Here is a 72,089-nt window from a genome sequence, read left to right on the forward strand (position 1 = left end):
ATTCATTGTCATGCCTCTATTTTTTATTCTTTTTGTTTATGATTTCTTCACTAATTCTAAATTACGAGTTTTTGTTCATAAATTTGACGATTAATATGAAACTTTTCAAAGGTTTGGGATATAGATAAAAATAACTCTATAGATCAATGGTTTTTTTTTTATATATAAAATTTACCTTTTTTTAAAATGCAAAAAACATATTTGTTATTTCCGACTTTTAGGGTTTGAGTGTGATTTTTATTGGTCTCTAAGTCCAAAATGTTACACTTTTACTTATGAGTTTTGAGTTTAATTTTCATTTGGTCTAATATTTCAAAATTATATATTTTTACCCTTGAGTTGTGAGTTTAGGTTTCATTTAGTCCTAAATTTTAAGATTTTTAAACCTTTACTGTTTTGTTTTCACTAATGCTTAGTTGTAGCCATGTTAAAATTTTCGACTAACCAATTTAAAATAATCATACTTAAATTAATTTTCATTATATTAACTTACTTCACTATAATTTAACATAAAAGACCAAAAACAAGTATTAATAAAAGTTCAAAGTTAAAACAGTAAAATCTAAAAATTTAAGGATTAAATAGAAGCTAGTAACAAAATAGAGAAAAATATCTTTTTGGTCCATTTAATTTCTATTTAGTCTATAAATTTTAAAATGTTGTACTTTTAATTCTTAAATTTTGAATATAGTTTCAATTTAGTCTCTAGATTTTAAAATATTATAATTTCATTATTGTTTTATTTCTTTTTCATTTTATTGTATATAATACATATTAATTAAAAATATCTCTTTATTAAAAAAAGATATACAAAATACACATACTAAATATAACTATTGGTTGAATTAGGATGAAATGACCATGTATATCAAATCTTCCTTCTATCACATGTCTTAACATTTCATGGGACTTTATTATTATTATTATTATTATTATTATTATTATTATTATGCGGCGTCCGAGAATAACATTAATTTGAATTGATTGTTTATATTTTTAGGAAGGATAAAGTCTCAAGTGACTCCTTAATTTATAAAATTATGTTTCTTTTTCTATCTAAAATAAATTCAATAAAATAAAAGGTTAAAAGTATCCAAAGAAATGAGTTTGAAATTACACTCTCAACGTTTTAAAATTTTCATTTTAATTCTTAAAATTTGAAGTTCGTTTCAAAATAACTCTGATAGTTTTTGTTGTTAAATTTATAGACAAAAAGTTATATTTATTTACGTGAACCAATCTAAATACATCATTAACAAAACAAAGATATTATGACAGATCTATCAATTAGAAATGTTCACAGGGTGGGACGGGGGTCCCCTCCTGTAAGAAATTTGCGGGATTGGATTCTCTATGGGTTAAATTTCTCAGTTGGCTTTTTTCTTAATTTATTTATTGCTTAACAAAAATTTAAATTTATTCTCAACATATAAAATTTTTACAATCTTTTATATCAAATATGTCATTTCCAAAACATTTTTTTGAAGTTTAAAATTTAAATATTTCAATATAGTTGTCTAGCCTTCAATATAAATATTATAATATAAGAAAGTTCTAGATATTAAAATATATCCATCTTAAAAATACATTAAAGCATATTAAAATATATTCATCTTAAAAATACATTAAAGCATAAAAAGTATGACGAAAATTAAGAGATGACCCATTTGTAAAGAACTATAAATTTTTAAAAGTACATATATATATATAACTCACCGTCACAGTACATATATAAAATGACGGAGTCCCACAACAAATATATATGTATATATATCGTCTCCATCTTCTTTTAACCAACAGAGAGGAAATTCTCCCCACTTCCTCCCTTATTTCCTATCTAATCGGAGAATTCTCCGTCCCTGTCTCCATTTAACCAATAGAGGAAAAATTCTCCCTGGTCTCTCTCTCATTCTCCATCTAATCGAGGAATTCCCGCCTCAATGGGACAGGTTCCCATAGGGTAAATGAATATCTCTGGCAACCACCTTTTTTATTTTATGGCTTGTTTGGTTAATCATAACTCATAAATTTATTTTCTATAATTTTTTAGTTGTGTACACTTACACAACACATAAGCAAATACAAACTTTTTTCGTCTATTAATTTTATATAAAAAATTTTCAAGGATTATTTTGAGAAAGAATTTCAAATTCAAACTCATCATAAAATCAAACTTTCAAAAGTCGGAAGGTAGAATTTAAATTAATATTATAATATAGAGATATTTTTAATAATTTAACCTAAAATAAAATCAATAAACATGGTTAATTGACAACCAAAAAAAATTGTTATAGGAAATATTCTCTTTCATCCATTTTTTCCCCTTTTCCTTAAAAAAAAAGTGGGGCCAAATCAACCATGTCGATGGGGGAGAATCAGGGTTGCACGTCTTAATTGGAAGGATGGGACCAAGATTTTAAATAAAATAATAAAGTGAAAGCTATATGATATGATATAATGAATGATTCAAAATATTGCTTTTACCAAGGCAAGGAAAAAGTGTGTTGGTTTGAGTTTTATTTTTGTATTATTATAATACCACCAAAAAGGGGGAAAAGGAAAAAAAAAGAAAAGAAAAAACATCAATTTCTTAGAGTACAAGGTGGTCATGTTCACCTCATGCATCTACTTTTGCTTGTTTGAAAGCCTCATTCCATGTTTGGTTGATTTCATCATCATTCTCACCATTCAAACCTCTCAATATTATCATATGTCCTTTTCCACACATTTAAGGTAGTTTAAACCCAATAAAGTTTTGACCTTCAATAAATTTGACAATGTAGGTTATGCACTACATCGGCCCAAAGGGTAGAAGCATAAAAAGACGAGAGAAGCAACAACGTTCTAGGCTAAAAAGTTCCAAGGTAAAATAAGTTTTGAAGATAAGAAGTGACATGGATCGAAGCACATGCCATGAGGCCGACCCACGAAGCATGTCTGCAAATGGGGTAAATAACGTAGATGGTCAAACCCAAGGAAGTAAGATCAGATGAAGAGATGACCCGAAAATCTTAAAGAAATAAGGTTAAGTCAAAAAACACTATAAATACATGGCAGACATTCAAAGTGAAGTAAGTTTAATTGACTCATATACTAAAATTTTTCTACTTCGACGTCTATGTGACAAGCATTATACTAGTGTACATATCTTTTCTATCTTACAGGTTGTGTTCTTCCCTAACTACAAATTCATATAGTTGTTGCCACAGGAAGATTGAGTTTATATTTGCCTCGTCCATTAACCATACACACATATATAGTTAATTAAAATATAATTTTGGTTCCTATAATCTCGAGAAAGTGATAAGTTAGTCCTATAACATTTTTTTTTTGTTATTAGTAATTCCACCGATTAAAACCACATTGTAAAATTTGAATAATAAAAATGGCTTTGAGAAATCTTAAAAATTGATTTAAAAAAGCATGTGAATTGTTTTTAGAATAAGTATTTTAAATATATTTTTTGTATTTTTAAAAAGTATGGTTATATAGTATTTGCCTTATTTTAAATATGCATTTGATAATGCATATCAAACATATATGTGTCGTGTTTTTATCTAAGTTTTTTAGACTAAAATAGAATTAAAAATCTATATCAGTAAACTTTTTAACTTTATAGTTTTATTTTTCAGTCATGATCTAAATACAAAATTTTAAATACATTATTTTCAAATCTTTTTCACAAAGTTAAAAACTTAAAATTATTTGATGGAACTTAGAAATTAGAATTAATGATATAAAACATCAAAAAGTGTACTAAAAAATCAAAAGATAATCAAATTGTATTATTGGGAAACCTGCATTTCTAATTCCCTGTTTAAACTAACAACTAGGAGAATTTGACTAGGTATGAAACCCTACGTTGAAAAGGAATTCAAAAAGTGTGGAATTTAACTAATGAAAATTTAACTAAGTGCGAGGTTAACATAGAGCCGAATGTTAGGTGTTAAACGCTAAAATAAAACTAAGTCAGGGACAATCATGTACACATTTGTGAAGTTAAACGCATTACATGAAATTTGCCCATGCGTTGAGAACGTATGAGCAAGAGCAGAGAAACGAGAGGTTAAACGCAAGGCGTTAGGTAGACGATTGTGTAGCAAATAAGCAGTGCTACACGATGAGGTATACAATCGTATGGTAAGTGAGCTGATGAAGTAAGCTATCGAGTAGACGGACGCTGGATGATCGTGTAGCAATGCGGGGAGTTACACAATGAGGTAGGCGATTGTATAGTAAATGCATGGAGCCAAGCGATGCGATCGTGTAGAGTTATGCGACGTTAAACGATGAGAAATGATGCGCTAGACGATTGGGCTATACGATAGGCAAAGTACTACATGATCATTGTAAGCACTAGACGATAAGCATAGAAGCTGGACAATAGTGCTAGGCGATAGCACTAAACGATAACATTAAGCGTTAAATGATGGGCGATGACGCTAAGCGACGAGCGGATGCATTAGACGATAGGCGTCAATGCTAAACGATGGGCTCGGTAGCTAAATGATAGGCTATGCGTGAGATCGTTGAGAGTGAGATCAACGAGATTGTTGAGAGTGAGATCGTTAAGAGCGAGATCGTTGAGAGCGAGATCAGCGAGATCGTTTGCTAAACGATTGAGCTACAAGATGGGTTGTTGGAGCTAGACGATAGAAGCAAGAACTAAACGATGGGGCGGTGCTGAGGACTGCGTTATGCAAGATTGATGATCTCATGGAGACAAATGGCTTTACCAACGGAAGTCTATAACAGAGATAATAGAAGCTGGACGAATAAATATTCATGCAAGGTGAGTTTGATGTATGAAGAAGACACATCAAATGGGAGGTGGAAGAAGTTAGGCGTTGGCAGAAGGTGAGGAATACACTTGGATGTGATCAATGGAGAAGGTGTCGGGTAAAGGAGAAGGGTGAAATGCCTATAAAAGGGGCAAAATGCTTCACTTTAACCCACAAACTATTTAAGTCCATAAAAACCACAAAGAAAGGAGAAAATAAGAGATATTCGTACATTGAATGAAGGAAGAGAGGCATTGATCGGGCGGAAGTATGAACAGAGGCGCTGAAGGAAGCTGGGTGTACGAACAGACGCCTAGGTTAAATTCGAACGAGAAGTTATTTCGGACTACTCGTGCAAATCAGGTGATTTTTGGACCAAAAGTTTTTAAATTAAATGTAGATTCGATATGAGGGTTTCCTTAATGAAATTTTAATTATAAGGCTGTCAAATTCAAGGAAAGCCGAGAGGTGCTCACCAGTGGAGAAACAGTCGGGCCAGGGGGAGTAAACTCGAGACTCTGAACTTTTTCCAAGGAGTTTCAAGGCAAAACTTTAAGGTAATCTGGTTAAGGCATTTTTACACATTTTTTAAGAAGGAAATGTATTGAGATAAGGCTCGAAAGAGTGAGTAATCTAAGCTTAAAGTTAAATCTAAAATAGAGTCCAGCAAAAGAATAAAGGAAACCGGGTGAACTGGGAGGAAAGATCTCAGCGGGTCACTGTGAGTGGTTTCTTCTTTTACTTTTTTAAGCATATTTAGAATTAATATGTTGTAGTTTATATTATGAGGTGAATATGATGTTGGGATGGTCAGGGGGTCTATGAACCTAGAACCTGAGCTTAAAATAAATCCTTACAAGATGGTCAGGGGGATTAAAGAGTCTAGTTTCTGAGCTTGTGGGAAGGAAAAACCCTGAATGGGATAGTTAGAGGGCCGACAGGCCTAGCTTCTGAGCCCATGAAAGGGAGAATTATGTGCACATAGGTTGATATTTTTAGATGTGGAATGTTAACTATCTACCGTGTGTGTAGGTAGGATTGTGAAAAGCTTCATGGTAGGATGGAGGTTTGCACTGGAACCTCGTGATATAATGCTTATGATCTATAAAAGACTTGTATTTATGATACCACTCAATGAGCTTTGTAAAGCTCGTGGTTTGTTTTATGTGTTTCTCTCGCAAGTAACAGAAGAGTCCAGGTTGCGAAGTGGGTCAAGGTCTGCCACAAGTTTAGAAATAGTACTAAAAGAGTATTTGTAGTCGGGTAGTGCCACACATGTAAATGTAACTTGAATTTAGTTTCCTAAATAAAGTATGTAAGATTTTTTTTTCCGCTGCTGTAGTAAATAAGGTTCTAATAGGAAACTAGTAAGATAATGTCAATAGTTGTCATGAAAGAGTAGCATTAGTTAACATCACGCCTCTCTTCGGGCTCGGGGCGGAGTGTGACAATTATCCATTAATCTCTTAAAAAAATGAATTATTTTCAAATATTGGAAAATGAATCAATTTATTTATTAATATAACAATATGTTATTGTCTATCAATGATAGACAATTATAGACATTGATAACATTTTGCTATATTTGAAAATATTTTCAACAGTTTTATCATTTAAAATAATTATATTTAAAAAATTGTATTATTCTTTTTTTTTTTTTTTAGAAAATCATAATTTTTTAACTGACATAAAAGTATATCATATTATTTTATTTAAATATTTTACAAATTATTTGTAGTACAATTTATTTTTTAGAACTATTTATAAGGTTATGTTTTTTGTAAGAGATATAACTGGGTTAATTAAATTTGTAAATATGAGTTGCCCTTAAAAGTCGTATGGTAGTTGTGTTTAAAAGTATTCATGCTTAAGCTTTATGTATTGAGTTGTTGTTATTGCTTACATAATAGTTGACAGAAGTTAGTATGCGTTGGATATTAAGTTATGACACTATGGGGAAAAAAATTTGAAGCCAATTGGTACTAGTTTATCTCATGGTATGATTGTTAGAGTGGAACGGGGATGGAAGTTCAAAGACCTTTAAGTATAATAAAGCTATGTAGCATGATGCAATAAAGAATATATAAAATGATGTGCATGTCAAGGCATCAAATAAGTTGACTAGGTGAGAAATCACTATGGAACAATTACATGATGCTTTGTGATGGGCAATAAGATTAATGGTATTATTTGAAGTTCTATCACAATAAGTTACATACTTAGGTACGAGACTAAGATTGCTTGTAGATAAGCAAGGAAAGGGAATATATATATATACACACATGTAATGAAAGACTAGAGTATTTCTATCAATTTCTAGTTACTGAAAGTTGATGATTTGTTTATAAGAAATCTTTAAAGGGCTTAATACGACAAAATTACTATGGTGGGATTTAAGGATGGTGGACCCAATAATACTTTGGTTATTCTTGTGTGATGCTTGAGAATGGAAAAGTTTAAGTTGGAGAGAAGGTAAATTTAATATTTTGGGAAGCTCTTCTAAAAAGTACCTAGTCTAGTTGGTGTGGTGATGAAGAAAGGCTAAACAATTGGAAAAGGACTTAAAATTTGGAGTGGGAAAAGCAAGTTGTGGGAGTGAATTATTGTTCTCAATGTACTTGGATTTTATTTATGTTCCTGTCATGGTGAAAATACTCAAGTTTAATTAATTATGCCAAGAGGAAGGATATGCGTTTGAAGTCTAAAAGCAATATTACATTGTAGAGAGTACCCTACTAAAGTTTCAAGTTTAGAATTAAACTATAGATTTTGAAAGGGTTGTTAAATAGTCACATGTTTTGGTATAGAGATTTTGTTTCACTTGGAAGTGAAAAAGAACATCTTGATTTTGTTGGTCTTAACAAAGATGAGCGTGAGAAATCAAAGTATTTAGAAAGTACTTACTATTTTAAGAAGATAAAAGGAAGTTGTCGTTTTGAGACTACAAGTACATAGATTTGGTTTGAATTGCTAAGAAAAGATTTGGGTGGTTACTAGCCTTGGCATTGGTTTTAAGCATACTAAAGTTACATGCAATTATAAACCTTAGTTTGCTTTGGTTGAAATGATAGTTTGTTTAGGTTGTTAATTGTGAAGCTCATCTTTAGCATGAAAATATTTTTCCAACCTAAGGAGTTGGACAAGGACAACTAGGATATTGGATGGGTGTTTGGACAAGTTTCTTCCGTAGTTTAGTAGAGTGTTGGAGGAAATAATCTTTTAAGGAGAGTTGAAGTGACATTAGTTTTTGGGAACTATTGATATGGAACAGTGTGGCTTTATCAATGAGAAGGTACTTAGTTGAACTTATTAGAGAAGTTTGGAAGATGTTGACTTTGGGCATAAATTAGAAACTAGTGAAACAATTAAGATTGTGATTGCACTGAAAGTATGATTCTGTTTTGATAGGTTGAATTGCTATGACTTACTATGGTTGGACTAATGAGAGTGTTCTAGAAACCCGTGTGTATGTGACAGAAAATATGATACTATGTGAATGTTTGCTACATTTGATTGATGGATGAATTTTTGAGACTGTTTTGGAAGCTCATGAGCATGTGATTATGATTTCATGTATATGCCTATATTAGATCGATAGTGATTGTTAGTATTCTTATTGGGTTGCATATATCGCAGGTTGTGGACCTTCGAGTTCACATCTTATGTTTATGTTTCGGTGTTCCTTTGGGATCATCACTTATACTTATGAGTCATGATTGGATCACCATTTATGAAAGCATACCTTTGGGTTCGCCCCCTATGCAAGCCTATGCCTATACCTACGATGCGTAATGTACACTTGAATCTCGATAAGAATGCTAACTGTTCACCTAGTAGGCCTAGTAATGGTTATTTTTATACTCATTCTTTTCTCATGTTTTTCAGTTGAAGGTAAAGATAGACTGGCGAATAACTCGCCACAAAGAATCTGTGACAGAGTCATTAGGACTTGATATTGTAATCATAATCTTAACACTAACTTGGGTTTGAGGACGAACCAGTAGTAGATCACTTACCTCGATAGCAAGCGTGAATAAAATTTATCCAAGCAGCCAATCTTCTTTAAACCTTTAGAAACCTTGAATCAGCCCTATTACATAAATTAAAATTTAAACCTAATATTTATGGCTTAATACCAAATCCAAATTCAATCCTAATAACTCCAAACACTTACTAAAGTGTGACTCAGCTCCAATTGCACCTCAACCTCAAACAAATCTTTGAATCCTATGCCAACATCACAACCAAGGATTCTAAATTCAAATTTAGAGCATACTTGAGTGACATAAAGAGCCTTGAAACATTAAAATGCCACCCAAAAAAAAAAAAAAAAAAAAAATCCGAAAATCTCAGAAACGAACCCAAACTTGCTGAACAGTGTGCTAATTCCCCCTTCAAGAAAACAAATCCAACCTTCTAATTCTCCATAAAATAAAAACCAAGCCAAATCTTTAGCGGGTAATCAACAACTCTCAACAAAATCCATTAAAAAAAAAAGACATCAAATCTTACAAATCTAAGCTTTCGGCAAGAGACGGCTGCCGGATGATGATACACACCTGATTGGCGGCAGCTCGGCCCCGCTGGCAGTGCAAGACGGCGGTCGGCGAACTCCCAGCCACAACCGACGAGGATTCGCACGCTAACAGCAGGGATCGACGGGCCTCCAGTGGGCGTGGACGCCGGCGAACGACGATGGTTTGGGGTGGACGACCGATTGGAGGCAGCGCTTGACGACGTTGGAGGAAGCGGCAGCCGTCGGCTTCAAAATGCAGAGAATAAAGAAAGGGGGGCTGCGACTGAGAGAGAGTGGGGAAGAAGATTCAATTTTTTTCCTTTGCATGCTTTCCAAGATATTTTATAAATATCTATATATTTATTTTACTTAAACCCTAATTCCATTATATATAATGACCAATTGAATTAAATCCAAATTTTAAATATTGAACACTTAATTTAAATTGGATTAACTTAATCTCAATAATTCAATTTTAACTTCAACACTCAACATGTCACTCAAATAATTTAAGGTAAATAAATTAAAAATTACTTAAAAATTTGGATTGTCATAATTATCTTACCAATTTAAAAAGGTTCCCATTTGATATTTTTACCCTCTCACTAGAAAGTAAGTAACCACCTCCACTATCACATTATGATAAAAATATCAACAAATTTCTCAAAGTCATGGAGTCCTACCTTCTAAGGAAAGCCATACTCAAAAACTTTGAACCATATTTGGCTTTTTATTAAAATAAAAATGGTAATAATAAGTAAGGCATAGAAGAATGTAAAAGAATTTATCTTCATATTATATTAGACTTGCCAAAACTTTGTTAGTTGAGATATTATATATAATTTTTTAAGGTATTTAAACTGTCCACATATGATGAAATATGATATTTCACCATTCAAAACTTTAAGTATTATCACTATGGGAAGAAAATAAAATTAAAGTGAAATGAACTAAAGGTTAAAGGTTTTAATCTTTCTTTTTTACGAATAAAAAATTACATGATTATCAACATGAACATAACTCAATTAGTTAAGCACATGTCTTCGATTAATTAGAAGTCGGAGTTTCAAATATTTTCCAATTCTAATAGTTGCTTTAACTTAAAAAAATAAAAAGCAAATGTCTATGGAGCTTAAAAAAAATGAACCTTATAATGAAACCTCATTTTTAAACTGTGGAAGACTTTAGTTATACTTTTAATTTTGAAGTCTAGACATATATTATAGTATTTGAGAAAATTTTAATTTAGTCTAATGTGTATCTAAAAAAATTATTTAGTTAGGTATGTTTTAATTGTTTTCACTTATATCTTTATTGTGGGTGAATGTTAAAATTAGTCGATAATAAAGTTTCTTGGTAGAAATCTAAAGAATGAATAAGACGACTAATAAAATAAAAGTCGATTTTTTGTTTTCATTAAGTTTGTTTAGAAGAAATTAAAAATCTTTATACTCTTAGGTGTGACCAACGTTTAAAACGTCGATGTTGATGAAAATATCGAAATTTTAATTTTACGTAGATTAACGATGGATATATCGATAAAATTTTGATTCCAATGAATATTTTTAGAAAAATTATAAAAATAAAAAGTTAATAAATAAAGATTTTATGATTTTTAAACAAATTAACATGTCTGTTATTTATATTATATTTACATTAGGATATTTGGATATTTTGTTGTTTAATTATTATGTTTTATGAATTTTTTTTACTATATAATGGAAATATAGATTTACCTCTCATGTCGATATCAAACCTATATAAATGTATGTAAAAATATCACTGAAAATATCAACATATCGATCGAAATTTAATACTATGGGTATGACTTAGTTATTCCTCTAAATTATTGCTAACTCACATTATAGCATACATAAAATGAAGTTATCATCAAATTTGACGTTGGTATAATTAAAAGTTGTTAAAATATAAGGAATCTTGTCAAAAAAATTTATACAATAAAAGAATAAATTAAAAAAAAAAACACTATCCTCTTTTGTATGATAAATTTTAAACAAATGTTTTTTTTTTCTTGAAAAAGAAATACCAAGAGTAGAATTTACTACTTATGTTTCTCAATTATTGTTATTAAAAATATGTATTAAAGAAATAACAATAGTTCGATTATATTTAAAACGGGAAAAATGAAATTACATATTAACTAAATTAATTATCCAAATCTGATTTTCATTTAAATAATAAACATGTGATTGGAGGAAGTGGAGGGTATTTTGGTCCCCAAAAGAGCAAAATGACAGCTGGATCCACCTGAGGCCCAGATCAAAGTGACGCGTCATGTGGACCGTAGATCCAGTGCTTAAGAAGGGGATTCTGGACCAAGGATCGGTCAGAATGAGACCGAATTTGGAGTGCATTTAACTCGCAATTCATTTCGGACGAAACTTTCGGACGAAACTTTCATTTCCCAATTTTTATTTTTATTTTATTTTCTTTTATTTTATTTGACTTCGTATTTCTGCATTGTCCGTTTTCCGTTTTTTCATGTTTTGAAATAAACCCCTCGGGAGGCGGGTAGCTGCTGGCTAAGAAATCAACTTCGAGCACAAGCGCTTTCAATTTCAAGTCGAAAAACCAAAAAAGAAAAAAAGAAAAAAAGGTACTGCAATTTTTCATCTGTAATTTGTTCGATGAATGTTTGTTTTTTCTCTACATTCTCATCATAATGTACTGATTTCGATTCTTGAATTTCTTTCCAAACGATCGGCGTTTCCCATTGCTTTACAATTTCCTGGTTTCTTTGGAGTTGATTGAAACAATACATTCTGGTAGTTTTTTGGATGTTCTAGCATTCGATATGGCTGTTTGATTGATTTTCTTCGCTTCTTGTGCTTGAATCTTCTGGAATTTTACTTTTCCGTTCCTATTTCTTTGTTTATATAATTTGATTTTTGAAGAACTGACGTTGCTGCATTGAAAGATTCTTTCGAGTAATGCTTCAGTTGCTTAACGACTGGTTTCATTGTGGCATATTGTTTTCCTGGATGTTCTTAAATCAGAGTATGAATTTTTGAAAAGGCTGTGGAGTACCGATCAGGTCATGATCCGCCTTATTCTGCAACGAAGCAGAGGATGAACATTAACTATTTTACTTATGATTAAGTCGTTTTTTGAAATATCAGAAAGAGATATTATTTCCTTTTGTAATTGTAATAGTGTATGTTTATTCTAGAGACAAGATGCAGCTTTCATATGTTATACGTCAAGGATCTTAGCTGCACTGTAGAATTTCGGCGATCATAATTGATGAATTTGAAGACCGATTATTTTCCTTAAATATTAGATTCAGGAACTTAGCATTTTGCTTTCTTCTTCCTATCTCTGAAAGAACCATTCCAGATTTTCTTGCATCTTTTCTTCAGATCGCTCATTTTATTTTTCTTTTATATATGTTTGATGCAATCTAACATTCTTTTGCAGGCAATATAAAAGATGGCTGAGAACGAGGATATCCAGCCTCTTGTCTGTGATAATGGAACAGGAATGGTTAAGGTGATTGAATTCTACCTTCAGTTGAGGATTAAATTTCCTAAACTTTAATATAATGCTTATAAATCTATTGGTTAAAACTTAAAATTGTGTTATGAATAACGTTTATCTATTATGATTTTCATCCTATTCAACCGAAGAAGTGAATGTCTGTGAGTGATTTCAAAATTTTTAAAATCACTCTCAAAACACATTTTTAATCATGCAAAAGAAATTTAATGTTTGATTCTACAATTTTAAATGCAATTTTCATATCATCAAAATTGACTTTGAAGGATTAAAATCATATTCTATAGTGATTTTGGAAATGACAAAAGTGTTTTAACCATTTCAAGTCACTCCCAAACATGTCCAAAAACTTAAATTCTAATTTTCTTCTTGTTTTTCAGGCTGGGTTTGCTGGGGATGATGCTCCAAGGGCTGTCTTCCCTAGCATTGTTGGACGCCCCCGTCATACAGGTGTTATGGTTGGAATGGGACAGAAAGATGCTTATGTTGGGGATGAGGCTCAGTCCAAGCGTGGTATTTTGACTCTTAAATACCCTATTGAGCACGGCATTGTCAGCAACTGGGATGACATGGAGAAGATTTGGCATCACACCTTCTACAATGAACTTCGTGTCGCCCCAGAAGAACATCCAGTTCTTCTCACCGAGGCACCACTCAATCCCAAAGCTAACCGTGAGAAAATGACCCAGATTATGTTTGAGACCTTCAATGCACCAGCTATGTACGTAGCTATTCAAGCTGTTCTTTCCCTTTATGCCAGTGGTCGTACAACTGGTAAGCTTTCTCGTTGGTGCTTAAAATAGAACATATACCCTTTATCTTCTGAATAGTTACTTCTGTAATTTTTGCTGTTGAAAAGTTGGTGAATTGAGAGATTATGTTTATCGAGCCTGCCTTATGAAGTCATTATGCTTTGGTTTAGGTATTGTTCTTGATTCTGGAGATGGTGTCAGTCACACAGTCCCCATCTACGAGGGATATGCACTTCCACATGCTATCCTACGTCTCGATCTTGCTGGCCGTGACCTGACCGATGCCCTCATGAAGATTTTGACCGAGCGTGGTTATTCATTCACCACCACAGCCGAGCGTGAAATTGTGAGAGATATGAAGGAAAAATTGGCCTACATTGCCCTTGATTATGAGCAAGAATTAGAAACCTCTAAGACCAGCTCTTCTGTTGAGAAGAGTTATGAGTTGCCTGATGGTCAGGTGATTACCATCGGTGCTGAGCGTTTCCGATGCCCAGAAGTACTTTTCCAGCCATCCATGATCGGTATGGAAGCTGCCGGTATTCATGAGACAACATACAATTCCATCATGAAATGTGATGTTGACATCAGGAAAGATTTGTATGGAAACATTGTGCTCAGTGGTGGTTCAACCATGTTCCCTGGCATTGCCGATAGAATGAGCAAGGAGATCACGGCGTTGGCCCCGAGCAGCATGAAGATTAAGGTGGTTGCGCCGCCTGAAAGGAAATACAGCGTGTGGATTGGAGGTTCCATCTTGGCATCCTTGAGTACTTTCCAGCAGGTGAGTTTATTTTCAAAGCGTTTTTCCTTCTTATCACAATGTAGAGTCAGTCTAAACTTTAAATTTGATAAATTTGGCTTGCTTGTTTGTTGTATGCAGATGTGGATTGCCAAGGCTGAGTATGATGAGTCCGGCCCTTCAATTGTCCACAGGAAATGCTTCTAATTACAAGCGAACACGTGTCGACTTCGGTACTGTTTTACCTGAGAAAGAAATTGCTGCATTAATTTCCCTCTTCTGTTCAACTCTGTTTTTCCAATTTTTTCCCTTCTTTTTGTACCTTCTCTCTTATCATAATGTATTGTCAACCTTTTAACGGGAGTGATAGCTGGACTTTTTGTTAATCATTCAGTTATCCCTTGTGAGCCTTTTGGTGCCAAGTCAGTTATGTTTATTTTCATTCTTTATTCTTCTGAATATTGTGATCAGTGAGGAAATTTTGAATAATTGTCCTTTCCAAACTTATTGTTTTTAAGTTTTTAACTAGTTGTGTTCTCCCAGAAATATGCTGGTGAATTCATTTGGTTACACGGAATAATTTTGGTCTCAATTTTGATGTTTGTTGGGCGGAGGCTTTCTTTGAGAGAATTGGGTCAGGGATTATATCAATAAATACATATGAAAAGTAAAAATATTTTCATAAAACTCAGTGTTTTTGCCACCAATAATAGCAAATTTGGGTTTGTATTATAGCATGGTTAAAACTTGGTACTATCAATCTCATCAATTTCCACTCTACATATCCTTAGGAAAAAAAATACAAGTGTGAGTGGCCAGATCGTTAGTGTTTATAAGCCAATTTTCTATTGTGGTTAGAATTTTACCAAATTTTTTTAATTGAAAAGTAATGAATTATAAGAGAATGTTAGAGTTTTTACCATGAAAAAACACATTTTTTTTTTTAATCAAACAGAATCAGAATTAAGGGCAGAGTTCACCCATGAAAAAGCTTAATCTTCTTAACTTTATTTAGATATGGCTTAAAGAGATGAATTAGATGACAAGCTTTTAAAAACATCAGTAGAAATCAAAATCAGTTATGCACTATTATAGAATAAATGAACACTTATGCTATGCATTCGATTAAGGAAATATCCCAATGTATTCAAATGGTAGCTTATCCCATTCAAATCAATAAGAGTACTACTAAAAAAGAATAATCAACAACTAACATGTACATACTTCATCCTTCATGTACAAATTTCTAAGTTCAATGGACCAGTTTATGCGATAAATACTTAGGGTTATTTGAAGCTATGTTTACTTTATTCGTCGACCAAAATGAAAATTATAGGTCAACTAAGTTATCTTGTTTACTATAACGTATTCATGCTTCATAGTGAGTTTTAAAATAGAGATATAACTGTGGAGAAATTCTACGTTTTCTTTTAGACATGACTTACTTTCTAGTTTATTTAGATAATCTATCCATGTTATTTTTATTTTGTTCTTAATCAATTTTAAGAACTTTTACTTAGGTCTTCTTTATCTCTTTTTTCTTCTTATCTTTTTTTTATATGATTATATTTATTCTCTATTTGATTCACTTGCGTATATTTCATTATTATTATTTTCAGTACAATTGGAATGAAGTTATTGTTTTATATTTCATGATTGTTTTTTTTTAGTACAATTGGACTGAAGTTATTGTTTTAACATGGTATGCTAGTTCATTTAGATTTCATGATTATTTAGGAAATTTGTGTGTGTATATGTAGACCTTCTAAAATGATTTAATAAATAGTCTGTATATTTTCTATTTACTTTTCCCCTTTTTGTTTTGTTTTGTTTTTTTTTCCATTCGTATTTCCTTTCAAGCCTAAGGAGACGGTGGGTTGGGCAATGGTGAGATCACCCTACGGCTGCCAAATGCTTCCCGCGTAAACGCAGCGCCCATGTCGATCATCCATATTCCAATTGCGTCTTGATTCTTGGGCCGATTATGAACGGAACCCTAGCTTAGCGATGACTTAACATTTAGATTCTTAATAGTATCCATTTTGTTGCCTTGGTTCAGGAAGATATAGTTTGTTCATCTCGTCCAGAATCTGAATCCAGGACTGAGAAATAATGGGCAGAATCGCTGTAGCCGCTATCGTGAGCTTGTGGGTGGTTCCGATCTCCATCCTCGTCAACCGCATTCTTCCCGATCCTTATATGGTAAGTTTTTTCGTCAATTTCATTTCGAATTTTTTAAATTTGGAGTTTGTTCGTTCACAATTGCATTTTCTTACTAAAATTACTTGAAAAACTTACAATATTGATCCCGATTGATGTTTAAGGACGAGATATTTCATGTGCCTCAAGCTCAGAAATACTGCAGTGGGAACTTCAGAAGTTGGGACCCCATGATTACAACTCCTCCTGGACTGTAAGTTTGTAACTCTATTCTTTGATTCTTTGAATTAAAAGTTTTGGGTCCGATTCTGGATTATAGTCATGATATGTATCCTTATTCAGTTTATGAGGCTATCGGTCATTTATTTGTCAGGAAAAATGCTGTTGCTGTCCCCAGTATCCAATATGGAATAGTGAAATATTTGCTTGTTGATTTCTTAATTATAATTACTCAATTTTCCCTGCGAGAGAAAAAAAAAAAAACAACTTTCACTTGGTGGTAATGATAATATGTGTTTTCTCAAGATTGTTAATACATGGAATCTAAAATTTCTGCAGGTACTATCTTTCACTTGCCCATGTTGCTTCTTTGTTTCCAGCCATTGTCTTTACTCGAGCAGCACCATCATTTTCTGAAGCCTGTTCCGTTCAGATTCTTCGTTCTACCAATGGGATTTTGGCAGTTTTGTGCAGTGTACTTGTATATGAGATAATCTCCCATTTAAGGCCAAATCTTGATGATAAAAAAGCAACAACTTATGCAGTGATTTTGGCACTTTATCCACTCCATTGGTTCTTCACTTTTCTGTATTACACTGATGTTGCATCGCTGACAGCCGTCCTTGCTATGTACCTAGCATGCTTAAAGAAGAATTACTGGTTGAGTACATTGGTAAGGAGCTTACTAATACTTTTCCATGATAGTTTCTTAAGTTTGTTGCATTTTCATTATCCATCCTCTTGCGGTATGAAATTGTTCCAATGAGAACAAAGTCAGAGGAAAATGAAACCCCCCTTTCCTACGGAAGTTAAACATGTTTGATGATCATTCTTTTATTTTTTATTTTTTATTTTTATTTTTTAAATTCTTCCTCTAATTCCATATAGTTATATGTATGTATGTCTACCTGGCTGAAATAATTCCTCTCATTGATTTATGAGTCCTTGGGTTGTTTCTAGAATCATGGTGATGTGAGTTCCTTGGGTTGATAAGGACCTGTGTTTTGCAGTATTCAAGAGAGGACCTGTTGTTGGAGCAGACAGGAGTTTATTATTATTTGTTGTAATACATTAAATGGAATATTTGATATTTTTATGATGGAATTTCTCATTTCATTTCTGCAATCTTCTACCCTTCTGATAACTTAGTTTCATCCCTTTATACAGTTTGGTGTCTTTGCAGTTGTCATTCGACAAACAAATGTTGTATGGATGCTTTTTGTAGCATGCTCTGGGATTATTGATACTACTCTGACTTGCCATGACGATACTATACAAATGCATGAGAATAATGTAGTGGTGGAGGAAAGTAGTCCATTGAATGCTAAAGGCAATTTCATTTCTAGAGTAAACTTGCGAAAGAGAAAGTTGAATCGTACAAAGGATGAGGGTGAACAATTTACACAGAGCACAAGATTCTCATCAATAAACCAGAAACTAGGTATTATTTCACCGTTTTTGATCTGTTTCCATTAATATTTTGAATTACAAAATTGTTTTATGAATAGTTCATGCAGAAGTGGTGTTTAAGCAGTAACTCACCCTTTTTGTGTTCCTTTGCCCCTCCAAGTTTCTGTGTATTTTTATTGATCATTCCTGCACTGCTGTTGGGCATTCCGTTACAGGTTTAATGGACGAGATTAGGGCCATGTTATTGACCATGTGGCATATGAAATTTAAGCTCTTGGTTTCATTTTGCCCCTTTGTGATTATGCTTATGGCCTTTGTTGCTTTTGTTCGTTGGAATGGAAGTATAGTTCTTGGTAATTATTATCTTGACACCCTAAATTTTGCTTGAATCAAGTGGTTTTTATTATTTATTATTTATTATTTTCAATAGTTTATTTATTGATATTTTATTATAATTTCTATTCAGAAAAAAATAACTCATTGCTATTACACGTCTCAAAATGCAGGTGCAAAGGAAGCACATGCAGTCTCTCTGCATTTTGCACAGATTTTGTATTTTGGTCTTTTTTCTGCTCTTGTTATGGCTCCAAGGCACTGTAATCTAAGTCAGCTCTTAGATTTGTTTCACTCATTCTGGAAAGGCAGACCTCTTAGTTTTTTGCAAGTTTTCATTGCCCTTCTTGCTGGCTTCATCTCTGTACACTATTTCAGGTTAGTTCAGGTTCAGTGAAACATAGTATTGGAGGGAAAAGATTTCTCATATTGCATGCTACATATTGCATGCTACAACCTACGAGATCATTCAGCTAAAAAGTATCAATAATTTAATAAAAGGAGTACTGGTTTTACCCCAAGGGCGGCTTTGTTGGCTAAGCCCTGTGGTCTCCAAGTAGAATCAATTTCTTAAATGCGTTATTTTCCTTTGATGAGATCCAATACATGAATAAAGGGAACAATTTTATAAGAAACACTTCCTTTTTTCTTCGAAGAATTATTATAAGTCTCAATGATTCAACAATTAAATCATTGGAGTTATTGTATTATTAGTTTAGGGTTTATCTTTTTAAGCATAGATATTCTTTTAGGGGCAGTATGGGCTAATGAGACATGGGGATCGTATTGGAATTGGGACACAAAGGAAATTTGGGCATTTATTACTTGGACTATATTCGCAATTTATTTTCATAAGCGAACAAATAAAAATTTTGAAGGTGTAACGCAGTGGTCATGTGTTTTGATCTTTGGATAAGCTTAATAAGGAAAATCCTTTGTTTTCTTCGAAGTCCGGAGCCTTGGGGCAGGACTTTATGAAGAGAGAAGCAGTACAGCTTTTTGTTAAGGGATCAACCAATGATAAGTCATCACTTGTCAGCCATGTAATGTCTTGATTGTTCTTCAAGATCTCCATTTAAAGCTTTTTAGTGTTTATTTTTCCATTTTCTTTTCCCTAGAAAAATAAACTTTGTAAGATTTTGTGATTAGAGTTGGAGGTGAAATTCTTCTAAACAAAATGTCAATTGCATTCTTCATTTTCCATTTCATTCATCACATATTAGTTGGTCTGTTGCAGCATAGCTCACCCCTATCTTCTAGCTGACAATCGGCATTACCCCTTCTACCTTTGGCGTAAAGTTATCAATGCTCATTGGTCATCGAAGTACCTTCTCGTTCCAGCATATATTTGTTCATGGTTTTCCATCATCGACATATTAAGTGAGTGGCTTACTTTCTAGTCTCTACTAATGCGATGAAAATCAAAGTTACTTCCTCCAATGATTGATTTATGGATAGGGTCTTATCGGGTGCCTTCTCTTAGTGTAAATCTAGCATCTTTTCATTCATTATAGCCTACTTTGATTTCCAATTGGAGAGCTCTTTTGTAATGGACCAATAGACGTTGGAGCTTTATCCTCTCTATTCCATCTATCAATGAGCTTGTTTCTTATTAAAAAAAAAAAAAAAAAAAGGAAAGAAGAAAGAAAACTAACGCCATGGAAATCTGGTAAACTTCGCTCATATACAAAGAGCCGAATTACACAACCGTTGTATTCGCTCTATTGAACCAGTTTCTTTCTGCTTCATTTGTGTTGACTGAATTTTTTCCTGTGGCAGGGAAATCCCAGAGGAAAATCTGGGTCCTGGCCTATTTCTTAGCCACTGCTGCGGTTCTTGTTCCTGCTCCTTTGATCGAGTTTAGATACTTCACAACTCCATTTTACTTCTTGATGCTTCATTGTCAGATGAACGGTAGACTAAGTTGGCTCTTGGTTGCACTTCTTTACATATCTTTGAATGCCTTCACGATGTTCATGTTCTTGTTTCGTCCCTTTTACTGGGAAAATGAAACTGGAAACCAGAGGTTCATATGGTAGATTAGATCATTCAAAATGCCACAAAGTTAGTACTGACTTGTAGAGGTACCCTTTCATAAATGTTATTGATTCTTTTATTAGAAAAAACAAATCTGAGTTTAAATCAAAGACATATAACATATTCAAGGCATATGTCCCTTTCATTTGATTTTTTTTCTTTTTTAGGGTTAAAATATCATTTTGGTTCCCATAGATTTTTGTTTATTTTAGTCTTTATATTTTTAAATGTTCAAATTTAATCTATATATTTTCAATAAATTCTAAATTTAGTCTCTACTGGGAGTTTATTGTTTTTTTTCGAAAACAAAATCTATTTGAATTCCCTTCATAAATTTTGAAATATATTAATGATTTTTTTTTTAAAAAAAAAAGGAGTTATTATTATTTAACTAGTTTCTACATAAATTAATTTCGAAAAATTAAATTTTAAATTGATTGAAAATACAAGAACTAAATTACGAAGTACCAAATGGATATTTCAAATTTTTTTTATCCAATTATGGAAAATTCCATTCAACACTGCAGGGAGTATAGGGGGTTGTGCAGCTAGGCACTAAAAAGGTGCTTGTATATCGGAAAATTTGGAGGAGTATTGTAACTTTTATAAATAATTAGTGAAATATCGTTTGAAAATAATTTGAGAAATATGGTGGTTTTGGAGATTTGACTTGTCCAGTTTTTTTTTTTTTTTTTCTTATTTATTTCAAAACTTGACCAATATATGAACGCTCGACCCTTTTTTATTTTTTCTTTTTTTAATATTATTCTTTTACCTTCTCTAAAAAAGTATCCTATGCAAATTTACTGTCCTATTTATTAATAAGAAGAAAAATTTACCCTTGTACTTCTTAATTACAAGTAAAATTGATATTATTAACTCTTAAATTTAAGAGACATCATAGAAAAGAACAAATTCTCAATCTTTTTTTCTTCCATATTACAATTATTGTTTATAATGGCAATATAATAAAATGTAAATTAAAATGTTCATATCAACCCAATAGTTTAACGTTTCTCATTCATTTAAAAATAATAGTAAGAAAATCAATGTATCTCACAAGGTCGACGTCGTCGACTTTGAACTCTAGGTTGCTTTGGTTCCTCTTTAATTAAAATTAAAATTAATTAGACAATATTTGATTATGTACCAGATGAGCCACAATTGCTTCCGAACGAGTGACGTAGTGCCTTGTAATAATTGATGTAATTTTGAGTCGCATCCCAATCAAATTGCCTAATTGGAACTGTTGTTGTAATAAACCTTTGCATTCTGATGGGACATCCTAGTGGAGACCAAATTGTCTGATAATGTCATTCACCAATGTGAAAACATATGATAGGACTTATCGTCTGACATATGTCTTGATCATTGTGTAGTTGATCTAGTTACACAAAATTTGTCTCTCCACCTATATTATCAAATTAATATTTTAGATTTTAAATTAACTATACCAATCATATAAAAATATTTGTTAAATTAAATTAAATTTAAATAACATATCGAGAATCGTAGACTCGTCAACTAACTAATCATCATTGACATGTGAGAGTTGTGGAACCGTTGTTGGAAATCGTTCCCAAGCCCATAATTGAAGAAGTATTAGAGGTCCAGCGATTTCACGAACGTCGAGTTTTATTGCCTTCATCAAGTACACAAAGTGACTTGATTTGTCAGAAAACAAACGTCCACCCATAATCAACACATATCACATTATCATTTGTAAATGACATAAATCTCAAACATTTGTCCGTCATTTTCTAAGAGAAAAAAAAAAAGACAAACAATATACTACTTGTTATTTTACTAATTATCAAACTTAAATACAAACAAAAACTATTAAAAAAATATTAAAAATATTTTTTTAAAAAATCATTTAGTTTGAACATCAAACTCATTAAAAAAAAACTAATACTAAAGTTTTTTATTAAAAAAACTATAAACATAAAATGCAAAGAAAACTCAAATTACAAATATATTGTACTAAAAAACGAACTCTAATACTAACCTTTTTATAATAAAAAACTTTGAACATCAAACTGAAATAAAAAGAAATCGAATATTATAAATATATATATATAATTTACTCAAATTAATGATTTTGTATTAAATGACAAAAAAAAAATACTAAATTTTTTAAAGTATAAATATCAAAAGTTAAATGAAAAAATAAAATAGTATAAAAAAATACAACAAACTCATTCAATTAGAGATTTTTTATTAAAAACAAACAAAGACAATAAACTTTTTAATTAAAAAAAAAACTAAAAATATAATATATATATATATATATATATACATGGGTACTTCTTTTTGTATTAAAAAACTATAAACAAAAAAGGTAGAGAAAACTAAAATTAAAAATCTAATGCCTAAAACTCTAAAACTAAATTTTCTTCAAAATAACACCAAATCTTAAAAACCCTAGCACTAACAAAATAACTAATATTGTACTAAATAAAATAACATTAACACATTTTTTTTAAGAAAAGCCTAATGTTAAAAATTCTAATATTAACAAAATTTAATATTATTTAAAAAATATATAAAAAAACATTATTAACATGGTAGATCTAGCATAACATAAATAAGAATATTAAACTATAGATAAAAAAACTACTAATATTAACATATAAATATTATTAAATTCAACATCTATTAAAAAAATAATATGGTAGATCTACTAACGTCACTATATAACTAATACTAAAAAACTAATAATATCATAATATAAGGAATTAAAATGATATATCTAACGTAATATAAATATAAAAAATATTTAAAAAACAAAAAAAACTAGTAATAAATTAATATATATATATATGAATTTAGTTGAGTGAAAGTACATCTCTATTTGGTTCTTTATTTCCCAAACAACAACAAAAACTATAAAAAAAAAAAAATATAATAGTATGGGAAAAGAACAAATTTTATAATTATTTTTTAAAAAATAGAAATTTAGTAGAGTGAACATACAAACCTCACAATTTGATAAACGAATGTGGAAAATAAGTGGTTTAGTAACAATTTTGAGAAGAATAAGAGGAAAAAAAATTTATGGGAAGAGGGTATTTGTGAGAAGTAAAAATCGAAAGAGGGGAAGAGAGTAATCACACGAAAGAGAGGAAGAGCAACAAGAGAGCAATATGTGATCAGAGGAAGAGAGCAACGAGAACAATCTGTGTGATCTGAAGTAGTAATCTACGAGGGAAGTTGAGGATTAAAAAGAAATGTGTTCAAAACTCGACCCATAAGTTCAAAAACGGATGTGACCATGCATGGGTCATGACACGGCAGAGTCAAATACTGCATAATATCAGACGAGCAGGTGGCGCGACAGGTCGAGACTTCAAGTCTCGAGGTCGAATTTTCAATCCTCAACTTATTATTTTATTCTTTTCTATCCTCTCAAACTTCTAAAAAAATCAGACACATTACCACAAATATCTAGTATTTTCAAAATCACCCCATTTCACCATTTATTTTTGCAAATTACAATATTAAAGTAAGACCTTCAATTAGTCTTGATTTTTATGCACAAATGTTTGTTTTGTTTTTTGGAATGAACTATAGTGTTTTTTTAATTCTTTTACATGAAATTTATCCATGGCAATTTTTCTGGTAGTCCTATCAAGTATATCATTCCATTAAAAAATTTAACTCTTGAGGTTAGAGTTCGATACTCCTTCTCAACCATTTGTTATACTAAAAAAAAGTAATGATATTAAAGATAATATGAAATAACAAAATTACCGTCACACCCCACCCCAGATCACCCTAGAAGGGCGTGACTGCAGCAATTATCAACCCTTAGGCTGACACTTACTGCCTAACAATTCTTGCGGAATAACTCTGATACCAAATACAAATTATATGCAATGGGACGGCTGTAGGCCCACAATTTATTAACTTAGAAACTTAATATGTTTAGAGTATTTACAACATTAGATTTACAAGTCCAAAAACCCACAATCCTAGTCCCTATATGAACAATAGTAACATGTGTACAATATTAACAGTAACCACCTAGCAAACGGTTACAAGTCTTTTGGTCCTTTAGTGGCAGAGCAGATACTGAGCTGTCTTCAGAGGATTTGATTGCTACTTGTGGGGGGGAAAAACAAAAACATTTGAAAACGGGGTGAGCTTACGCACAGTGAGTGGCCGAGAAAACCTAGTAAATTCTCATGCATAATTTCAGAAAATAGTTTTATCTTAAATATAAACTTTTGCAGCATAAATATTTTCCAAGCGTAATGTATATAAAACTATTTTAAACATAAAACAGTAAAATCATTTCTCAAATCAAAGTACTGTATAGCTGGTAAAATAATCCCAACACCAACTACTAGTCCAGAGAGAACCCTTTTGCTCAATCTCTGACTTTATTCACCTGTGGGCACACTAAGTACCTTAACACATTAGGTACTACTGCTCAGATACCTTCTCCTTGTTTTTCAGTATCGAGCTACCAGGATACCTTCTCCAACGTACTTCAGTATCCCGCTGGCTTGGTACCTTCTTAAACGTACTTCAGTACCAATATATACCTTCTCCTTGTACTTCAGTATCTAGTTGGGTGGATGCCTTCTCCTTGCACTTCGGCATCGCATTTTACCAAAACTATTTGTAAACAACTTTTCTCTTTAAAGCATGTACAATATAACACATATACAACATAGCTTTAAAGATGGTAACGCATGCTGGATAAAATCAATACATATACATATGTAAATAGTTTTTCAACAATATGCATGTGTTCAAATCACAATTCAAACTTGCTTGGAAACCATTTTATAAAACTAGTAGGCATGAGAATTATTTTCGCAAACATGCTTTCTGTATAACATTTGTAATCAAAACATTTTAAAAACATTTTAGTTCGAAAACATTTTAGCCACTCACCTCGAACTCTTAGGAACTTTTCACTCTAATAGCTCCTCGGGTCCCTTTTTCACCCCTAGAATCCAGATTCAACTTACAACTTAGATTACTTATAGTTCCAAACCTTTTTTTGGAAATATTTCCTTCTACAAACTTATTATAAACTGTCTTAGGAACTTACCCTAAACTTTCAGCTCATAATTCCTCGTGGTTTGGCCGGAATCTCAAAATCTTCAAGACTGGCCCAGACTGACCCTTCTGCTTTCTTCTCAACCTCCAGCCTAGTTTCTTTGAGCCTTTTCCTCCGGAAGCCCTACTCTAAAAACTAGAATTCCAGAGCTTTCAGATGGCTTTGAAATCACTCCAAACGCACGAGTATATTGGAAGATCTCCTCGTCCAAAGTTGACACATTCCTCTGAACCCTCATTGCCCTCTACTTTCTTTATGATTTTTGTGTGATTTGAAAATGAAATCCCAACTCCCTATTTATAGGCATTCAAATTGCTCGTGGGATTGACAAAACCTACTTGGCTACATGGCCAAATGTATAATCCTCCCTTTATCAACGTAAGCTGACTTCACCCTAGTTCAATGTGTTCTTCCCAAACGCATCCAACACAATTTCTTAGGGTTTAAGAATTTCTCTTAATCGGACACCTAGATTTTAAGTGACGTTTGCCCTTACGTCTTCAAGCTTTGTTTGTATTCAAATTAGGGTTTTTCCATACATAATCCACCCTAACGCGTCCAAATACATTGCCCAGAAACTTGCTCGGTCGTTCAATGCATAGGCGAGGCGTGGACGTGACGTTCGAATCGGACAAAGCAAGGCTAACGCATAGGCGCTCTCGCTCTTTCCGCTCTCGGCAGTGTCGCTCTCTCCCACTTTCTGGCTAGTCTCGCTCTCTTCACTCTCGCTCTCTCCAGCAATCTCGCTGGTCAGCTCTCTCCAATCTTGCTCTCTCTCTCGCTCTCTCAGCTTTCTCTCCAACTTTTCTCTCCACTCTCGCTCTCTCCAGCTTTCTCGCTGGTCTCGCTCTCTCCAGCTTTCTCGCTGGTCTCGCTCTCTCCAGCTTTCTCGCTGGTCTCGCTTTCTCCCATCTTCTATCCAATCTCGCTCTCTCCAATCTCGCTGGTCTCGATCTCAATGATCTCGCTCTCTCCATCTTTCTCTCCAAATTTTCTCTCCAATCTTTAGCTGTGACAAATGTTCCTCGTATATATTTTTTTACCCGTTTACTCACCACTTAATGATATTTTTACACGGATCTTCCAGGATAATTCCAAAATAATATTTTCTATATTTTTCCTTAATTCCTTACTCCGTACTTCACTTAATTTTTCATACTTAGTCGTATTCTTCCCCGAATTTTTCAAACTCAATCTTCATATTATTCCACATTAATTCTACGTACTTAATTTCTATATTTATTCCCACTAAATAATTTTCCCAACTTTTCCAATATTATTTTCTCCTTTCAAATCTCCATTCCTTCTTTCACCAATCACACTAACTATTTTCAACAACTTATTTATTATACAAATTTCATTGCAATTTTACCAATTAAAGCTCAACTTAAATTTTTCAAGGAAAATCTACTTAACACTTAGAAATTTCCCTCCCCTTAACTTAGGATTTAACTTTCACTTAGTTAATTCCTTTTATCACTTGCTTAAGTAAGGAAAATAGAAATCCGGGTTTCACAATTACACTTAATTTTAGAATTCTCAACTTAATTACTTAAGACACTAGGCCTATTGTCATGGGTTAAAATAGACGATAGAATTTTTAGAATTTGCATTCACTTAAGAAAAAAAAACGTTTTAAAAAAATCCATTATCATTTATATATTTTTGACAAAATTTATTGAAAATACACTTCAAAAGCTATTTTGAGTGGTAGTCAAATACTCTATTTTTTTTCAAAATGACTTACTTTTTAAATTAAACACTTGGTAATGCATTCCAAACATACCTTTAATCTCACTATAGGATCTTTCAGACTTGTTATAAGAGTGTATTCAAAGCACACGAACGACCCTTGAATTTATCTCTACGAAGTATAACATTTTTTTAGTATAAATTAGAGGTGGGATAATTTAAATCATAGACCTTTTGATCCTCAATACATGTAGATACTAGTTGAGCTAAGCTCTAGTTGCCTACAAAATACTATATTAGAGTTGTGAGAATCGAAGTAAAAGGTATTATTGTAACACTATTTTGACTTCAATCATCTCTCATGTGTTTAAACTAAAACTGAAAAAAAAATGTTCATTACCATATAATTCAAAGGCATTGAGACCCATTAGTTCATTTAATATCGATTTCATTTGAGTTTCGAAAATTATACAACATTAAATTTTGAAAGAGTAATCCATAGGTGTAATCACGAGAAAAAAATTCTAAATCTATACAATATTAAATTTTGAAAGAGTAATTCGTAGGTGTAGCCACGAGAAAAAATTCTAATCTAATAGTAGGATAGAAAATTATGTGGGGTCTACAAAATAAATGAATAACAAATTGATACATCACTTGATGACGTGTTAAATTATGAAGGATAACTGGAGGTATATAATTATTACATGAGTATAATTTTTTTGTGCCCAATTACCTTGTATTATTGGCAACTTATAATTGGTGACTTTGATGGATAAGTGCAGCCCAAAATATAATACAAGTATATTGGAATATGAAAATTAGATGAACTAATGCTAATGCCGTCAACTGTGAGAGATTTGAATTTCCTATTCCACTCTGTATTTTTTGAACTAACAATAAAAAAATAAAATAAAAATAAAAATAAAAACAACCTGCGCGCGTTGCTGCTTTTTCTTCTGAAGTATCTCTCTAATGTTTAATTTAATATTCATATTATTTAGATAAATCGCTGAGATCAGCCAGCCATGCCCATACTCAACACTCCAAATGCCCGAATCTGTGTGTGTATGATCCTAAAATTCGTTGCCACTGCCTCAGTTGGTTAATTTTACACTCTAATTATATCCAAATTCTCTGTGTTCGAGCTCAATTTGCTTCTCCGATTCTGAATTATCGACCCCTTTTGACCTTCAAATGGCGATCTCTGGCTTTCGAGCTCTTCTATGGTGGAGCAAATGGTCCAAGAAAGACTGGGCGATTGCAGTTATCTGTTTCGTTTTCATTGTTTTCGTTTTTTCTTTCCTCTCCGATTCTTGGCATGCTGAAGACAGTGTCGTCAACCACAATTTCGATCTCAATCCCGCCGATGACCCCGATTTGGTTGACCTATCTTTGCTGCACAATGCCAAAGCAAAAGGCGCTCGTACGCTGTCCAATTCCTCTTCTCTTTCTTTTTGCATTCAAATTCATGCTTACTTTTAGGTTTCGATCTTTGCAGTATGTCTTGATGGGAGTTTGCCTGGATACCATTTTCAGAAAGGCTTCGGATCTGGTTCTAGCAATTGGGTTCTTCATATTGAGGTTTTTGTTCAATTACTTGATCAAGAGGCTGGCTTTCCCTTTTGTCTTTCTGGAGTTAACTTTGAGTCTAATTCCTTTTTAGGGTGGAGGTTGGTGCCATACAGTCTCGTCTTGTTCATCGCGTAAAATGACCCCGTTAGGTTCATCAGACTACATGGAGCGTCGTGTTCGTTTCTCTGGAATTTTAAGTAGTGATGCGTCCCAAAATCCGGGTAATTTTGTGTATTACTATTTCTATTGGCCACAGTACTCTCCAGTCTCCATTTATCACGGAAAAATGGCATGGATGACCCTTGGGGCACAAATGAAAATGGGTACTTTTTTTTAAAACAATGAATTTTGGACTTCCGCTGATGTCATCGTTGTGTAAAATTACCACTTTTGACCTTAAATACATTCCTCTTCTATTTTCTTTGTTTTGCGACATTTTTTTTTTCTTTTTTCATTTTTCTTAGTTTCTTCTTCTTCCTCTTTTTTTTTTTTTTTTTACTTTTGTTCTTTTTTTCTGCATTTTTTCTTCTTCTTTTTTTTTTTCCATGTTTCTTCTTTTTCTTTTTGTTTCTTTGCATCAAACATCAAACATAGAGTATAGAGCATTATAGCATCAAGTATCAAGCGAACGTACAAAATAGAGCATAGAGTATCGAGGATCGAGTAACATGTAGCTAGTATATAGCATAAAACATATAACATAGAGCATAGAGCGTAAAACATCAAGCATCGAGCATCAAGTATCAAGTACCAAGGATCGAGTAGCATATAGCTAGTATATAGCATAGAGTATAAAGCGTAGAGTATGAAGTATCGAGGATCGAGAATCGAGTATCGAATATCGTGTATCAAGAAAACTTATAAATCATAGCGTGCAGATGGTTTTCAAGGTCGAATGGGTAAATTCATAGGATACTGATGCAAGCAGAAGACCACTTTTCATTCAATTTCAAAAAGGTACCCATTTTTCATTTAACCCTGCAAAAATGGGCCATCTGTACAAAAAAAACCCATTTATCACTTCACTTGGTCTTGTTTTGATTCCATTTACACTAATGTCGCTGAACTTGATTCTAAACTTAACGTTGTTTCTGGCAGTAAGTACTTCATCGAAACCTATTGATACAAAGGTTTGTTATACGTATATAGTATTGTCGTTCTAATTGATTATGTCTAAACCTTTTTTTCTCCTTAGTTTTTTATAATAGACCATTATTGTTACTAGCTAGCAGATCTGCTCAGATATATAGTAGCGGTGGGGTCTAAGTAGTAAGTACAAGGAAGAGCTGTTTCTTTTAGCATGTCATTTCATCTTATTCCAATCTTCTTCCTTTGTTATTTGTTATTTTTGGGGGAGATTCTTAATATGGAAATCAGTTGCAAGTCCTTAATTTCTATCTCAATAGTATGAGTAGAGCTCTTGTTAATGCATTTGATGTAAATACCAGATTTCCTTTATTTGCGCTCCAGACAGAGTAACTCACATGAATTACCTCGCTCTTAAACTTGCGTTTCATTTTCAGGACAAACGTTTCAATTTGATATAGTTCCTGAAATTGGTCATTGTTTGAGATACCTGCATGGTTACTTTGTTCTTTTCTTCCTTCTCTAAGATGGACTTGAATTTTATTGAGAGCTCTTATTTTTAATTTAATTTATTTTTTTAATGAGAAACAAAGTCAGAACTTTCAACTTGCATTTGAAGAGGTGCAAACTAGACTGAAACAGCCTAAGGGACAAATGGACAAGAAGTCACTTTTCCACAAAGAGCTTGCTTTAAGCACACCAATTTGAGGTTCTAAACTGTAGACGGTCACAAAATAATCTAAAGAGTTAGACTTATCTGAAAATGTTATAGCATTTCTCTCTCCAAATAAGCCACACACACCCAAACGCACACGCACACGTACAGCTTGAAGGCTTTTTTATTCTTATTTTGAGATTATATTGCTTCTAAGATGATGAAAATGTTTAACAATCTCTGGTTAGCACTTAGTCTTTGATTACGTAATCCTAATTCTTAGGTTGGTTCATGTATTCTTCAGATTTCTATAATTGGAACAAAATCAAGATACGTTACTGTGATGGAGCATCATTAGCAGGCCATCCTGCGGGTGAAACAAATGTACAACATATTCAAGTTCGGTACCCGGTCATTTTTTTTCATAAGTCGAAGTTTCTTTGGTTCATTACAAATATGTCTAAATGGTAAAGTCAGGAACCAAAATTTGTTTATTTCGAAATACTACAACCAGTTTCATAATTCTCCTGTGCTTCTCTCAATTACATGACCTCTTATCTTTTTGAAACTTCAACCTGGTAATTTTATTGAGTGGATTCAATAACTATATTTACGTTTGTCCTTGCAATAGAATGGAAATATACTTTATTTCAGAGGCCAGCTCATCTGGGAAGCCCTTATGGATGAACTCTTATCTGTTGGCTTGTCAAAGGCAAGGCAGGTGGGCATGTGGTAATAAAATTTATAATATCTTCTTCTAAGATCTACATCCACAATCATTTAGTTAATGAGGTGTTTTCTCTGCATCTTAAATTGTGCCCTCTGTGTTCACCAACTTCTATCCACTCCAGGCTCTTCTTTCAGGGTGCTCTGCTGGGGGCTTGGCTACCCTTATTCATTGTGATGACTTCAGAGAGCTTTTACCAAAGGATGCAACAATCAAGTGTCTTGCTGATGCTGGATTTTTCCTTGACGAGTATGATTTCCATTTGCTTAATACTATTCTGCACATGAATAATCTTGTATTCTACTAACATATACATTAGCAGTCTTTCGGAACATATTTTCCAGTCTGATACAAACTATGTTTGGGATCATATGAGCATCTTCTCTTTAATGTGCTATGTTGTGAGAAACACACCTTATTAGAATGTCTGGGAGTATTTCTTGGTATTTAGTTGTTATAGGACAAATCCCGAGAGGATTCTTCTGTGATGCTTAGGGGCTAGCTCAATTTTGAAACTGCTGTTTCTTTCTACGTCATTGCTTCTACAGAAAAAGGTTGTGCCAATTGGGATCTTTTTTCTCTCTTCCATTTCAGGAAAGATGTTTCGGGAAATCATACAATGAGATCTTTCTATCATGATGTTTTCAACCTTCAGGTTGTACTCTGCTTTTCATTTGTTCTGATTTATGCATTTAGTGATTGGATGGTACAGAACCTTGGGATTTTCTTTGGAAAGAACCTTGTAAATTTATTTGGGGTATTTTCCTTTTATAGTTTATAGACAATGAGGGAGTTTTTTCCCCTCTGAATTCTCCTTTAAATCTTCAAATTAAAGGCACCCAAATGGTAAGAGGCAGAAGGTATACGAGCAGTCTGTCTAATAACAGTTGCAGCTGGCACCTAGTATCTAATACTAATTAAATCCAAGGAGAACTATCAACTAACCAACCAAGTTCAAGGAGAACTACATCAGCATATACTGGGGGCCATAACACATGACCAGTTGGATCCTTAACTTAATCCTGCCGTTTTTAGCTTATTAGGATGATATCATGCATATAACCTCTGTTAGGGTTAGCTACAAGCCTACAACCTCCAATATAAGGTTTCATTAAGGTTAAACTTGGGGTCTCCAAATTTACTGGAGTCATAGCCATATGTTCATATGCTAGGTTAATATTGCAAGGTACACAGAATTGATTCTCTTTAAAATCTATACTTGGTTGATATTTAGTTTATAGAAATAGTGTTTGTTTGAAATATATCAGTCATTATTTTAAGAATAGTAGAGTGTAATATGACCAAAAAAAAAAAAAAATCAACATACATGAGCACAACTTAGTAGTTAAGATAATCTCTACTTCTTTAAGAGGTTGTAGGTTCGAAACCTTGTACCCTATGTGATGTTATTATCAGCAAATATGACAAAGAACGTATTGAAATTTAAATACATATAATTTTTACTTGGTGAATCCTGAATTTGATCAAAGGAATTTTATTTCTTATTATTGATTAGGAAACATCCACTATATATCGTTAAGTTTTCAGTAATTCACATCTTCATCATTTATACTCATGAACTTTTGTCTAACTTGGAGCAGATGTCTTCTAGAAATTTAATTAATTTTATTTCACTGTTTGAATTCCTTGCATCTTGTTTCAAATTGATGTTTATCTGTCTTTGCTATTCCTATTATGGTAATCATATTACTCCTTGACTGATGTCGTGAAATCTATTGATCATATAACAATGTTTTGTAGATATTATCATTTGACTTCTGAAAATTAATCCATGAGTGTGATAAAACAGTATAAATCAATAATTGATGGAAGCTTATGTTTATGGCTCACTTTGCCACGCAGCCATTAATGTCCTATAACATGCACCCCAATTTTTTATAAAACTAATTTTAGCACTCTGTAAAAAACAATAATATTTCAAATGGTGGAACCAAAAAGAAATTACAGTTTTAGAAAGTCTATAGAAATCTGGAAGTACTAAGAATTATAGAATATAGAAAATGGAGAAAGGGTACTCTCTTACCATCTTCAATGATAAGATAAAAGGAAATATGGATTAAACATTGGTTGAAATCATTAGTTCAATTGTTAAACGTAAAGATTTATAATTTTTAAGCTTAGATTTGTCAAGTTAATTAGAAATTTCAATTAGGTGTGGGGTGGGTGTGTGGGGTGGGGGGATCATTGTTAATTATCCTCTCTCATAGATAAACGTAGCTAGACACATGGATCATGTAAATGCATAATACTCAAGTTAAAAAAATGTTACCTTGTATGATAATTAGGCGCTTATTTATAATATTGTTTTTATAAAGTTTTAACGATGAAATTAAATGGTTGGTTTTCATACTTGAATACACTAGCTGTATCAACTACATCAAATTAATATTATTCAGTACATAGATAGTATAGAAACTTAATCATATAGCAAAGTTCATCTCATTTACGAGCATGATATATGAACTTAATAAAAAAAATTAAATTAGGATTTACTGAATATATTCAGATTTATAATTTTAAAAATCTAGCTTGCCTATCATCTTTTATTCATCCAAAATGAAAGTTTGTTTGTCATAGAAATATATTAGAAAATATAATCTAAAATACACTTGGAAATATTGTTTCAAAATTAAGATGTTTAAAAAGAAACGAAAGACTTCTTTTCTTAATCTCCTCTGATAGATTATAGGTTATTGATCTGACATAAATATGTATTTATTCTTTTCTAAAATAAATAATAAATTTAAGGAAATTCTGCATACTTGTAATGTTTGAACTCTTTGCTGCCATTGTGACTTCAGAAAACTGGTAAAAGCTTACCCAAGGATTGTACAGCTACAGACGAGCCATCTAAGGTAGGATTTTCTTTTTCCTGTTCAGAACTCTTTTATGAGATCCTTTCACAAAATTCTCGACTAATCATGGTTCACTATTAGACCATGGGATTTGAGTTACCAGATACAAATTATTGATCCTAGTAGTAATGAATTTTAAATCTCAATCTCTTAATATGTGATTTTAGCCTCCAGCCTCAATCATTTGTTTTGATTTGGAATGACAGTGTTTCTTTCCTCAAGAAGTTATCAAACATATAAGCACCCCGTTGTTTCTTGTCAACCCAGCTTATGATTTTTGGCAGGTAATTGTTTCTTATAATGCCCAACTCAACTCCAAGATTTAATTTTGTTATATATAATTTCTGATACCGATTGCCTGGCTATTAGATACAAAATGTCTTGGTGCCAAACGCATTAGATCCTGCTGGCTCTTGGCAGAAATGCAGGCTTAATATATTTAAATGTGATCATGCTCAGCTTGAAATTCTTCAAGGTACATGTACATATTTTGCAACCCTACAAGTCTGTCACTCTATGTTTTGGTATCCACTTCAAGATATAGGTAGAATTTTAATGATCTTTGATAACAAATACTTTTTTGTGACACCATGTCCTCATATGGAATCATTGTGTAAATAAGAGTTGGTTTGAAATTAACATTTAGAAACCTCCATGGGTTGGCCAAGAGGTCAATAAAGGACATTTAAATTATAAAAGGAGAGGGAATGAGTTCAAGCCATGTAAGCACCTATCGAGGATTTAATATCCTATGATTTACTTGGCATTCAAATGTAGCAGGTCCATAAGCGCCCAGTAATAATAGTCGAGGTGCACAAATGCTGGCAAAACACACTCATGGATATTAAAAAAAAATCAGCATTTACATGATCACATAGGAACTTTCACAAGAACTACACTCTGAGTTATCTTCATGCAGCCTACAAAAAAATAAGACCTGTTAAATTTAGTTTATCTTTCATAATTCTCTCTTTAGATATGCTTTTCTTGTGATGGTATAAGATGCGGCAGTTGAGGAAAAAATGTGTAGGTTTAATTAAAATATAATATATATATTTTTTCCTTTCTGACTGTTCTTATTGGAAAATGTAATTCTGTCATCTATGTTCTTGATTTTTTTTTTTTTAATTAATTATCTGGTGAAGTCAGGATCAAAACACAATATTGTTCTTGATCTTGTCCATTTGTATTTTGTTTCTATAAGGGTTCCGGGACTCTTTGCTGAAGGCAGTGAATGACTTCAAGCACAACAAGGAAGGAGGACTTTTTGTAAATTCTTGCTTCATCCACTGCCAAACATGGATGTCTGAGACATGGCATTCCCCCAATTCTCCTAGGATAAATAAGAGGGTAAGGATAGTTCGTATTTTAAAATGCATAACTGAGAGAATATGAAGTTTCTGCTTGCTTATTAGAATTGTTCTTCCCATTATATATTTATGTTTGTGTGCTTGCTTATTCCGTTTGAGAATTATGCTGCTTAAGCTGTCTCCATCTTTTTGTTTTATCGTTCTTTGCTTTCTCAGATGCTTATCACCCTGCCCATGGACCAACCAACTATAATATATTTTAGATGTAAACAATCTTAGTAAGGAATTACAGAGATTTAATCTTTTCCACAAACTTTTATTAGTATCGAGAACTCATTGATGTAATGTTTGTCGTGGTGCTTATGAGGACTAATATGTAATATTCATAGTACTACTTGACAGATAAATCTCTCTTTCTGCATAAACTGATTGTGTTATTGCTCAAGAACAGACTATAGCAGAGGCCGTGGGTGATTGGTACTTCAAACGAAATTCAGTGAAGCTAATCGACTGCCCTTTTCCATGCAATCCTACCTGCATTCATATGGATTTTAGCCGAGGTTAGCATATTGGAATTAAGGACTGCTTCAGCCTTTTCTGTTGTCATTCATCTGCAATTTCTTAAAGTTCTGGGGGGTAAACATCTTTGTCCTTGTCCGAAACTTGGGTTCCATAAACTAAAACAGAGGTATCATACATGATCGTTTTCTAGGGCAAGATTTTATTTTAGTTCACTGCTTCTGAAAGCTAAGATTAGATCTAAAAAAACATAGGACTCTTGGTTTCTCTGGAGGCCTTATGCTTACTTCGTCCTCACCTTTTCTATATATCATTGATCACTTCCAATGAGGTTTTTTTTTATTTGTTTAGAATCTTTAGATTACAGGCGTCTTTTCTTTTCTTTTTTTTTTTTTTTGGCTTTTTTAGTTGATAGGCTTTTCCCTCCACGTTTTGTACATTATCTTAAAGTTTTGTCGCCCCACCAACATATTGTAACTTGATAACTAGACCTGTACTATCATTCTTTGTAGCCCTTGATGTTTTTTAGATTCTTACGTGCTCCGAGTCAGCCATAAATGTGCAAGTGGGTTTTGAATGCTGATTATTTTGAAAACGAATTTGCATCCACTATCCTTTATTTTATATTATGGCTCAGGCTTTTGTTTTTCAATCGCTTATTTCTTCTTGGTGGAATTCAAATTGGAAATCCACCTACATGATCAATATCCATCGGTTGTAAAAGTCAAAAGAGATGTGCTGGTCCTCCTTTCCATGGATTTATGATAGTAACGGACACCATCATAGACAAGCTTCACACAAGATCTGATGTTCTCCCTGCCATTTTGCTCCTGTTGAAGGGGGACGGTTCTGTCTTGGTTGACAAATTGAGCTGGCGTCAAATTTCCATCTAAATATTGACTGGAATTTTCTGATCACAAACCTCTTCAATATTTGAACTGGATCATCTCCAGTAAAGACCGGAAATTAGGATAGATTTTTAGAGATGATCCATTTTTCCTTAGTTCTCTCGTAGTTCAAGACGATATCTCTGTTCAATGTTGTTCATTCCCTCCCACTATGTGGGCTTATATCACCTCCAACATCATAGAAATCAATCACATATTGCCTTTTGAATTTAACAGTAGAATTTCAAGGCCTTGAAACTGACTAAGAACTTTTAAGTTCCTCAGGAGCCTTCTCCAATATTGGAATGTGTGGTGGGGTGGGGGAGAAAGTGAAGGGATTTTATAAGTTTGTGTACCATTTTTCATCAGCCAATCCAGCTCCAATATTATGTTCTGAGATAAGGACAGCTCAAAAGTCGAAAACTCATTTATTCTTCCATTACTATCTAATATTCCAAAGCCAAAACCCAACCCATTGTACATTGTCTTTATAGAAATTAGAATGAGATCTTCTAGTTGTTCGAATAGTTAGAACTGATCAAATGAACTTGTACAACGTCAAAATTAAAAGGATTACTAAAAGATTTAGAATATTAAGATGTGATTTAGATGATCTTAATTAATATATAATTTCGGAATCAGATTCGTGTCCAATTTTTTGAACTTTGATATTCTATTTGGGTGATTGTGAATATAGAATTTCAAGCATCTTTATAGAATTGCCTAAACCTGGCCTACCACTCTATTCCTTCTCTGCAGCATTTGGCGGACGGCACTTACCTTTGTCTCCTTACTTCTTCCATTGCCTACACAAGCACATACACACATACATACATAGAATCAGATTCACTATGTTCAAATTTCAAATACAACCTGTAGTTCAAAAACTCTTCAATATTAGTTGACTATTCCCATTGATTGTTAGTGATATTTTTATTTTGGAAGAAGATTTGGTTTAAGGGTTCGAAATAATAGTATTTTAAAATCATATTGCCTAAATATTATAAATAACGTATAAATATCTAGTTCAATGATGTGGGGATTGAAAAATATTTTCTTTTTATATCTTGTACTAGATAAAGATAGTTTTTTTTTTCTTTTTTCTTTTTTTGGGGCGCAATAAAGTTAAGAGTTTTAATTGATTAGGTTTTGATCTGAATTGATTTTTGACCCCTTTTTTAAGTAATTGTTTTAAATTAACCTCTGTTTGGTGTAGGGGTTTGATTAGTTCAGGTTTTAATTTATCTTTTGCATTGACTTCCATGTCCACAATGAATTTGCGTATAATCAGGAAAATTCCAAAAAAATTAATATTTTAATGTTTTTGTTAAAAACAAAGGAAAAAATGGAAAAAAAGAAAAAGGAAGATTAGTTTTTACGATTTTTTTAATGTTGTGTATACATTTATGGTTTAGTTGAAAACGTTGTGCAACTTTTTTAAAAGGCGATGACATCTGAATTTTAAATAGATTTCTTGAAGGGCGGTTTGTTTTTTGAGAATATAGATAAACAAAATTTTAAATGTCTGAAATTATATATATTAGGAATATGTCCAACATTTTTAGATTACTATGTTTGTTTTGTAGCAATATTTTTGCAGATATCTGAGAATATTTTGATAATTGTGTTTGTTTAGTAAGATTTTTATTCGGGAATGTCTCAAATTTACATAGAATTACAAGAATGTGTTTACGACTATTTATTACTTTATAATTAATTTGATATAGTTTGAATTTATATAACATATTTATTTTTATCAATTTGAATTTCTTTTAAAATTAATACAATTTATATTATTTTTATGTGTTATTTTTCTCAACAAAATAATATTATCACAATTTAAGATTTTTTATAAGATAAATATTAATTAAATTTAAATTTGAATATACTACCAAAAAAATAATAAGAATTATGATATAACTAAAGGATATGATATACATGGTTGACAATATTTTAATTATACAATGGAAATGAAGATTTTTATATATATGTAAAATAAAATAAAAATGAAGGATAAAAAAGTGAAATAGGGATGCCCTCAACTTGGGAATATGGAAAATCCATGTTTTAGGAGAGCATCCAAAACTCTCCAGATGTCCTTTATCCTAGGATGTTCGAGAATTTTCAGATGTCGGGGCATCTCACAATACTGCAAAACGAACATAGTAATCCGGATGCCCATTCCATGGGAATCAAACGAGTTTTTAATCATTTAAGAGCTTAATGTCTTATTTTACAATTTTGAAGCCAATTTATTTTATCAAAATTGATTTTGAATCATTAATCATGTTTAAGAGTAAATTTAAATAGGATGGAAATGATTTTAATAACCACTCCAAACATGATTAGTGTGGTAAAATAGCTTGAATAGTTTAAGCTAAGTAATAATTAATTGTGTGGCAACCATTTCAATATGCCATACTCAACCCACCAAATGAACAACTCATCGTGTGATGGATGCTTTTGTAATCTGACCAAGACTTCCATTTCCAAGAATATTTTAGAAAGAAAAAACCTAACACAATAGGTTTTTGCTCTGTTCACAACCAAGTTTAGGAAAATGGGGTGGGAAGAGGAAGAAGATTCAAAGGAGAGAGAGAAAAAGAAGGCAGATTATTTTTTTCTTTCTTTTCTTTGATTCGGACATAAAATTTTGACCCCCAGGTCCAGTTCCACTAAGGACTAGTTCTTCTGAGTGAACTGAATTAAGGTCAAATTCAAAATAAGTTCCTTTTCATTATGATTTTCCTTTCCCAAATCAAGGTTTTGAAGAACCCTCCTTTTTTTCTTTGATCTACAAAATTTTGGCTAGAATTTCTATAGCATTTTTAGAAGTATATTACATAAGAAAAGAAATTTATCATCATCAAGAAGTCCCCATGTCTTTGGTTTCGAAATTCACAAGAGTATAGGTAAATGAGTAGGCATTTCTTCCAGTTTCTATATTGTTCTTTTTACCTAATTATTTTTTTGGGTGGGTAGGTAGGTAGGAAGTCAAAACTTCTATAGAAGAAACTTCTGAAGTCTGCAAAACAAAATTGTTAAAATTTTCCAATTCTTCTTTGGAATGTATTTGTACTGGATGCAAGTTGCAACACACACACACACACACACACAATTAGGATGTGAAGACAGAAAGCTGAACAACTCTACACTCTCTCTGTTACAGGTTGAACAAGAGAGAAATTGATTTGATTGCATTTGTAGTGAGAATAGGGAAGAAGAATAAATGAAATAAATGGCAGAACTAATTGCCCAACCTTCTGTTGTTATCTTGATTTCTATTGGCTAGTATCTCTATTTACATCAACGAATGCCAAATTCTTCCTTCGAATGAAATGATGATAACCGACACATCATCGTGGTACTTCCGCCGCTCCCCTTGTGGGATATCAAGCAGCTCATGGAAGTCCATTCCTGAAAGTTTTCCAAATCACATTAGTAAATCAACGTTTTCACTTTAACATATACCCCTATTTGTTTCTTTTATCTTCCTATCTTATAGATGGATGAGGAGCTTACCGTATTTTTTAGCTGCTCGGAACAATACTTCTTCAATGAGATTTTGAGCAGGATCTCCTTCAGGAAAAGAAGCAATGAAGGACTCTACTTGAGCAACAGCTTCTTCGTTGGTAAAGTACTGGTAGAGTCCATCAGAGGACAATATCAAGAATCTGTCTGTTGGGCTGAGTTTATAATGGCACAGAGTTGGATCACAGGTGATATAAGGTGAATTTCCCACATAGTCTATTCTGAACATCTCTAGCAATGCATCATTCCACTTTGGCTGCAAAACACTCAGCTCATCAGCACCAACATTCAAATTTTATTGAACATTTGTTATTATTAACTGAATCCACCATTGGCCTTCTCTATTTTCCAAACTGTCTCAGAATAGTTTCCAGACAGACTATGTTTCTCTTACATTCTAGCTGACTAAAAGACTTAGAAATGTGGAATACCTGTTTCAGAAAGCCAGCTCCGAATGCCCGTGTGATCTTCAAATAACCTTTCACCCTGTCATTCATAATTGCGGAAGCGTCATCAGGATGAGCATTCTTGATCCTCTGAACTTCCTGATATGTAAGTATTCTCTCATAAGTGCATGTAATCTAAGGAACTTAGTAACCAGAGAGAAATGGACATGAAAAAATGCAGTCTTAGGAGTAAAATGAGTGATGATATAGACACGAACATTACCTCCTCTGTGTAAGTGCTGTGGTCCATCGTAAGCTGATGGGAGGCCAATGCTTTTAATCTTTCAAACTCCACTCCATTAGAGGATTCAAATACTCGTAGTGTTCCTTCATTGATTCTCTCCAAGTCTCTGTATAGTTTTCCAGTCCCGAAATCTGGTTCGAATTGCTGAGCTACAATAGCGCGGCTGTCTCCTACATTCATTAAGTAGACATCTTCTCCTCTCATCAACATAACCAAAACACAAGAACCCATAAGAGCTAGCTCAGGATTTCTTGTGACCATCTTGTCTGCATTCTGTAGATATGCTTCCTCTGTTTTTCTTAATGCTTGAGACAGAGCATTCAACACCTCAGAATGATTGATTGCTGTTGATTCATCCCATATTTGATGGTGATCTAATTGTCTATTGTTGTTCAACTTCCCCTCTAATCCTAATCTTTCCCTTTCCCATTCACATTTCCAATTCTTTGGATTCTGATCGGCCTTCTTCATCAGCTGACTCGTCCTATAATTCGTATTGTAAATTCTGTCTCTTTTCTTCACTGAATCAGCCTCCAAATTCACAACCCCATTTTCCACCGGGAAAATCTCTGTAGATTGATGATCATTCTCGCGATTTTTCATGTGGGGTGTTCCATGATCATCTTCCTCAATTGAAGCAGAGTTGGATGAGTTCATGGAAGATGAAGTTGCAGTTGAATCGAACTTATCACTCCAAATCAAACCACCCTTGAGTTCTTTAAGAACGGCAGTGTAGAGATTAGCAAGTAAGTAATCAGGGGCATCAGGACCGTTGAATCCATCATAAATTCCGACGAAAACCCAACCATTATCCTCCGATATCACCACGTGAACTCTATCCTCACCGGCCTTCCCCTGCGCCCACTGCACACTCTGACCGCCGAGAAAGTAATCGCCGTCGTCTTCCTGCGCCAAGCTCCCATGGCTGCTCAAATGGACACTGCTTTGAGTCTGAGCTGCAGAAGCTGCAGCATTTTCATTATGCTTATACGATTCCGATTCTCTCACTCTCGAACTCGCTGCCTTCTGGTTTAGAGAAATAGTTTTGGATATGGCTCTCTTCAGAATCCGAATAAGATTTCTTCTTCTTCTTTTTTTCAATTTCGGTTCTCTGTCTCCATCGCCGCCATGAGAGACGCTCCTCTGCAATTTCTCTGCTCCGCCGCCCTTCTCAATCGGACCGGAATAAACCGCTCGATCAATCGGACCCGACTCGAAACTCCTGGCGGCCAAAGGTCCAGACAAAAACCCTCTCTCCAGCGGACCCGACGAAGGGAATCCGCCGGAATTTCCCGACACCGAGTGACGAGGCACAGGCTGCAACGGCACAGAGGCAAAGGAATTCGAGCAATCGAAAGCTGCGGCCCGATCAAACGTGGTGCTGTAAGGATAGAGATCAACAAGAGAAGTGGAGAGCGGCGTTGAGACGTTGGCACTTACGGAAGCGCCAGAAATCGACCGGAAAATGGTCGTCGGAGAGATGTAATCATCGGAAAAATCTTTGGAGGAGGAGAGAGTATGTGGGTCGGGTGGGAGGTAGTAGAAGGAATGACCAAAACCCCCATCGTGGGGGTCGGAGATAATGTCGGCAGGATCATAACGGCGGGAGATATCGCCGGCACCGGCGAAACAGTGGCCAATTTTCCCAATACGATTACCCATATGAATAAAGAAAAAAAAATTGAAGGCTTCAAAGAAAGAGAATTTATCTTCTCTACTGTTTGATTTGATTGATCATTGCATAATACTCTGTGTCTCAGTGAGAGAGAGGATAGTGCGCCTGAAACCCCAAAGAAGAAGAAATTTGATAGCTCAGAATTTTTTTTATGAGAGAGAAAGAGGAGAGAGAGAGAGGAGTTGACTTTTTGAAGTGGGCTTTGTTTGTTTGTTGCTTTTTTAATCTCCTTTTTTTTCCTAAAAAAATACTTTGGTGCTTTTATTTTTTTTTATTTATTAGGCCGTTGACCTTGTATTAAAGAAAAAGCAAACAAAGTGGAGAATTTTAGAATTTTTAATTAAATAGATGGTTCTATCATTTTTTTTCCTTCTTAAAACATGGAAATATTTTTTTGTACATTCTTAGTAAAATACAAAAGTCAAATATTTGAAATTTCCTAAAAATTAAATAACGAATCAATTCCTAAACCAAACCCACCATTTGTCTTAATTTAATTTAAAACTCAAATAAAATTTAATTAGTTTATAAAAATTAAAATTATTTTAATTTTCAAACATATCGTTCTCGTCTATGAATCGGGTGGCCAACACAATGAACGTGCAGAGATGATTGTTTCTGTTTAACCAATCAATACATGCCACGTCATATTATTTATTTATTTAATCTTTTGATTTTGAATTATCTTTCATTAAGGAAATGAACATTGAAAGCTTTGAGTAATTTTTTTCAATGAAAAAAAAAAAATCTCTCTTTTTTGACTTCTTGCGGAATTGACTAACATATGAATAACTTTAAATGGCTGAAAGTTGTTTTTCTCCCTTGAAAAAATTGTTTTTTATTTTTTAAAAATGAAAACCGTTGGCTGTCTGCCTCTTATTATTTGGTTTGAATTTAGTTCCTAAGCAATAGCTAGCTTCAATACTTTAATTGATGACGGTAATTTTTCACATGAAAAAGAAAACTTTTCTTCGAAGGTACATTTCTTCAAATTTTGCCCTACTTTTTATTTATTAGATCATATTTGATAATTATTTTATTTTTGATTTTTTCTTTTTAAAAATTATGTCTATTTCTCTACAAATTATTTGATCTTTCTTAATCTACACACTTGAATTTTTAGTCAAATTTTAAAAATGATTTTTTTTTAGTTTTCAAATTTTGGTTTGATTTTTTAAAAATATCCTTAAATGATAGATAAGAGAGTACAAAAAATCTAGATAAAACCGTATTTATAAGTCTAATTTTCAAAAATTATTATCAAATATGACCTTACATTTTTAAGGCCGTTTGATGACTATTTTGTTTTTTTATTTTTTGTTTTTGAAAACTTAATTTATAGACACTACTTCTACCTCTAAATTTCTTCATTTGTTATCTACATTTTACCATGGTTTAAAACCAAGCCAAATTTTAAAAACTAAAAAAGTAGCTTTTAAAAACTTGTTTTTGTTTTTGGAATTTGGCTATGAATTCAACCATTGTACTCAAGAAAGATGCAAATTATTGTAAGAAATAGGGAGAAAATAGGTTAAATTTTAAAAAACTAGAAATAAAAAACAAAATGGTTATCGATCGAACCTTAATTTTTTGTTTCATATTTATTTTTATTAATTTAGTCATTATAGTTGATAAATCTAAAAAATATAAGCTTTTGAAGCTTCAAGCATTAATGTTTCATATTGGCTTAAATAATTTTTAGGAGTCTATTGGCTCAAATAATTGAAACTATGCAAATGTGAGTACACAGCACTTACCCTTTTTTTTCCTGAAAAGATCATAGCATTTACTTATGGTTTGAATTTAAAAAGAATTCATTTTGGATTAACTTGGAGGGACTAAAATGTAAATTCTTCATCCTTAAGCCATAAAATTGAAGCGACCTATTTTTTCTTGGTTGTGAAATAATGAAATAAAACAAAACAAGTAAACATAAATATTAGAATATTTTGATTCTATGCCTATGTACTATAAATAATAAAAGATTGTTATAGAGGGGATTAGAAAAGACAGGTCGCAATTCCAAAGGCTAAGTTGAACTAATCTCATTAGTTTAAAAAAAAAAATTAAAAATAAATAAATAGTCCAAATTTTAAGGTGTTGGAAATAGGTATTTTAATTTTTTTTTTAAAAAAAAATTAAAATTTAAAAATTCTATGTCTAATAGGTATATAAACCTTAAAAAAACAATAAAATTGTATACTAAGTTTCTAAACTTTAAATTTTGTGTTCAACAAGTCTTTAACTTTCAATTGTGTCCGGTAGATATTTGATTTATTTGACAAATTTTTAAAACTTATAAGTTTATTGGATACAAAATTTAAAGTTTAGTGATCTTTTATACACATAAGTTTTTAATTTTAGGTATAGTATATTTAATCCAAAAAAATGTCAATATATCCGGATCTATTAGACACAATTGAAAGTTCAATAACTTATTTGACATTTTTGAAGTTTAGAGATCTATAAAGCTCAAAATTAAAAGGGAATCATATATTTTCTTGAATTTTATGAATTTATCAGATGCAGTTTTTTTTAAGGTAAAAAAAACAAACATAGTAATCAATTACGGTGAGGTAAAATCTCCTAAAAACTATTTCATAGTGTTCCTTAATCTAAATGTCAATGGTACACACGTTGTCCTCGCATGATTAGCTAAGTTATGTAAAACCATATTACAATTTTAGGAGCATAAAGAAAACTTGATAGATGTTGCTGATGATAAGCTTGAATTTGATCAACAATTGGCTAGAATTTTTTTATTAAATTGGTCCATTTATTTTAAAACTTTCCAAAGAATCAAGGAATCCGTTTAAACCTATAGAGAGTGAGACTCACCTCAAGAGTTGTTGTAATTTTAAGTAGGAATAGCAACTGTTTTAGCAAGTTCTATCGATCCAAACAATTTTTTAATATATTGTACTGCTAACATATAGTTTCACCATTTGAGTTTCTAATCATCATATCAGAATCTTACAATGTTGGATGATAGTGAGTCAACTACCATTGATCACATTCAAAGGTCTAAACCACCATTTATTTGTGAAAGTATACAAAGCTAAACTTATAATTTGACGTTAATAAAAACAAATTTACTTTCTTTTGAAAAAGTAAAATAAAATGAGAAGTTTCATGATTTGATGACAGTTGTCTTTAAAGAAACATACAACAATCCTCCTTTTCACAGTAATAATTACATTCATGAAAAGCCAAATTATTTTAGTAACCTTCTCTATATTCACTTCTCTAACTAACAAAGGGAGAAGAAGATACAGTGAATGAAAAATGAATTAAAACAATCTAAATGGTAAGTGTCTAAAACAAACTTCCTTTATAGAGATATGGGGAAGATTCAAATAATTTAGTTTCGACGGCCAAATTTCAATAATATTTTAGAAACTAATATCATCCTCATATTTTCTATCAACTAATTATAGTTAACTCTACTTTCAAACTATTTCAGTCTTCGAAAAAAAATTAAAAATTGAATTAAAATTTCAAAAATCATTGACCAAACATGTTATATAAGTTTTGTTTAGCACAACAATTTCAGATGTTTACACCTAAAATGTGATATCTCGTTCGGTTTAATTCGATATTTTTGTACAATTTAATGTGATTAATTGATTATTTTATAGGCATTGAGCAATTAGAAGGTAGAATTGAGCTTTAGGATAAAACAAAGCTAAAATATATTAATTTAAAACCTTAACGAAGCAACTTGGTCAAAAGGATGTGAAAAATATCAAAATGCTCTGAAGGGTATGATATCACCATGATGCAGTTCAAAATTAAGGCATAACTAACTTTTGATTCAGGTGGTCGTTTTAGGACCACTTGTTTTCTTGGTTTTTTCATCCTCTATCCATTTACATTATTATAATTTAGCTTTACTTTCGTCTTCTTTCTGTAATCTAGCCAAATGGTGGCAAGTTTTAGTGATATCGCCCTGAAGGATTGCTAAGGTTTGTTTTCTAGCTTAGGAGTAGGAAAAACTCAATGTTCAGATTGCGAGGACTTGGTTTATAATCTTATTTTTTTATTGAATGTTTATGGTTATGATTATTGAATGCATAATAACTTCTATTCTTTGAGTCTATGAATAACATGATCGTCATTCATATTTTCTTTGTTAAGTTAGAGATTCATATTTGATATGTGACATATAACCTTGTGTGAATTGTTGAGTAACAAAAATCAAAGCATGCTTGTGTGTAGATATCGGTTGTGTAAAATAGCCCGTTTACAACATTGCATGATTGGTTTAATTTAAGAATGAAACCGATTAGTATAACTTAGGCTATTCAACTCTAATTGTCTTAGTGAAATCCTCTAGGCTTGATGCAGATTTGAGATTTTTATGGATGCTATTGAACCCAATCAAACAAGTATCTAGTTTGATTAAGAATTTAATTAATCAATTAAGGGGCTTATGATTGTGATTGCTACAAGTAGGCTAAGCATATGCACAAATAAGAAATTATCTTTAGAAGTCTTACGATCAATCCAACAATTGGGTATATCCTAATTCCTAAAGCTAGGCCTCTTTTATATTTCTTGCACATTTACTTTCTTGCACTTTTCTATTTACCACTTTAGCTAGAAAACTTAACTTGTTTGAAAATATGTTCGTACTTTCCTGTGGTTCAACATGGTCTTGCTACTAATATTAATTAGTAGTAGAAATTCTTGATTGGTAATTATAAATATTATTTGATGGTAAAAACCTTCAACAAGCTATTGCCGCATCGAATCTTCAACCTCTAAGAAGAAAAATCATGTCAATTACCATTGAACTAAATAAATATGTTACATAAGTTAGTTATTGTAATATGCTTGAATAAAATATGACATAAAAATAATGCATACATAATAATAAGTGATTTTTATTAATTAGTTCACAATATATAATTTAACTAGCAATTCTTATGGTTACAGTTAATCAATACTTAAATTAGAAGTTGATAAGTGCATTCTAGTTTATTCACCAATATATAATTACAGTTAATCAATTCTTATCAATTAAGACAATATATAGATATATATTGCAAAAATAAAAACTAAAAACTGAATTAGGGATAAAAAGACAACATCAACTAAGATTTCAACCCCAAACTATCCCAAAAACAAGTAATCTTTAATAACCTTTTCAAGCAATAAAGCAACACAGCAACAAAAGCATTTTGACAATTTATATATATCAAACACAATACACATATATATTTTATAAAACACCTAAAACTAAACATATATTTCAAAGAACATAAAAAAATTGGGGGCATGGCCTCTAACCCTCCTAAATCTACTCTATTAGTGGGTGTTTGGTTCACTAACATGGGTTGAGTTGAGTTGGCATAATATACCAACTCAATGTTGGCTCACCAATTTGAATGCTGGTGGAGTTGAGTTAGTATATTTTACTAACTCACCCAAACTCACTCCAATTCTATTCTTCTAAGATTTTCAATGGTTTCACCCATTGATCACTGTTGGCATTGCTATCACACTCCAGGACCAATTTTAGGCTTCGACAACCACCTTCAATGGCAACTCTAGTGACCAACTTCGAGCTCCAACAACCACTTTCGATGACAACTCTAGCAACCAACTCCGAGCTTCGACAACCACCTCTGATGACAACTCCTACGACCAACTTCGGGATCCAACAACCTTCACACAACTAACTCCAACAACTAATTTTAGGCTCTGATAACTACCTCGATGACAATTTCGGTGCCCAACTCCGACAACTACCTTTGTTCGACCAACTTCAACGGCCAATTTTAGGCTCTAGCAACTATCTTCGACAACAAACTCTGATGACCAACTTTAACAACCGCCTTTGTAGGCTCCGACAACCACCTCCGACGACAAACTCCGATGACCAACTCCAATATCACCTTCATGCAACCAACTTCTGGCTCCGACAACCACCTCTGACTACAAACTCTAGAAAAATCACCTTCAACGACCACCTTTGAGCGAGCAACTTTGACGACTAACTCGAGGCTTTGAAAACCATCTCCAACGACAAACTTCGGAAATCAACTTTAATACTACCTTCATGCGACTAGAGTTTCTCGACAACCACCTCCGACTACAAACTCTAGAGAAAATCATTTTCGATGATCAACTTCGACGACCACCTTCATGTAATCAACTTCGGACTCCGAAAACTACCTCCGACGACAAACTCCAATAACCATCTCCAATACCACTTTCATGCAACCAACTTCAGACTCTGACAACCATCTCTGACTACAAATTCTAGCGAAATTTAAAATCCTCTTCGATAATCAACTTTGAAAACCACTTTCGATTATTATAAGCTGATTGTTAAAGTATATTGTAAGGTTCTTGATAATATAAATAATAGTATTTTTCTACATTAAGTGTAATATTTATACATAAAAATTTGTAAAATATATTTTTATTCAATTGAATTCATATATTAAATGAATGTTAAGAATATTTAGATGAAAAGTATATCTGTAGTTAAAAAGTATGTAACATATAACAATAAAAAAAACCTATAAAATGAAGATGTTTTCTACTGGAACATTTTCTAACAAGAATTATTGAAAAATGGAGATTTGTTCTATGATGATCCTCTAGATTTGGAGAAATTGGAAGTAAAATTGTTGAAGAAATATGGTGATATTCCATTGATTACTAAGATGATGGGGAGAGATTCAATTAAAAAAATTTATGATAGAGTACAAATACAGAGCAACAACATGAGGAAGAAGAAAAAGAAGAAGATGATAATGAAATTCATTGAGTAAAATTAGGAATCAAAAGTTTTGATTTCTATTTGGTTTCTAATTTTATTTAACCATATTTCTACAATGAAATGTAATGGGTTAATTGTTGTTTATTACAAAAAAAAAAAAAGAAAAAAAAAAAGAAAGAAAAAGCTTTAAAATTAAAAGATAACAAATTGTAATACATATTTTATTCAAACAAAGATGGGTAGAATTACTAAATAAAAAAATTTTAGAACAAAAATAGTAATCATAAAAGCATTTCAAAATCTACCCCAGATAGACATATGAACTCAGACCAAATAACTTTGCACCCCAAACACAGACATATGAACTCTACATATATATGAACTCCACATACATATGAACTTCAGACATCCTATGTCAACTTAGCATCTCAAACAACTCCTTATTGATATGTGTCTCATGCATACCAGATATAATGATAAAAAAGGAGAATATAAAATTAAAAGGAAAAAAAAAAAAAAAGAAAAAGAAAATGTATAAGGTACATGCAAGACTATGGAGTTGGTGTGAGTGTCAAGACAAAATAGTCATTATTGAAAAATTTAAAGATAAATAAGGAACAAAAAAGTGAATATAGATACCTATCGTTCATTACTAAGAGGTAAACCCTATGATAAAGAAGATAAAAAAGAATCGATATACGGAAGTATACGCTTTAGGTCAACATATATGTATGTCCCCTCACAAAGCGCGAAGAGTAATTGATCAGATTCGTGAACTTCCCAATCAAATTCGTCATAACACTCCTAATGATCAACTTTACGAAGATCCCATAATATTCTAAAAAAGTTTTCCCTTTTAGCCCCTTTTAATACAGTATAGGTCTACATAATTTTTGTCCATTAACTACACCTCTTGCCGTGTATATATATTTGTATTAAAGTTGATAAAGAAAAAAAAAGGATGGATCAAAATTTAGCTCTTATGAATACAACTCTTTATATCAAATTCAAAAAGTTTTTTAAAAAGGGTTAATATGTAACTTTGAAAAGACAAAAGTATATGTGTTATAATTTCGTTTAAATATATATTATGGTATGGTCTTCAAATCAGTTTAATAATTTGAAATTTTCTATTATGATGTTTAAAATCATAGAATTTAATAATGTCTTTAAAGTCTGAACTCACATCCTTGCGATCATTGTGCTAAAACAAACATTCAATAACTATATATTTAATTTTTATTGGGAATGCAATATTGTAGGCATAGTATTAAATTTTTGTCAATATGTCGATTTTTCTATCGATATTTCCATGGGTTCAACATCGTCATGAGGGTAAATCGATATTTACATTGCATTGGAGAAAAATCCAAGAAAAAATACAAAAAAAAAAAATAAACAACAAAATATCACTAATGTAACAATATAAATAATAGACAGTTTAACTGTTTTAAAAATTATAAAATATTTATTTACAAATTTAAATTTATTTTTTGATTTTTTGGTTTTTATAATTTTTTTCAGAAATATCCATCGATATTGACATTTTATCGGTATTTCCATCAAAATTTTCATAAAATTAAGATCTCGATATTTTTGTCAACATTGATATTTTAAACCTTGATTGTAGATTTGACAGGTAAATAATAGAAATTTTTTTGTAGATATAAAAAATGTTAAACTATTTACAGAATAAAAAAAAATACTGATAGATACTGATAAACTTCTATCGGCGTTTATCAGTGATAGACTTCTATTAGTTTCCATCACTGATAGACACTGCTAGACTTCTATCAACCTCTATCAAAGAAGATTAAAATTTTGCTATTTTGTGTGAATAATTTTTCTTATTTTTCTATTTTGAAAAATTCTTCTAAATAATATATCATATTGTTATTATATTTATAGTTGCAAACTAAACATAAAAATATTTACTAAAAAAGAAAAAAATATACTTAACAAAAATTAAAGAGACAACAATCAGATAACTTATGAAAGTGTTAAAAGTAATTATGCATGAAAGAATCTTAACTATATTTTGGTTTAGGTTTTTATAGTACTTATTTTTGGTTGAGTTTAATTCAACCAGTTTCTTTAGAAAATATTATGAGTTTTTCTTTATCTTAGCCCTTTCCCTCCTCTCTACTTATACTTATTTAAAACAAACAAAATATAAATTTTAGTTTTTTTATATAAATCACAATCTTTTTAAATATAAAAAAATATTTAAAAATATTTAAATTTTATAGCCAAAAGTTCCAAAAGTAAAGTATTTTTTAAACATTTTACTCCAAACTGTAAATATTTTTGGAATTTTTTTATTTACAAGATTTTTTCGCAATTTTTTTTGGTATTTATTTAAAACGGTACCTTACTTCTTTTTTTGCAAGTTTAAACTTAAAATTCACCAAGTAACAATTTAATTGATATTACAACTAATTTGTCTAAAAATATAAATGTCAACAATTATTTCAAAAATTATAATAATCTCAAACTAAGCATTAAAGGTAAATTTTTATATGCTAGTTTAATGACACGTGCATTGCATGTGAATTTGAATATTTAAAATTGTTGTATATTTACGTAATGTTGTTTCCATCGTATATATGTAGAATTAATTATTTTTATTTTTTTAAAAAATAAAGTTCTATAAAATAGAAATTAGATCATTTTGATATAAGGTACATTCTTATGTGGAAATTAAGTTAAAAATCTAAGACTTTTTATTATTATTTTTTTTGAATGATTTGAATAGTCACATGCCTTTAATATATAGATTATTTTAAATATTTAGACTTGATTTTACACATATGAAAATTTATGAATAAGAGTATATAAATTTTTAGTTAAACTCTTGATAGAATTTTTAAAACAGCACACATTAAGAAATTCTTATTAGCCCATAAACCTTGATAGTCAAGGATTATATGTCCATCCTTTTATATCGACTCTTAATAATTAAATTAAAATGGAAATGTTAAACTAGTCATTCACACTTGTTAATTTTATTATTAATAGTTAAATTATTTTAGCACTTTTTAACATGTGAAAAATGAATAACTAAAGATTATTTCATATGTAGATCTAGGATATGATATAGTAACAAAAATATTAGGATATAATAATATTTTACTTTGCTCTAACCATTTTTATTTTTCACTTTATGATATGTTTCATTTATGCTAACTTTCGAGCTTTATAAACTTCAATTTATTTCATATTTTCTACCTACATAACTCAACAAACATTTAAAAAACTCAAAACTTTTAGTTACTTTGAATAATTTGTGGAAGTGAGTTTCATACTTAAATATAATCGTAATTTGTTAAAGCAATTTAAAGATAATAAAAATAGGGTAAAACAAATATGGTAAAGATTATTTAATCTAAAAAATTAAATGAAATTTATTGAATCTAAATACATTGCAATTAAGAAAACAAAATTAGAATAATAAAAAATGGGTATAACAAACGAAGATTATATGATGGATGAGATGAAGGAGAGAAAAGTACCACCCATGTTGAAAGAGAAAAAATATGCATTAGTCTAAGATTTTACTTCTTCATTTGCATGTGTTTAATCTCCTCATCTTCTTTTTCCATTTTCACGCCAAATAAGAATGCAAAACAAAACAAAAAAAGAAAAAAAGAAAAAAAAAAGAAAAAAGAAAAAGAAAGAAAAAGAAAAAAAAAGAGGAGTTACTAAATTTTTTTAAAAAGAATGAAGTATAATTTGGAAAAATGCCCCTCATATGGAATAAGAATAACTTACCTTTGTTCATTAGCATGTTCTTTTTTAAGACATTTTTTTACATGAAAAACTCGTTGATATTGGTTAATTAAAAAAAAAAAAACAAAATTACTGTCAAAATAAAATGGCAAAATAAAATGGCAAATAAAACCAAAATTTACTGTCAAAGTAAAATGACAAATATTACTATTAAAATTGAAAAAATAACCAAGGAATAAGAATAACTTATCATTGTTCATAAACATGCTCTTTTTGGAGACATTTTATGTGGAAAAACTCACTCATCTTGGTTAATTTTTTTTTTTTAAAATGATAATGATCAAGCATTGCTGCCAAAATAAAAGGACAAATATTGCTAGAAAAACCCCTCATCTTGATGTAAATGGAACAAGAATAAGTTACTTTTATTCATGAGCATGCTTTTTTTTTTTTTTTTTTTTTTTTAGTTTTTCACATGAAAAACTCACCAATCTTGGTTAATTTTTCCAAAAAAAAAAAAATCAAACATTGTTGCCAAAATAAAATGGAAAATATTGCTATCAAAATTGAAAAATAAAAAGATGAAAGTAGTAAACATTGCTTCTGACATTGAGAAATATGGTGTAATTTTATACTTTAATATATGAGTTTGATAATCACTTACATGAATATTGATCACATGGTAAATGCCTAAACTCGATACACATTCTTTACATGAGGTTTTCATCGTTAATATGGTGGATGTATCTTGAAAATGGAATATTTTCCTTGATTTAGAAGAGACAAAATAATTAAAAATGAGTTACAAATCCATTGAATAGGTGTGTTTAACAATTATTTTAAAAGCTACAATAATCTCAAACTAAGTATTAGAGATAATATATATATGAAATTCTAAAAGCAAAGATAATAAAAATTTTAGGACAAAACTAAATTTAGAAAATAACTTTGACAATATTATTTCAAACTTTCAAAAAATTGTTATTTTCAAAGAATAAATTTAAGGAACTATCATTTTCCTTGGAATAAATTTGGAGACGATATATTTAGAGAGAAACATTAAAAAGAAAAATGTAAAGAAACAAATTCGACACGTGTCACTGTCCTAGGAGTCCTCTCTCTCTCTCTCCTCCAATATATATATATATATATATATATATATATATTGTTGAAGAATCCTCCAAGACTTTCTAAAACTGGAAAGTTTCATTGTCTCCAAAATAAAAATAAAAAATGAAGTCGATGGTTAACTAAATTCTCACGGTTCATTTAATGTAAAGGCTTTAAAGGCTTCGATTTTTTGCCTTTTTAGTAAAAAAGACGAAATCATTATAATAAATAAATAAATAAATAAAATCGGATTTGTGCCAAAAAACGAAAAGTAGCCTTTTTACATTTATACCTACCTCTGAAAAGTATATTGAATTCATATTAATTTCTTTTTCATGTTTGAGTTTTTTTACCCTCTTTTTTCAATTGATGAAGATTCTATTGATTTCGATATTCTGATTTATTTGTGTTGATGATTATAGAAAAAAAAATGAAAACTAAATTAAAATTATTTGTATCCGCCTTGATTAATTTAAGTCTATTTATAAATGTATTATGTCTATGCCATAACTAATTTGATAGAGAATATAACAAATTAATAAGTTGGAGATTTTTTTTTTTTTTTTGTTGGGAGTTTAATCATACACAGATTAGGAGATACAAATTTTGACCTCTTGATCGAGAGTATATATTTTGTATTATTTGAATTATGCAAAGTTGATAAGATGAAGTTCATTCTAAAAAAAATAACCTAATATAATAATTATAATGGTAATAATAGTTTTAAGAAATATATTTCTATATAATGTTCAAATTAAAATATGTTCAATATTATGTAAAACATTAGATAGATAAAACAAAAGTGAGTTTAGCTTAAATAATTAACATGCATTCTTTTTCTAGAGAAATTTTCGTTCCTATAATTATTGTACTTGTAAAAGATAATCAGATGGATATTATATTTTACTAGCGTTGGAACTACCACATGTATTACAAATATTGTATTTGACAAATGTAAATATATTAATCCTATTTAGTAATTATTTGAGAATATGACAACATTAAGGAAAAAAAAAGAAGTTTATATAAATTATGAGTAAAACTTTGTAATTATTGAAAAAAGGTGATTACATGTATATAATGGATATAATATATTCCTCCATCAATCTTTCTTTTTAAGTGGATTGACCATAATCTTTTCAATATAAAAAGCATTGAATTGTATTAAATTTGAATGATTGAGAAGAAGAAGATGGGTATTTAATTTTAGAATATATCCATTTGATGACAAGGTAGCAACTTGTTGATTTTTTCCCTTCTTTTTCAAATATTAACTTGATGTAACCTTTTATCAAAACGAAAGAAAAAAGAAAATAAACATAATCTTCATATTCAAGGGCAAAAAAAAAACAATAAGATTAAGATATTACATATATTGCAATATTTATCGAACTTTTTTAGTACAACAATTATAAAGATGAGAGATCAAACATCTAATCTTGCGAGAGCGAATGCATATCAATTATTGCTAAGCTAAACTCACTTCGATTTTTTTCTCCCAACTTAACCAATGAATTTGGTCCAAATCTTTGATTCTAAATAAAAGAAAAAAGTATTTTTTTTAATTAATTTCAGACTATCACATTTGAAATAGTAATTAATGTCTTAACCATATTCAAATGGGCACTTCATAGAAGTCCTTCAAAGCATATATTATGAAAAAGAGTGCAAATGCAACTAGACAAATGTCTATTTTTATAAGATAATTTTAAAAAATGTCTAAACCTTGTTTCTATCCCAAAAATGTCTAAACATAAAATATTAAATTAAAATACACGTTAATTATTTGAAAATGCATATATATATAAATCCTTGACTATCAAAGAATTACACAATATTTAAATAAGAATCTAATTCAAAAATTCAAACATGTGGTAAACCCCAAAAGTAGGCATACAAATTGGATTATTACTAGGTAGTTGGAGGGCAAATGTGGAATAAGCCATAAAATAGATACTACAAATTTAAAACTGTAGATATTTTTCAAAGAAATTTTAAAATAGACATTTTCCAAATCTTATAGGAACAAATCTTGGGGAAGAGAGGGATACAACCCTCTTCGTCAGAGAATAGAAATGGGCCTCACTTCAATGTCGTCTTGGCCCATTAGCAAATCACGGCCCGAATCTATATATTACCGGGCTTATGGTAATGGATATGGGTCGTTGGACGACTCTCTTTCAGCTAGTTTTACGGATTTTTACATTAAAAAAAACCTTTTTAAGTCCTATATTTAAAAAATCTTTAAATTTGAATTTTTTTCAAGGACTTTTAGTATTTTTTTCCCTTTTAATTATTTTTATTTTTCGATTTTTCTATATATTTTTCTATTTTCAAAATTTACTTAATGATGAAGAGAGAAACTATATTTATTATGGAGAGAGAAGATTCATTTAATATGTTTTTTTTTCTTCATATTTTCAAATAGAGAGAGAAAATGTATTTATTTGTTGAGATTTTTTTCTTTATTTAATTTAATTGAAGAGATAAAGTGCATTTGATGAATTTTTTTTTTCTATTTTCATTGGTTTCACTTTTTTTTTTGTCGATTCCTAGTTATTTAAAATATACCTTAGAACATTTTGTTATGTATTTGAAAATCTTCCAACCAATATATGAAATATACTACCATATATAAATTCAATACTTGACATAAATCATCATATAGTGCATTTATTATGGAGAGAGAAAAAACATTTATCATGATTTTTTATCTTATTCGATTGTAGAGATAAAATACATTTGATATATTTTTTTCCATTTTCATTTGGAGAGATAAAATGACATTTGATATGATTTTATTTTCCATTTCGTTTCGTTTTTCATGTTAATTTTTGTTATTATGTGAAATGTTCCATTGTTTGTTCACGTGTACATGTAATATATTTCGTTGTTTATTTGGAAACATTCTAAAAATATATATGAAATATATTGGTAAGTATATTTGATACCTACTCAAATATTCATGGTTATTTTTAAATATACCTTAGAACATAAATTTTAGAACATATATACAAGCGTGTATGTATCATATATCATAAATTCCAAGTAGTCAAAAATCAATAAAAAATATCTACCATAGTATATAAATCACAGATGGACTTGATGTTCAACATAGTACATATATATAAGCGTATATATCACAAAACAAGAAATCTAAATACAAAAATCATAATCATTTATATAAAATAAACAAGAAGCTTTGCCCTGCACCATGCCGTCTCACGCCGTCTGTCTACAACTACGTTGTCGTCTGCTCGAGCCCGCACCAGAGATTCTCTCTCCCACCACCATCATCTACTGCCTGCAACTCACACCGTCGGAAGGAGAAAAGAGATGGAGGAGAAAGAAATGAGTGTGAATTATGGGGGGAAAGAATATGAAATATATTATTGGGAAGAGAGAATATATGCAGGGGGAGAAAGAGTATGCATAGGCGAGAGAGAGTATTCATGGAGGAGAGAGAAATATATATATATATATATATAACATAGGTGAGGGCTAAATTGTAAATAGCCATTGATATTAGTGAAAATAGAGAGTTCAATAGGTCCTTTTTGTAAAAAATGAAATGTTCAAGACATTAATGTAATATGTGCCTATTCTTTAGGCCTTTTATGTAGAAATCACTTAGTTTTATAGCCCCAACCAAATTCGTGCAACCAATTCTGGTCAAAGTGCAAGTGTCCGAGGCTGAATTGATAAATGGATAAAAGTTCCATAAAGTTTTTAGTTTTTGTAGTATATCACAAAATCAGACAAAATATTTGTAAATATAGGAAATATTTTTTTCTTCTATCTTTAAATTTTTCATAATTTCAAATTTATCCTTATCATAGTTTATTAGTGATAGACTAATATGCACATGTGATATCAGTCTATTAGTGATATATCTTAGGCAAATATTAAAGTCTATCACTGATAGGTTATGATATTGTTATGGTCATTTTAGGTAGAAATATTATTCTATCTGTGATAGACTTTTATCTCGTTAATAATTGCCTTGTCATGTAGATATATCACCGATGGAAGTTTATTATTGATTTGTCATGTAAATCTATTAGCAATATATTTTTATCCCCACTTCAAGTTGACTTCTCATATCAATTAGACTTTAAGTCTTTCACTAATAAAATGATATTCCCTTCAAATATCACAGATGAATATCATTCTATCAGTGATAGAAGAGAATATATGAATAAAGTCTATCATTGATGGATTGATATCACAAATTATCATCAATCTATTATTGATAAAACTATACTATATGACACTTAACTAATCAGTTTTAGTTTGTTATCAATGTAATGAACTCACATAATGGTTTTTTTTTCCTTCGTTTTTTTTTTTTTTATTTTTTGCAATATTTTGGAATCATAATTAAACTATCTATAGTTGTTTTCATGATGGACATAGAATTATAAAAATTGCTATGAGAAAAATTTCTATGAGAAAACTCTGCCACATGCTTATGAACCAGGTCTTTCGATCCTCTGACCATCCTGTGTTGTGTACTCATCTCATCGTACTGAGCTATACATACATCCACAACTATAAAACTCATAAGAATCCTTTAAAGAATACCACACCACAGTTCATTAGTAGGGATCGCTCTTTTTCTCCAAGTTTTCTGGTTTCCCCTAGTTCTTTCTGCAATCTCGGGCCTGCACTAGCTCAATGTAAAGTCTCATGTTTAGGGCTATAATAACCTAGAGTACCTTATTGGCCCTAAACTTAACTTACCAACTCTTACTGAGATGAAACTAGGCCTCTGAGCACTGCATGATAGTAGTTAGACGTAAAGTAGGCCTTCCCTAAGCAGTTGGACGCATGACAACACATTCTGGACCCCTGGACTTCTTCTGATCAATGCATGGTCTTAGGTTGGACGTATGGAAGCATTGATCAACGCATAGCCTCCCCTTGATTACTACATGGTCCTACCTCGAAACCCTAATTTTCCTTAGACCTCTCCTTTTGAGTCTTCATTGAAGGGAGTTTGAGTTATGAGCTGAAATGAAGTTCTCGTGGGGTATTTATAGGCCCTCAAGGGTGTCTTTGTCACCCTTTCTATGCCACAACACATGACACATGCTATGCATGAGAAATCTATGTGTTAGCACCATGCAAAGTCCAACATAAGGGTCATTGACACCTCCAACTTGCATGCGAGCTTGAGGTGTCTTCACCATGCATAGTCCAATGCATAACCCCTCTTGAGATTTCATTCCGACCTTTTGCATGTCCTTTTATGCATCCACTTCAACCTAGGCTCGACTAGGGATTCATTTGGTTGAGCCATGTACATCATTTTTCTATCAATTCGGCCTTGCTCTCTAAGTTTTCAAGTTAACACATACTGACCTAGGTTGGGGGCATAGTTGCTTCATCAACAGCCCTCTATGCGTCCAACATCTCCTCTATGTGTCCATAGGGTGCTTCCACTGCATGGTCCCCTAGATTTAGATGTATGATTTTTTAACTATGTCAGTAACTTTACTTCTACTCACCACATAATTCCCTCTTTGGCCTATAGCAAGGGCATGAACCCACCTTACCTTTTCCCTCTCCTAGGCATGCATCCACTAGGGTTCTTAGGCTTTTTTGGTGTAACTTCCTCCCAAGGGTTTATCTTTTGCTTCCATTGCTCCATTTAGATCCAAAATGGAATTCATAAGATCTCTTATGCGTTAAACCCTAGTCCTATGCGCTCAACTCCAAACTCATGTGCCAATTCTTCTTCCTCTTCCTTCTTCTTTGGTTTCTATCTTCTTCTCAATGCGTAGCTTACTCTTTCAGACTCAATTCATAGCCATGTATCCTCTTTGTCTCTCTTTTCCCTCCTAGACATACATCTACGTGGCCATTAATGCACCTAACACTCCCTCTGTGCATCCAACTCCTCATCTATGCATCCAACCCTTCTTTCTTTCAGGGTTTCCTCCACTTATGGTGTCCTATGTTGTCCAACACTTAGCAAATTTCTCTCCCATAGTACCCTATATGCCTATCATGTATTCTCTATGCACTTGTCATGATGTTCAATGCATGGTTTCCTAGACTCATAACCTAATATCATATCATAGCTTTCCACATCTCCTAAATATCAAAATTTGTCCAAAATCTCCCCTTGGGATGCTCTTGCTCTAAGTTCAACAGGCTATGGCTTGGCCAAGTGTTGAGCTTCCCCAAGACTCGCCATCCTCTCCTATACTATGAATTCAACTCTAATTCTCTTAGCATAGTTTGGGCACTTAACCAATTTTTTTACTCCACACTACTATACCTCAAACACTTAGAAAATTTTCTTCCTCCAAGACATAGTCTTAGTACTTAATTTAACTCTTCCCCTTCAAAGCTTGAACTCTAATCTCTTCTCTCCACCCAAGAAATCCTATGAAGGATCTGGTGTTATACAATATGCCTATCATTTTGGGGATTCGTCTGAGGGGGAGTTGAGAACTCAACTACACAAGATGAAATTCACTCATTTCCTTTATTAAGACATATAGATGAATTGCTCCCTTAAGAGCTGATTCCGTGTCTTGAACAATGAGGGCCCTTATCCTCTCACTGGCCAGAGAGGGGTTTAGTTATAGTGGAACTATGACTAATTGTTCATTAGAAGGATCAGTGGTACTTAAGGAGTTAGATGTAACTATAGGGATAAAATGGTAATTTGACCTCGCTGTACTTACGAGCAATTTGTGAAAGGTCAATGCACTGTTGATTGGTTATATCCAATAGACATATAAATATATCTACAGTGCAAAGAGTGCAGCTGTCGGTCTTTAATGGAGTGACCAACAATTAATGAATGTTGATTAATTTGATCAAAGAGCTTAATAAATTAATCTTGTATCATTGAAGTTTCAATTTGTAGGTCCATAAGGTATCCTTATTAGCTCAATAAGGACTAAAAAGAATCAAATTAATTTTGGTTTCATTTGAATAGTTCAAATTAATTAGAGGAAATTAATTGTATAAGATACAATTAATATAATGTATGTTGATACATTATATGAAAGAGATAAGTATTTGAATATGATTCAAGTATTCATTATATAAATGAGATTCATCTAAAAACTATATGTGAAAATTAATGTGAATATGATTCATATTAAATCTATATAGTTTGATGAGACAGGTTGTTATTTGAATATGATTCAAATATTATTATATGAATGTGATTCGTATAAAAACTATAGGTTAAAATTAATACGAATATGATTCATATTAATACTATAGTTATATGAGAAAATTATAAACTATAGGTTATATTATATGTGATATAATAAACTATAGGTGAGACAATTTGTATTTTGATTATGCAAATGACATTTGAAAGCGTGCAATATGATTTAGAAAAAGTTATTTATAAATATTTGAAATTATTAAATAAGTTTAAGGTATTGTCTAGTTAAAATAAATCTTTGATAGATGAAAATGATTGTTTGAAAAAAAGAGCTACTAATGATATTTTGTACGATAATATTTTTTGTGATGATGAGAAACATGCTTTGATAGATAAGATTAAATTTCTTAAAGTTGAAAATGAAGAATTTAGATCTTTGTATGTAAAATGAAAATTGATTTGAATGTTTTTTGGAATGAAAATGAGAAAATTAGATTTTCTTCTTTGAAATTAAATTATGAAATTGCTAGTTTGAAAAATAAAATGATTGATTTGGAGTCTAGCAATATAGCACTAGAAAAAGAGAAAGTTTCTTTTGTTGATAACATTAAATTTCTTGAATGTGATATTAATGAAAAAAATAATCTTTTGTATATATTTAAAGAGAAAGAATCGCTTACTAATAAAGAGCTTGAAATTGCAAAAGAGTCTATAAAGAAATTGAACTAGATAAGATTATTGATGATAAACCTTGTATGTCTCAAGATGTTTTGCCTAATGTATCTAATGTTGTTGATGAAGGGATCAAATCCTGCAGTGAAAGTATTTTAAACGTCTTGCATCCCGCAATTCGATTTTTACATAAACAAATTCAATATTCTAAAACAGAATATAAACATGTATAGCATGCTTTAGGGAAAAAGATTAGAACCATTCTTACCTTTGTAGATTCCCAAGCTTTACGAATAATCCTCTTTAAGTTCCAAGGAACGACTCCTCTAATGATCTTGATCATGAATGATTTCTTGAACAATCTCTCTACCACGAGAGCAACCTTGTTATTCTCTAGGATTTCAATAGAGAGATATGTGGTATCCAACTATTGGGAGAGGGAAAGGAGGAAAGGGATTTGGAGAGTAGAGAGGATTCTCTTTATGGCTTAGGAAAATTTTGCAAAAAAACACTTGTGTATTGTGTATTTTTAGTGTTTGTGTCTCCTAAAGGGGCCATAGATAGGTCTTTATATAGAGAAGGGTCAAGCCATTTTCCTAATCTTTTTCCTATTTCCCTTTTCCACAATTAATTAATTAAATAACACTTATTTAATTCAATTTGCACATTAATTAAATAACTATTTATACATTAAATCCAATATAATGTGTATATGTATATATAATTATCATAAACATCAAATATATATGTGCAATATCTCTCTATTAATTAATCCTTCGTGAATCTAATTCACTTGAATTAATTAATTAAATTTTATTCATATATTACTTTCTAATTTAATTTAAATTATAGATCATATCCATAATCAATTTTATATTAATCCCATTAATATATGGTTTCCTCAAATTAATTTAAACAATTCAAATAATCCATCTTAAATATCCTCTAGTGAGCTAACAAGGGAACCTGATGGACCTTTAGATTAGAAGCTCCAACGATATGAGATTAATTGGTTAAACTCATGAACCAAGCTAATCAATATTCGTTAACTGTGGGTACACTCCACTAAAGACCCATAACTGCACTCTTCTCACTATAGATATATTTCTGTGTCCATGGATATGGACCAATAACAACAAGTTAGTCCTTCACGAGTGTTCATAAATTCAACTAGGTCAAATTACCGTTTTACCCTTGGGTTACCTCTGACTCCTTAAGTATCAGTGGTTCTCTAATGAATAACCTGTTTATGGTCCAAACAATAAACAGAAACCCCTCTCAGGCCAATGAGAGGATAGGACCCTTTGTTCAAGTCCAAGAGACACCACTTAAGGGAACACTCATCTACTTATCCTTAAGATGAGAAGGAGTGAATTCCATCTTGTATTATTATGTTCCCAGCTCCCCACCCGGTTTTGTCCTCGACGAACTGTTCATCCTCAACCTTACAAATCAAAGGACAATCCATCATGAACAGAAGTTCATAATACACTCAGGATTAAGACTAAGTTGCCTAGGTCATCCTATTGAAATAGGAACCTAACTAGTTAACGGTTTTACATCTAGTAGTTACTATTTCGTGGTCCAGTCTTATGCAAACTCATTGCATAAGATACCCCCACTCACATGTCAACTACACGAATGCGTTAGATCATTGCATTTGTATCAAATACGAAGTGGGTCATATCCATAGTGTTACTAGGATAAGATACTCAGCCTTATCCCTATACCATAGATCTTTTAGGCTGTATCTTGAACATTGATCCCTGTATGTCTCCACATACAATTCAAGACTCACAAGGAAACATTGAATGTTAGTTTATTGGATTTAGGGTTACTAAGACAAAATAGATATACAATAAAATTTATTGAATTAACATCTATAACTCTTTATTGATGATGGACAATTAATAATGTTTACTATCTACGAGTTTTAGGGCATAAAACCCAACAGTTGAAGCAAAACTTATGCTAAAGCAAGAAAAAGTTAAACATAGTCGTGGGAACTCAAAATTTGTGCATAAACATTCTCATACTAGATCAAGATGTGCTCATAATATGAATTTTGTGAATGAGCATGAAAAGGCTAGAAATATATTTGAAAAATCAAAGTTTATGCCTAAACATTCCCATGTCAAAACTAATTGCAAGAATAAAGCTAAATTATGCCTAATCATAGAAATGCTAGAGATATGCATGTGAAATTAAAGTTTGTACCTACACGTCATTTTTGTGGAGTTAAAGATCGTATTAGACCAAATTGTTTCAAATTGAAAAATATTTCTAAAAAGAATATCTTTGAGAAAAATATTGTGAAAAATCAATTAATTAAAAAAAATTCTTACCTAATGTTACTTGTTATTCATGTGGCAAAATTGGTCATAAATTCAATACTTGTTATTTATCAAAAATAAATGCTAGTAATTTTAGAATTAATTTGAAATAGGTTCCAAAATCTTTGCTTACTAACCATGAAGGATCCAAGAAATGGGTACCACTATTGGTTGAATTTTCTTTTGGTGGGAATGGTGTCTTAAATCTCCTTGTAATCTCGTAGTTTGTAAACTTTGTATAAACATATTGTTGTTAATAAAATAAGTGTTATTTTATAAGCATATACTCAATCCAATAAACTAAGATCCAAGGTTATTTCATATAATTTAAACAAGTATGTAGAGGCATACAAGTTGATCTTGTTTAAATAATAACCTAAATGGTCTGTAGTAGATGGATAAGACTGGATACCTTATCCTGGTAACACTATGGATACGACCCGCTTTGTAGGTGTTAAAAGTATTGTAAAGTGCGACAAATAATTTGATCCTGATCATCATGTGGAGACATGTGAGTGGAGGTATCCTATACAAAGAGTTTGTATAAGATCGGACCACGAAATGATTAGTCTCTTTATATAACGCCATTAATAATAGAGACTTACATTTCACTAGGATGACCATAGGTAACATGACTTAAATCCTGAGTGAGTTGTGAACTCCTACTCATGAAGGCGGTCCTTTGATATGTATGGGTGAGAGTGTCCAGATTGCCAACTCAATAAGCCTACCATTTTGGGGATTCGTTTGAATGGGGAGTTGGGAACACAGTTACACAAGACATAATTCACTCCTTTCTCGATGCAGGGGCGAGTAGATAAATTGCTCACTTAAGGGCTGATTCCGAGTCTTGAACATGATGGTCCACTTCAATGTGACAAAGTTGAATGGGTCTACCATCGATGAGGGCAGCCAGGTTATCATAATCTTGCATTCTTTGTCGGAGAGCTTCCTACACTTTGTTAGTAACGTGATTCTTAACAAAATGAAATATAACCTTACAACTCTCCTCAATAAGTTGCAGACCTACCAATCTTTACTGAAAAGTAAGGAGAGAAAGAAGGGTGAGGCAAATGTTGCTTCATCCTCCAGAACATTCCATAGAGGTTTGACCTCAAGGACGAAGTCTACGCCTTCTACTTCTAACTCTGCAAAGGGGAAGAAGAAGAAGGGTGGTAAGAAAAAAGGGAAGGCGCCTGCTAACCCACCACCTATCGCCCCAAGGAGGCGTCCACCGGTTGAAAAGGGAAAATGTTTCCACTGCAATCAGGATGGACGCTGGAAGAGGAACTATCCTCGCTATTTGAAAAAGAGGAAGGTCACCAAGGCTAAGGCCAAGGTAGATAAAGGTAAATATGATTTACTTGTACTTGAAACTTGTTTACTGAAGAATGATGATTCTGCCTGGATAATTGATTCGGGCGCCACTAACCACGTTTGTTCTTTTTTTCAGGGGATTAGATCCTGGTGATAGCTAGAGGCTGGTGAGATGACAATACGAGTAGGCCCCGGATACATCGTCTCAACTGTGGTAGTGGGAGGGCTTCAGTTAGCTTTACAAATAGGTTTTTAGTTTTGAATGATGTATATATTGTTCCCGAACTTAAGAGGAACCTCATTTTTATAATGTGTTTATTGCAATGTAAATACACTATTTCTTTCAACATGGATAAAGCGTTTATTCATAAAGATGGTGTTATTATTTGTACAACAAATTTTGAATCTAATTTATATGTGCTAAGGCCATTAGCCACTAATTCCCTCCATAACACAGAATTGTTTAAAACTATCGTAACTCAAACAAAATGTCAACGTATTTCTTCGAAAGAAAATGCCCATCTTTGGCATCTTCGTTTAGGGAACATCAATCTCAATAGGATTGAGAGATTGGTGAAAAATGAACTTCTAAATGAGTTAGACAAAAATTCTTTACTAGTGTGCAAGTCTTGCCTTGAGGGTAAGATGACTAAACGACCGTTTACTGGAAAAAGTCATAGAGCCAAGGAGCCTTTTGAGTTAGTACATTCCGACCTTTGTGGTCCTATGAATGTGTGAGCCCTATGAGTATTTTATCCTTTTTACTGATGATTACTCCAGGTACGGGTATGTTTATCTTATTCAATGGAAGTCTGAATCCTTTGAAAAGTTCAAAGAGTTCAAGGCTGAAGTTGAGAACACATTGGATAGATGGATTAAAACACTTCGATCAGATCGAGGTGGAGATTTTTTGGACTCGACATTCTAGAACTATTTGATAGAACATGGAATTGTTTCCCAACTCTTAGTGCTGGATACACCTCAGCAAAATTGTAAAACCCGAACCCTAATTACTTTAAGTAATGTTATGTCTTCTAATGAGCTAAATAATGCCATGTCTCAGGAAGGATAGAAGATGGAATGCATAATAAGCATACGAATAAGACCATGCCATCTAATGAGAAGTAGTGCTGAAGTAATATTGTGAGTGAAGTTACAAAAGGATGTTTGCTAAATCCTAGCCCTTCATCACCAATAGTGGGCCAGGTGGCATAAGGAGGGTTCATGCTAGATTTTGGGCGGTAATATAAGCAAGAAGGTCGAATTCATTGGGTCGGTTTGGACAGACTACTTGGGCTATTTGTGTAATTCTAATGGCATTCGAAAGCTCTGTGTGTCTATTTTCTGTGACTGAGCTGCTGAAAGGAAAACTCGCTAGAATAAGGACGGAGGGGCAAAATAAAGACAAAGGGTTCATTTCTTGGGTGAATCTATGCCATCAGTGAAGAATTGAAGCTCCAGGACGAATTACGAAGCGTTTTGAGCTAAAATTTTGAGGTAATATAGTTAACTCAGTTATAAACAACTTTGTAGAATGAAACTTTTTAAGATGAGGCCTGAAAATCGAGTTATATAATTTTGAATGTTGAACTAGAAATTGTTGAACAAGCAGGCAGCTGCTTGAATTGGAGCCAATGATGAAGTTTTGAATCTCCAGATTAAAAGACAAGGAATTTTGAGCTGAAATTTTAAGGTAGTGTTGCTAACTCAATTCTAAACATGTTTATAGAAGGATATTTCTTCAAAAGAGGGCTGGATTTTGAGTTATGAATTTTTGAAGTTGTAACAGAGGATCTAGGCATAAGTAGACAACTGCTTAGGAAGATTAAGCAGGCAACTCGAGAGCGAGAGGGAGCGAGAGTGAGCGAGAGCGAGAGAGAGCAAGAGGAAGCGAGAGCGAGAGCAAGAGGTGGATCTCGCTAGGGATGGGAATCTCGCCGGTTTACACTGGATCTCGCTGGTTTTACGCTAAATCTCGCTGGAAAGTGCCAAATCTCGCTGGGAATGGTAAATCTCGCTCATATGGGTGATCTCGCTCATGTGGGTGATCTCGCAAATGATGATTTTCTCGCTAGTCATGCTGATTTTATTGATAAAAGTTCTATTAGTAAATGAACTATTTGAGATATTTTGCTAAGAATTCTAAGTAGTTTAACTGAGAATTATGTTCTTTCAGGCAAAGAAGATCTAGAAGAGGCGTACAACCCGTTAAGAGGCCAATGAGCTGTGAGTGACTATGTGATGACTTACTGTTTTAATGATTTAGAAACTGTGATTTCTTGAAGATATTTCTCATGCTAAGTGTTTAAATGAAGTGCCCAACAACGTGTTTGTGGAACTGTTTCTCATGCTATGTAAAGCATGTTTTCCATGGAATTGATATGATTTAAATATGTTATTTTGTCCAAATACTTTCGGCATGTTTAAGTAACTCCATTTTATGATGAACTAGTATGATGGATGAACTAGTATGATAATTTGAGCACTAAGCCTTAGTGTTCAATTAAATGTTTATGACTAGTTTTACATAAAACACGATACTGAAGGACATTTGAGAAGGTATCTGCCCAACCAGATGCTGAAGGACATTTGAGAAGGTATCTAACCAACTTAGTTCCGAAGGACATTCGAGAAGGTACCGAACCAACTTGATACCGAAGGACATTTGAGAAGGTATCTTAGCAGCTCGATATTGAAGGACGTTTGAGAAGGTATCTGAGCAGAAGTACCTAAGGATACTAAAGGACAATGAGAAAGTATCCTAGTCAAGTACCTAAGGATACTGAAAGACAATGAGAAGGTATCCTAGTCAAGTACCTGAGGATACTAAAGAACAATGAGAAGGTATCCTAGTCAGGTACATAAGGTATGACGGTACTCAGTTATAACCACGTGCACGTAGGAAATACAACGTCGAGGGACTGAGCAAAAGGGGATTTTCCCCGACTAAGGTTGACGTCAAGGGTTAGAACTAGTAGTTCATTCTCAACTAAGGATAAAGGCAGTCATATATTCTCCTAGGCTAGAAGGATAGTAAGGAATTTCTAATGCTTATGAATGTTTATCAACGCATGATGTTTACTAATGTATGAGTTTTCTAAGTATGTTTTCCATGTCTAACGCATGCTAGTGGTTTTACAAGTTAGTTCAATATGTTTTAAGCCAACTTATTTCACATAGTATGAAGCATGCGTTAAGGTTAAAGCTAAGGTTGAATGAAGCTTGACGAACTATGTTTTAAATACCTAAGGTTGCCAAAGTACATGCGTTGGTATTTTTAAACATAATGAATAGGGATACTGAAGGTAGGGAAGGTATATGAATAAATGTACCTAAGGTGTTAACGGTACATAGCAAACTCCATGTGTATGTAGGTAGGTTTGAATGAGAGGCTGAGGTATGGGTCTCTTGGCCGATAATAGACGTTAGGAGCTAGAGCAGTGTATGCTCGTTCTCAATTAGAGAATAATGATGATTATGGATGTTTAAGAGTTGTTAACAACGTTTATGTTTTAAGGATGTTGTTTGAGATGCCATCGGTATATTTAAAGAGATCGACATAGGGATCTCTTCTAGCCATAGTTTAATGTGAACAGGTCGAAGTAGAGGTCTCATCTGGCCATGGCTTGACGTTGGGAATTAGAGCAGTGAATGTTTATTCTCAACTAAGATTTAGGTTGCAGATACAATGGTTTAAAAGGTTTATGTACACGTTTGCTTAGTGTATTTTAAGTTCCAATATTATGTTTTCAAGCTTTCAGTTTAAGCATGAGTTTTACGTTTTCTTAAGTCACTCACTAGGCTTCTAGCTCATGTTTTCAAATATTTTCCTTTCCAAGTAGCGGTCAGTTCCCAGAATACTTTTCTACTGCTGCTCTGCCACTCAAAGAAACAGGTTAAAGGAAGCGTGATTGAAGATCGGTATTAATTAGTACACATGTGTCTGACCAGTGACTAGTGTTCTAGATGAGGCTCACTAAGTTGTAATATTCATGTATGAATAATGCTACGAAACCCTGTAATGTAAATATGTTAAGTTCTGAGTTAATTTGTGTGTATTCAGGGTTTATAGCAATCTTTAATAGGTAAGATAGGCAGTAAGTACCACCAAAAGGGTTGGTAACTGCTGCAGTCACCATTCCATCCAGGTTAGGAAGATAATCTGGTGCGGGGTGTGACAAAAATGGTGTAGCGGAAAGGAGAAATGGGACCTTGTTGGACATGGTTCGCTCGATGATGAGTTACGCTTCCTTACTGGACTTTTTTTGGGGTTTTGCAGTGGAGACTACGGTATACATACTCAACTATGTTCCCTCTAAAAGTGTTACGAGAACACCTCTGGAGTTGTGGAACGGGCGTAAAGCTAGTTTACGTCACTTCTGCATTTGAGGTTGCCCTGCACATGTGCTTCAGGCTAATCCTAAGAAGTTGGAACCACGGTTGAGGTTATGCCTTTTTGTAAGCTTCCCCAAAGGTACACGAAGGGGTTATTTTTATGATTCAACAGAAAATAGGGTGTTTTTTTCAATGAACGTTACTTTCCTGGGAGAGGATCATATAAGGGAGCACAGTCCACGAAGTAAAGTCATGTTGCGTGAGCTTTCCAATGAAACTACTGAAACTTCAACAAGAGTTGTTGAAGAGCTTGCTACATCAGCAAGAGTTGTTGATGGGAGTTCATCTAGTAGGTCGGTTCCACCTCAAGAATTGAGGGAACCTCAACGTAGTGGGAAGGTTGCGAACTTGCCCGTTCGCTATCTGGGTTTCATGGAAATCCTTGCTATAGTAACAGATGGCGACGTTGAGGATCTGTTGTCTTATCAGAAGATAATGGAGGATTTTGACTGGGATGAATGGGTCAAAGCCATGGATCTTGAGATGGAGTCGATGTACTTCAACTTAGTATGGGATCTTGTAGATCAGCCTGATGGGGTAAAGACCTATAAGTTGTAAATGGATCTACAAGTGCAAACGAGGTGCTGATGGGAAGGTACAGACCTTCAAGGCTTGACTTGTGGCAAAGGGTTATAGCCAGGTAGAGGGAATCGACTATGAGAGACTTTCTCGCCTGTTTCCATGTTAAAGTCGATCCGTATCCTCCTGTCTATTGCAAGTTATTATAATTATGAGATCTAGCAAATGGACGACAAGACGACCTTTCTGAATGAAAATCTTGAGGAGACCATTTACATGATGCAACCCGAGGGATTCATAGTCCAAGATCAAGAGCAAAAGGTTTGCAAGCTGAATTGGTCCATTTATGGGCTGAAACAGACGTTTAGATCTTGGAACATACGGTTTGATACTGCGATCAAGTCGTATGGCTTTGAGCAAAACATTGATGAACCTTGTGTATACAAGAAGATCATCAATGCTTCAGTAGTCTTTTTAGTGTTGTACGTAGACGATATACTACTCATTGGGAATGATGTAGGTCTACTGACTATAGTTAAGAATTGGCTAGCGACCCAATTCCAAATGAAATATTTGGGAGAGGCTTAGTTTGTTCTAGGTATTCAGATCTTTCGGGATTGTAAGAACAAAGTGCTAGCACTGTCTCAAGCATCATACATTTACAAGGTGTTGCTCAAGTACTCGATGCAGGACTCCAAGAGGGGCCTACTGCCGTTCAGGCATGAAGTCACTTTGTCTAAGGACATGTGTCCTAAGACATCTCAACAGGTTGAGGAGATGAGACGGGTCTCATATGCGTCTGTCGTTGGCAGTTTGATGTACGCGATGCTCTGTACTCGTCCAGACATCTACTACGTTATGGGCATAGTCAGTAGGTATCAGTCTAACCTAGGCTAGGGTCACTGGATCACAGTGAAAAACATCCTCAAGTATCTTCGGAGAATAATGGACTACATGATCGTGTATGGATCTAGGGATTTAATCCTTACTGAATACATGAATTCTAACTTTCAGACTGATAAAGACTCGCACAAGTCCATATCAGGGTCAGTCTTTACTCTTAATGGAGAAGCTATAGTGTGGCGAAGCACTAAGCAGGGGTGTATCGCCGACTACCTATGGAGGTGGAGTACGTAGCGGCTTGTGAACCTGCTAAGGAGGCCGTCTGGCTGAGGAAGTTCTTGACAGAACGGGAAGTTGTTCCAGATATGTCTAGGCTCATTACCCTATATTGTGATAATAGTGGGGTAGTGACGAACTCTAAGGAGCCGAGGAGTCACAGGTGCGACAAACACATAGAGCGGAAGTATCATTTGATCCACGAGATAGTGCATTGTTGGGATGTGATCGTTACGAAGATCGCTTCAGAGCACAATGTTGCTG

General features: G+C 32.4%; 4 protein-coding genes across 8 annotated transcripts; 3 read left to right on the forward strand and 1 right to left on the reverse strand.

The window, feature by feature from the left end:
• Positions 1 to 11,616: 11,616 nt before the first annotated feature.
• LOC120069893 (actin) lies at positions 11,617 to 14,810 on the forward strand. Of its 2 annotated transcripts, none has more exons than XM_039021721.2 (5): positions 11,617 to 11,914; positions 12,736 to 12,807; positions 13,194 to 13,587; positions 13,736 to 14,349; positions 14,449 to 14,810. In XM_039021721.2, the coding sequence occupies exons 2-5, from the start codon at positions 12,748 to 12,750 to the stop codon at positions 14,512 to 14,514; spliced, it is 1,134 nt and encodes a 377-aa protein (XP_038877649.1). In that variant the 5' UTR covers positions 11,617 to 11,914; positions 12,736 to 12,747; the 3' UTR covers positions 14,515 to 14,810. The 2 variants fall into 2 exon arrangements, with proteins under 2 accessions (XP_038877649.1, XP_090168618.1); XM_090312492.1 differs by having other exon boundaries at positions 11,773 to 11,904; positions 12,734 to 12,807.
• A 1,250-nt stretch (positions 14,811 to 16,060) lies between these two features.
• On the forward strand, positions 16,061 to 20,598 carry ALG10 (DIE2/ALG10 family). 2 transcript variants are annotated; one of them, XM_039021720.2, is made up of 8 exons: positions 16,061 to 16,509; positions 16,632 to 16,720; positions 17,026 to 17,359; positions 17,854 to 18,127; positions 18,312 to 18,449; positions 18,603 to 18,807; positions 19,667 to 19,809; positions 20,209 to 20,598. In XM_039021720.2, the coding sequence occupies exons 1-8, from the start codon at positions 16,420 to 16,422 to the stop codon at positions 20,466 to 20,468; spliced, it is 1,533 nt and encodes a 510-aa protein (XP_038877648.1). In that variant the 5' UTR covers positions 16,061 to 16,419; the 3' UTR covers positions 20,469 to 20,598. The 2 variants fall into 2 exon arrangements, with proteins under 2 accessions (XP_038877648.1, XP_090168573.1); XM_090312447.1 differs by lacking the exon at positions 18,312 to 18,449 and having other exon boundaries at positions 16,117 to 16,509.
• Positions 20,599 to 28,158: 7,560 nt separating this feature from the next.
• On the forward strand, positions 28,159 to 37,816 carry LOC120069891 (pectin acetylesterase 5-like). 3 transcript variants are annotated; one of them, XM_039021717.2, is made up of 13 exons: positions 28,159 to 28,658; positions 28,734 to 28,816; positions 28,899 to 29,028; positions 30,853 to 30,947; positions 31,180 to 31,269; positions 31,400 to 31,524; positions 31,870 to 31,930; positions 34,098 to 34,151; positions 34,358 to 34,435; positions 34,521 to 34,626; positions 35,356 to 35,501; positions 35,913 to 36,021; positions 37,627 to 37,816. In XM_039021717.2, exons 1-13 carry the CDS (start codon positions 28,430 to 28,432, stop codon positions 37,770 to 37,772), a joined length of 1,452 nt encoding a protein of 483 aa, XP_038877645.1. In that variant the 5' UTR covers positions 28,159 to 28,429; the 3' UTR covers positions 37,773 to 37,816. The 3 variants fall into 3 exon arrangements, with proteins under 3 accessions (XP_038877645.1, XP_090168383.1, XP_038877646.1); XM_090312257.1 differs by lacking the exon at positions 37,627 to 37,816 and adding an exon at positions 36,618 to 36,840; XM_039021718.2 differs by lacking the exon at positions 37,627 to 37,816 and having other exon boundaries at positions 35,913 to 36,589.
• A 2,089-nt stretch (positions 37,817 to 39,905) lies between these two features.
• LOC120069881 (putative protein phosphatase 2C 23) lies at positions 39,906 to 42,982 on the reverse strand. Its single transcript, XM_039021701.2, has 4 exons — positions 41,068 to 42,982; positions 40,830 to 40,943; positions 40,390 to 40,654; positions 39,906 to 40,284 (listed from the first exon to the last, which is right to left on the reverse strand). Exons 1-4 carry the CDS (start codon positions 42,748 to 42,750, stop codon positions 40,169 to 40,171), a joined length of 2,178 nt encoding a protein of 725 aa, XP_038877629.1. The 5' UTR covers positions 42,751 to 42,982; the 3' UTR covers positions 39,906 to 40,168.
• Positions 42,983 to 72,089: the final 29,107 nt, after the last annotated feature.

Source organism: Benincasa hispida, chromosome 3 (assembly GCF_027475165.1).
Source record: "Benincasa hispida cultivar pf3 chromosome 3, pf3_genome.v1.1, whole genome shotgun sequence".
NCBI classification, from domain to species: domain Eukaryota; kingdom Viridiplantae; phylum Streptophyta; class Magnoliopsida; order Cucurbitales; family Cucurbitaceae; genus Benincasa; species Benincasa hispida.

Coding starts and splice junctions, on each gene's coding strand:
- LOC120069891 (XM_039021717.2), top strand. CDS start 28,430: ATGGCGATCTCTGGCTTTCGAGCTCTTCTATGGTGGAGCAAATGGTCC. Junction 30,948..31,179: donor CAAATGTACAACATATTCAA/GTTCGGTACCCG, acceptor TCCTTGCAATAG/AATGGAAATATACTTTATTT. Junction 34,436..34,520: donor CAGCTTATGATTTTTGGCAG/GTAATTGTTTCT, acceptor CCTGGCTATTAG/ATACAAAATGTCTTGGTGCC.
- ALG10 (XM_039021720.2), top strand. CDS start 16,420: ATGGGCAGAATCGCTGTAGCCGCTATCGTGAGCTTGTGGGTGGTTCCG. Junction 18,128..18,311: donor ATCAATAAACCAGAAACTAG/GTATTATTTCAC, acceptor ATTCCGTTACAG/GTTTAATGGACGAGATTAGG. Junction 18,450..18,602: donor GAATGGAAGTATAGTTCTTG/GTAATTATTATC, acceptor CTCAAAATGCAG/GTGCAAAGGAAGCACATGCA.
- LOC120069893 (XM_039021721.2), top strand. CDS start 12,748: ATGGCTGAGAACGAGGATATCCAGCCTCTTGTCTGTGATAATGGAACA. Junction 12,808..13,193: donor ATGGAACAGGAATGGTTAAG/GTGATTGAATTC, acceptor CTTGTTTTTCAG/GCTGGGTTTGCTGGGGATGA. Junction 13,588..13,735: donor TGCCAGTGGTCGTACAACTG/GTAAGCTTTCTC, acceptor GCTTTGGTTTAG/GTATTGTTCTTGATTCTGGA.
- LOC120069881 (XM_039021701.2), bottom strand. CDS start 42,750: ATGGGTAATCGTATTGGGAAAATTGGCCACTGTTTCGCCGGTGCCGGC. Junction 40,944..41,067: donor ACAGCACTTACACAGAGGAG/GTAATGTTCGTG, acceptor CTTACATATCAG/GAAGTTCAGAGGATCAAGAA. Junction 40,285..40,389: donor CCGAGCAGCTAAAAAATACG/GTAAGCTCCTCA, acceptor GAAAACTTTCAG/GAATGGACTTCCATGAGCTG.